Source organism: Monodon monoceros, unplaced genomic scaffold (genome assembly GCF_005190385.1).
Source record: "Monodon monoceros isolate NGI ecotype Baffin Bay Population unplaced genomic scaffold, NGI_Narwhal_1 Super_Scaffold_19, whole genome shotgun sequence".
In the NCBI taxonomy this organism is placed as follows: domain Eukaryota; kingdom Metazoa; phylum Chordata; class Mammalia; order Artiodactyla; family Monodontidae; genus Monodon; species Monodon monoceros.
Window position 1 is genome coordinate 72,107,955 of NW_021703775.1, and position 72,089 is coordinate 72,180,043.

General features: G+C 39.6%; 1 long non-coding RNA gene across 1 annotated transcript; it reads left to right on the forward strand.

The window, feature by feature from the left end:
* Window positions 1-21,705: 21,705 nt before the first annotated feature.
* On the forward strand, window positions 21,706-37,518 carry LOC114900302. The gene is made up of 3 exons (XR_003794818.1): window positions 21,706-21,997; window positions 35,682-35,750; window positions 37,448-37,518. It is a non-coding gene; the product is annotated as an uncharacterized LOC114900302 (long non-coding RNA).
* Window positions 37,519-72,089: the final 34,571 nt, after the last annotated feature.

Here is a 72,089-nt window from a genome sequence, read left to right on the forward strand (position 1 = left end):
AAGACCACTTTTCCACCTCCAACCTCAAGAGGATGACTTTGGTGAGTAGAAACAGATAAAAAAATGAAAGAATAAATCACAGAGCAAAGCTCTGGAGAAAAACTTCATCACATCACAGTGTGTTCTTTCCGAATTAAAGCCCTGACTTCGTATACCAACTCTGACACTTGGTACACTGGGTAAACCATCTAATTTATCAATTCTGCATTTATAAATTAGAATAGGAGTGGTATTTAATGCATAGAGTTGTTTTGACATAACATGTAAAATGTTTTAGCACGTCAGTGTTCAACCAATTGTTATTTTCCATCTTACATTCCACAGATACTGCATAGCAACTGGCATGTGCTGACTCTGTGTCAGGCATTTGGCAACATCAGGACACAGTTTGGCCATGTGGAAAAGCATAACATATATACTGGAAACATGAAGCAGCATGAAAAGTAAACAAGAACACAAGGGAAGAACACACTGAGTGGGAACATATGTGGTCAGAGAAGACTTCTTAGAGGTGGCAGACTTTGAAGAAAGTGCAGAGTTTTGGTAAGTGTTAGAGGGAAAGGGAAAATAACTTCATGAGCACAGAGTTGGGGGTGATCATGGCTGTAGATGAAAGGTCAGACTTTGAACAAAGATCTGGATGTGTGCAGTGTGTTTGAGGGAAACCCTACTGACCAGGCTCCTACATTCTACCCACCTATAAAATAAATCTCTTGTGCTTCAATGGATCATTGTACTCTCTTGCAACTTCAATACCCAAAGGAGGTATAAGTAAACCCTAGGGGTCAATGATACAAAGAAGCAAGTATTTTACAAGTAATGGGACACAAAAGAGCAGACTAGGAGAGCATGCAATGAGACAGTCCCAGTCAAACACAGAGCTACACAACAGAGGAGACAGTTACCTGAGTGTGGGAGTTTCCATCCTTAGGTGAGGGGTCTTAGACATGAATGAGAAGAATTCTCTTGTAATGTGCAAGACAACTATAAGCATGAGAACTATACATTCTTACACTGGTGTTCAGACCCTATTCTTGTTAATTCCTGTTCCTCTCACTGTCTCTAATATACTTGATGACTGTTTTACATTGAATTCTGGATGGGAGAAATGAGAATGGATTAAATATTAGATAAAATCATAGGTTTCACAAACATGATACTAGAAAAGGTTGTTGTATTAGAAATAAGTTCTCATTGTGTTCAAAGGCCAAGCTAGTCTGGGAACAGAATGAATGTTATCTGTCCATACCAAGAAGATTCCAATGGCCAACAGCCCTAATAGATGCATAGATGCATGCCAACTTAAACTAAAGCACAGCAAAGATTTAGCAACCAAAAGCAAGGCAGTCCTAGCCAAAGCATGAAGCACATGATGTAACAATAGAAAATGAAACATTTTAAGGCTAGGGAGTAAAAACTTTTTTTGATCATGGAAGAATCAAATTAAATTTATTTTTAAGTCATTTTGGCTGGATAGTGTTTATCAAGAGACTATGGATGAAAGTGGATTGGGTGTCGATGAAAAGCAAGGGCTCCGTGAAGCCAACAGACTCAAGACACATTTTCCTCAGTACTATTTTGGACTTTATTCCCCCTACAAGCTTTCAAATTTCAATCACTACCCCACTGAGTCTGGGGAGAAACTGATAAAGAAAATAATATAGCAGACAATCACAAGTGAATTGAATTTGAGCACAATTGAGATGAGCTACAGTGTTTAAAAATAGAATCATTTCAAAAATGGGCTTAAGGAAGAGTGTTTTTCTCTTATGTGTTGCTAAAATGTTTGAGACAAGAAAGCAGGGAAGGAATTAGAAGGGTGGGCAGGGGGGAGGGGGGAAGGTTGTGCCCTGACTTGGCTAAATATTTATCTAATTCCTCTCAGCTTTTTTATTTTTGGACACTTCTTCAATCTACCTGAGCAGCACTGGAAAAGGAAATTGTTAAAATAAAATGATGTTGCCTGTAATCACAAGTGAACTGAATTTTTCCACATGGGCTGTAGTGCGTAAAAGCCTTTTGTTTTTAAGATTTTATATATATATGTAATCACTGAAGTTTTGAAGAGGGAAAAACAGAATCACAAACTCATAGACTCTTAGAACTGATGGGAACCTTAGAAATTATCTTACTCAGTTCCCAAATTGGGCTGTACCATCAGGATCCTCAAAAGAACTTAAAAATATTATTTCCTTTTCCTACTCAAGAGCTACTGAATCAGACTCTCTGAGGCCGAGGCTCCAGAATAGGTCATTTAAAAGCTCTCCAAAAAAACTTTAAAGAAGCCAGGCTGCTGTCTCCTGATTCAATGCATCTCTCATGATTTACTGTAGAGGAATCCAAATCTCAGAGCAGAAAATTCATACAAATATTAAGTGACAAAGCAAAACACTGAACCTAGCATTTCTGAATCCTGGTGCATTACACTTTCCACTACTCCAAAAAGAGAGGAATGAAGGGCTATAAACATCCCTAGAATAATATGGATGAAAAGAAATCTCTCTAGTAAAGTGTGGAAGACCTCAGCTGACATGATGTAGGATTTCCAGATCAGACATCGACAGGGCCAGGTAAGAAGTGCCTGGCCCTTTTCAAGGCTGAAAGTTGAGGAAATCAGCACTGGCTATGGTTTTGTTGTTGTTGTTGTTTTTGGTTATTGTTGTTTTTTTGTTTTGCCACACCATGCGGCATGTGGGATCTTAGTTCCCCAACCAGGGATCAAACCTGTGGCCCCTGCATTGGAAGCACCGAGTCTTAACCACTGGACCACCAGGGAAGTCCCAGCACTGCTTTAGTGGGAAGTTGTAGTGCTGTGTCTCTGATTTTGGTCTCTTGGAGTGTAGGTTCATTGGGCAATAATCGTTTCTTTAATTAATGGACAATGTAATTAACAAACTATAGTCCTGAAATAAGCTCAAGCCAAATGATATGAAGATACAGGTGCAAGGCCTTACCCAGAAGGCTTAGGTCAGGAAAAACCCAGTTCTGTAAAATATCTACAAACCAAATCAACATTTCCTGTAAGCAGCTCTTTCTAATTGAGGAAGCTGTTCATGCCAATAACAGAGTCTCAGAATTTGGAGGCAACCTTAAAATTCATTTAGTACAAACTTTCACCCAGTCAGGAATCTAGTCCACAACACCCATGCCAGCTGGGGGGCTGGACTCTGCTAGGACACGTTCAGTGATGTGAAAATTGCTCTTTTTTAAAGGTAACCTATTTTGTTGTCTCATCTATTATTGCTAGAAAAAGTTTCACCGATTAATAAAAAGTTTTCTTCTCTGCAATTTCCAAACTTTCATACTCTTTCAGGAGGGCTTTTTTTTTTTTAAACAAATTTGTTTCTTGTACCAATAGCAGCTCCCAAAATATTTGCAGAAAGCTATCAAGTGATTCCCTTCTGTACTTCTCCTTCTGTGCACTTCTGCTGATTTCTACCATGTTCCATAGTGTGTTAGCCTGTCGTTTATATTACTAGTATATGATTCATCATACTACAGATGAGTGTATGGGACCTCTCCCACCCAGTAGACTGTGATCTCCTTCAGGATGGACAACATGATGTATTTAATCGCCCCTGTATCTCTATTCTCTAACATAATGTGTGACATAGAACAACAGGTATTTAAATATTTTTGGTAATTGAATCACACCTCATCCTACTTTCAAGTTACCTCTTCTTTGGGATAAATACCCTAAATTTCTTGAATCTCAAGGCTTCTTGAGATAAGCACTGTTTTGTTCATCATTATACCATAACATCTATCACAGAGCACTCAATTAATACTGTTGAATTAATTTGGCAATGTGTTCCAGGTCCTTCATAAATCTTATCATTGTCTTCTTCTGGACACAGTGCATTTTAAAGCCTCTTTTAAAAAATTAGTACCAACCCAAATGGGGTCTTGACGCACAGGGGGAGTATGGCTTCCCTTGAGCTAAATATTATGTAGCTCAGATTTACATTTGGCTTTTCAAACAGCCTTCTTATGCCTTTGGTTCAGGTTGACCTTAAAGTTATTGAAATCTGAAAGTCGTTTCTCATAAATATTAACGGTGATATTTGCCCAACCTTGAACAACAGTTGCTAATTTTACCTAAAATATAAAGTACAGTTTAAGGTATACAAAAGGTTATACAAGGCTATATTAAAATCTAAACATTTAATACAGCATAGTGGTTAACTACTCGGGTTCAAATTCTGGCTGTCACCTACTAGCTTTGTAACCTTGGATAAGTTACATCACTTTTCTGAACATCAGTTTCCTTGTCTATTAATTGGGCATAATTATAATACCGACTTCATAGCTTTCTTTTTAACTTGGAAAATATGTATTTGACAAGGGCTTTTGAACAGAATATATTTTTTTAAAAATTCTTATAAGCCAATAATAAAAGTCAACCCAATAAAATGAGCAAAATATTTTACAGACTCCTGATAGATGGACATAATACACTAGGTCAAAGGAAGTGACACCACAGGCCTTTAGTGCTGTGGTGGTAAAGTGCGGGGGAGGGGAAGCATCCTCCAGTACTGCGATTAGGTTTACTAAGATGAGTCTTTTGGTGAGCCTATGCCTCTGGACTATGAACTTCACAAATATTTCTCAGTTATTTTTCCTCCCCCCCTTAGGTGGAACAGGATGGCTAGAGTGGGCTGGAGTTTCCCTCGCCCTAGGTCAGGTAGGCTCTGATAAAACTCTTGCTGGTTAGGCCTTGATAAAATAGTTTTCCCTGAGGGCAGACCTTGCTAAGAACAGTACATTCTGGTGCTTTTCAAAATGAGAGATTTTTCTCTGATACTCACTGTGAGGGCCTGGTAGAGCTTCTGGAGGTAAAACTGACAAAAGTGTGGGAGCCCTGCTAATACTGAACCTCTCTGGGGATTTTTACTCTCAGGTTGTCCACACTGAGCCTCCAGCAATTTGTCAATTACAGTTCCGATTTCCCTCTCCCAGCACTGGTTCTCATACAGGCTTCAGCTCACAGGTTTCTGCTCTGGTAAGCTGTGATTCTTTGGGGGTTTTTTTGTTTGCTTTGTTTCTATTTATTTATTCTTTTTAAATGAAGTATAGTTGATTTAAAATGTTTCAGGTATAGAGCAAAGTGATTCAGTTTTATGTATATACACATATATATTTTTTCAGATTCTTATCCATTATAGGTTATTACAAGATACTGAATATAGTTCCCTATGCTATACAGAAGGTCCTTATTGTTTATCTATTTTATATATAGTAGTGTGTATCTATTAATCCCAAATTCCCAACTTATCCCCCTCCCTTCCCCCTTTGGTGGCTATAAGTTTGTTTTCTATGCCTGTGAGTCTATTTCTATTTTGTAAATAACTTCATTTGTATCATTTTTTTAGATTCCACATATAAGTGATATCATATGATATGTGATTCTTTGTCTTTGCCTGTTGGTCTCTCCAATTTGGGGAACAGTAGTTTGCCCTGTGACCTCACTTCTAAGAAGAGCTGTTAAATTTTCAGTTTGTTCTGCTTTTTTTTACTTGTTGTTAGGATGAAGTGGTGACCTCCAAGCTTCTTACATGCTGGATAGGAAACTGGAAGTTCCTTCATAGCCTTTTTTGTGCTTAGTACATAGCATTTTTTGAGATAGCGAATGTACAATGCTTTCTTCTATGTCTAGCAGATAGTAGATGTTAAATAAATGCTTATGATTTTACATGTTCGGGCCTATTATTCTAGTTTGGCAAGATTATTTGAACCCTGCCTATCAAAATGCTTATTAAATTGACCCTCCTAACTTTGGGGCAAATGAAGATGTAATTAGCCTGCCTCCTGAGTTTTCAGACATGGCATTGATTAAAAAGACATTGAGGGCTTCCCTGGTGGCACAGCAGTTGAGAGTCCACCTGCCGATGCAGGGGACACGGGTTCATGCCCCGGTCCGGGAAGATCCCACATGCCGCGGAGCGGCTGGGCCCATGAGCCATGGCCACTGAGCCTGCGCGTCCGGAGCCTGTGCTCCGCAACGGGAGAGGCCACAACAGTGAGAGGCCCGCGTAACGCAAAAAAAAAAAAAAAGAAAAAGACATTGAGATAGGAGCTCTGATCCAAGTTATCTTAGCCATACTGATTCACACTTTTTTGGATATATTTATTTAATCACTTGCATACATGAATCTACAGCATAAACCATAAAGCTTCATTGTCTTCTTCCCTACAAATTTAATCTCAGTGTATCAACTAATATGCCGGCGTGACTGACATTGTGAGAGGCACTGTCTTGTTCTACCACCAGACATATGGCCCATGTCTTGTGTTGATGCAGGAAGGCAAAACTAGCTCTCTTGTAATCAGTAGAGGGACTACCTGTAAATTCAGATAAAAAGAGCCATCTGATCACCACTGCTGCTCTGGGCAGGACACTGCAAACCATGGTAAACTCCACGTTGCAGGAATAGGCTTGTATGCTAGAAGCAGTGCCACTATTTTTACCCTAATTCCAGAATGTCTTGTATCAATCTCTATATAATTTGAGCATAAGTCTTGATTCTCTATGAATGCTACAAGCAACGTAAGGGCAAGCTCTGTATATCCCATCAACATCACTCTCACTCTTCCCCCTTTAAGGGAAGGAAGCTGGTGATGAGACCATCCACAGGGTCTTGTGAGATCTAAGCAGAAGTTGGCCTTTTGGAGCCCACTGATGTCTGCAAGCTCTTCTCCCCACATCACTTTTAGATCCATGGACCCAGAATGTGAGAAAATCCTTACACCAAGTGAAAATATGAGATATTGTTAAGCTTCCTGCCAGATGATACATTACTAAGACAACAATGCAATGAACACACACACACAATCACATGTCATTATTGGTCATTACTGGTATCCACATCTGAAAACAAACAATAGAACTACTCACAGCTTCTAGACCCTAGAATTCTCTTTTCAAAGCCGTCCACGTTCCTGTCTCCTGCCCACATCTCTCCTGATATACACTCTGCAAAAGCCAGTTAGAAAATATGTACTGAATATTTATGTTGTGCCTACTCATGCATAAAGCTCTTGGCCAGCTTTAGAAAGTTAAAAAAAAAAAAAAAGAAGAAGATTTTCTGGCTTCAATGAGCTCACTGTCATCTGGAGGGAAGGGACACTACATGAAAGAGTGGTTCATCATTCTACACTGTGTCCAAGAACTGAGGGCCGGACTGCGTATTACAAACCTTAAGTGCCATAGGGCTTCTGAGGAGAAACAGCACAGTGCCCAAGGCATGACTGGGGAAACTGAATGGTAAGGGTGCCTTTGCAATTCATTGCAAAAAGATGAACAGGATTGTGTATAGTTTCCAATTTTTTTCAATCATTTAACTGCACTGCAGCCTACATACATCCTGTTGCTTCCTTTTATTCAGAAAGAAAAATAAATAAATTCAAAGCCAAAAGTTAGTTGCTGACCCCAGGCATATGCCTAAAAGAGCTGCCTCCTCTTTCCCTGGAGTTTCCAGGGTAAGTAGCCTGGTGGAAGTCAGCAGGGAGACAGGGTGAACACCAATTTGTGTGCTGATTTTATAACAAGATTATTTCCTAAATCACAGGCAAGAGTCTACATACCAAGAAAGCATTTTTGGATACAGAATTATGTTTTTAATTTATGTTGAAGTTGAATTATGATTTTGAAATCTATTTATACCACACACGCACATGCAAAATAGAATTATTTAAGCGAAGGGAAAAAGTTACTCCTCAGATGATAAAGCCTGAAATCCCTGCCCATAAAAGAAAGGAAGAAAGGTTTAGATGTGCTTAGTAGAACTGGTTGATTTTAAACACTTAATGCATTTCCTAAAAATGTGCTCATTTAGAAATGTGTATCTTCTAAATACTTTATAGGATTAAAATGGTCTTAACGCAAAGAATTAACCAAGACTGCATCAGTGGCTATGAGCAGAAAATGGCCAGGAGATAGAAGCTGGGGTCAGAGTATCAGCAATTATTCAGTCAACTAACGTTTGTCAGAAGCTTGCCACACGTCAGGTACTGGGATGAACGTTAAGCTTTCTTAGAGACAACGTACTGAAGCAAAGCAGAAATTATTAGGAGCAAGTTAAGTTTAGATTTTGAGAGCTCTGTGTTCAGGGGTCAGTTCTAAGCAAGCAGAGAAACTCATGATGAGAGAAGCTGAGTCAGAAACCACAGGAAATATTCACATGGTGAACATTCTTAATGCACCTCAATGACCAAAGCGGGAAGAAAGGAAACGACTGTGACTTCAAACCATTGCTTTACCGGAATTATTTTGATACTTCTAAGTTAGAGCATTTCCAACTACTTCCTATTTTAGATATGCTACATGGCAGTGATAATTTTTCTCATCCTCTGTGACCCTTCAATGTTTTTTACCAAGAAATGATCAGTTTATTTAACAAAATAAATACATATATACACACACACATACATGTATGTATATTACATATACATATGAGTATATGTGTGTGTATGTATTTGTTTATATATATGTGTATTATATATTACATAAATGTATATATGTTTGTATATATACACACACACACACACACATATATATGCTGGGTTAACAAGTAAATATTTTGGTGTGTTTTTAAATGCATTAGTATGGGTCACAAAACTTACTTAAATAGATGAAAACAAAGCCTAAAATTACTGAAAAATGAAATTAGTTTCATTTCTCTTTTTTCAGTTATAATTATCTACAATTACCTAAGTATATAACATTACTTATTATCTGTAAGTATCTATAGCTTAAGAAATAAGGAGATATCTAACCATTTTCCTTTCAGACTGTCACGAACGGTTAAACAATTCCAGCAAAGCCAAGGAAAGCAAAGCAAAGGGGTACCATTCCACGCAGAAACATTGCTTCTGAGACACGGGAGTGTGGAGGGGGAGGGGGAGCTGGGACAGCTGCCGGCAGGTAACAGGCGCTGGACTTAGAATCCAAACAAGAATGTCCGCTTGCTGTGGCTCAGATCCTTCTTCACAGCTGGGTTTGGCCAAGAAGAATGCCGAGAGGCTGACTGAGCTCATCTCCAAGGAACTGAGCCTAGATGTCAGTTACTCCCCGACACAGGGTCCAGTTTATAGCAGTGCGCAGGGGTTGGTCTGAGGGCTCTCATTCCAGGTGTGGCATCTGGAGCCAACAACTGTGCCAGTGGCACAGTCTTTCTAAGCTGCCTTGAGTTGAGGGCTGTGTCCCCACCGCCTGCCTGGCAGTGGGGCACAGATGGCACTTGCCCGCAAGGCCTGCCTGAGGAGCCGGGAGCAGCTCCTGAGCTCCTGTGTTAGGGAGAGCATAGTGCATATCCTCAGGCTTCCATGCTGTCCAAGAGGAGAGAGGCCCAGGATTGCAATCTCACTAGCCTCCTTCTTCTTTAACATGTGCAAAGAAAGCCAAAAACAATGAAATTAAATTCTGTTGACTTCCCTCAGAATTGCACATGAGTAGCAATTGTTAATGAAAAAGGCAAAGAAATCTCATTCCATTATCTAATTTTCTAGTCGGAGACAATAATTTGCTCTTTTCCTGACATTGTTTGGATAACAAATACTCTAATGTAATATTACTTCCAAACTCCCCAAACAAGTGAACGGTAAAACAAAGAATACAAAATCAAAATGTAAACTGTGGGGAAATTCTGGGATGAAAAAATTTGTTGGGAAGAAAACATCAGCTAGTATATTCATAATCTCTAATGAGGAGCGAGCATCCCTGATAGGAAGTCCTGGCTTGGTTTTTTTCAGTCCTGGTAATGGTGGTCTCCACACTGTACTGGCCTACAAGATGGACAGCTGGGTTAGGAGCATCTTCTCCCTATTAAAGAGGAGACCACAGATTTTTTGATAGATTCATGAAAATCTTGACTCTCATGAAACCATTCAATGCTACCAAAGTCAAATGTATATTTGGGGAGGTGTGGGATAGTGTAGTGTGGTATGGCATGATCCTGGTGAATCTTTTATTGGAACATTCCCACATCATCCCCAAATACACATAATTGAAACATGCACTGCTTATAAATATGCATCTTTATACTCCTTGAGCCACCCATTTGCCTTTTATTAATGTGCACAATTATCACTCACATCATTCAAGCAACCTTCAGTATGGACTGAAACCAAGAGGGCCACACAGCTTTCTTTCCAAAATCTGTGTTTTAGCTCTGACCAAAAGTCAGTTGACAGAGAGAAGGTCTTCTTATTGAACTTAACAGTGCAGAAAGGAAAGAACATATAGCAAAAGGCTATAAAGGTAGAAACAAAGCAATTTCAAATTTGCTTCCTTGATAAGTGACAGAGTGGACATCCCTAGACATTTAGACAACTGCACACATCCTCATACCCTGACATCTTACTGCATATCAATGTAATGACATGGCACCCATTGGCAAAATAGTGTCAATAGGATTAATCTGCAAGATTTTTGTTGTATTATATTATTATGACATATCCTTGCTATCTGAATAGGGATGCTGAGACTAATAGGATTTGGACCAAAGCCAAGAAAAATTTCAACAGAAAACCTATAGACCCATGAATTTTTAATTAATTTTTGGCTGGGGCAATGTTGCCATTTATAGGCTTCAGCAGGAGATGAAGTCTCCTGTGTAGTCAGGAGAACAGAAAAGACAGTGTGATCTACTGCACCATGCTGAAACAGGATATACGATGTCTTTTCACCTGAAACAGGTTGTGAGATGCTTTCTCTTCACCTACCCCAATCAGCTAGTTCTGCAATTGCAAGGTCAAATCCCCAAACACTTCTGCATGTAGCTCTGAAATCATTCATGGCTTAAATACCAGAATGGGGATTACTTTTTATGAACATGACTGTTTTGTTTTTAAATTAAAAATTAACAATAGTAATGATAATACGGAAATATTAGAAACTTTAAGTACAGTATTGAAAAAAGAGATGACACATACCAGCGGTCTATCCAAGAATGGGTAAAAAGAAGAAAGGTCTGGGAGACCTCAGGAACACTCTCCCTTAGGAAACTCAGATAAGGAGTTGAATTTGTAGAGGTTTTGATTCAACGTGAGTCAACAATGTGATGTGACTGCCAAAGGAACCTCTTTAGATGAATTAACAGAAGTATAATGTCCAGATCCATAAAGGTGGTAGGCCAGCTCTCTTACACACCAGAGTAAGTTATCTAATTCTGGAAACTAGGATGGAAAAAAAAGTAACAGTCTGTTTTGAGGTGCTGGATTAAAATAGTTAAGGGTCTAGAATTGTACGATTTAGTGCACAACTAAAAGGAGAGAGGACATTTAGCTGGGGGCAGAAGGTTTGGAAAGTTAATGGAATTCATATTGAAATATGTGAAGGTTATCTGGGAGAGGAGGGGACGGGCATACTGTATGGCTCTAAGAGGCCAAACAAAGTCCAGCTGATAGACATTGTAGTATGTGAGTTCTTTACTCCATAAAAGGGATCACTTTGACTCTTTTGGGGAGGCCATCCATTGCCTCTCACAGCAGTGCTCAGGTAGAGACGAAGCATCCACATAAGGAGGGTACAGTGTCAGACAGAATGAACTTAAAGGTTCCTCCAGTGCAGCAATTACACTCATGCAATTCCCCCAGTTCTCCACTTCTCACTCAAGGTTGTCAGAGAGCAGGTCTTCTCATGTAGTTTTCATCCATGGTTCATTTTCTTTTCATTTTCCAAAACTGCTGCTCTCATCACAGGGTGCAATAGCACACCATCTTCTCACGCATTCTTGCTCCCTAAGGAATGTGTTCCAGTTTGGGTAATTACATTCTGCCAGCCTAAATTATCCCTGCAGTTTACATTGAGTAAGGCATTTTTCTTTTAATATCTATCCTAAATTGTTGCACAGTGTTTCTGTGTACCAGTAAATATTACATATGTGCCAAGGTAATAGTCAGAACCTTGGAAACAGCTCACCCAATTTAGAGGAGAACAAGAAAAGACTAAACCTAATTAAAATTTACTTCGATTAGTCATACTCCTGCATGTTTGGGCCTTTATGCTGGAAGTTAAGGGAAATAGGCTTCCTATAACCTGCACTTATTTTCCTAGGCTTTCTGAATTTTTTCAACTCCCATTGTTTTCCAATTCCTATTTCACCCAAAGAGCACCCCAAAACCAGTTTGTGAGTGGTTGGAAAGAGTGATGGGTCAATAGTATAAAGGTGTAGGGAAGAGGCTGAGGTCTGGCCTGGACCCCTTCATCATGGTCGTAATTCTTAAATACAGCTCTGCAAAGTCTGTCATAGTCATGGCTGTTCCAGTCAGAGGCTATAACCCTTTTACATTTTTTTCCCCTTTTGCTTGTCTGCCTCCTTGTTAAGAGTATTTATTCTAGTTACTTTCATTGCTGACCTTGGGAGTTTATTGCAAATATTATTTCTCTTGTTTGCTTGCTCTCACTCTCACTCTCATACACACACACACACACACACACACTCTCTCTCTGGTCTCTGACCTCATTTCTTTAATGGTCTCAGTATCTCTGGATAGCATTTTTTCCATCCACACATCATTTTTCCATCCATGTTTTGCATTAAGGCAAGAGGCACGTCTGGGCACACAGAAGCTTGTTTGGAGGTTGTGAGCATCAGTGAACAGTTGGCACATGCTGGTACTTACTAAGGTATGTGATAGTTAATTGATCATTGGCTCTGAGGTTCTGGAGAGCAGGGGCTGGGTCTGCTTACCCTTGTCTGTCAAGGGTTAACACAAGGTCTAAAATAAATGGATGTCGAGGAAATGCTGTTTGAACTGATAGGAACTGAATGGAAGAAGTGAACTGTATGAGTAAGGCTCTAAACTTCAAAATCCCAAAGCCCTCTTAGGCATCCTGCCCCACGTCTGTGAGCTCTTAATTTCCAAGCTCACCCTTCCTCCTTCAAGACAGACCTGGAGAACCAGGAGATCTCAGTTCTTGCTTAGACCCTGCTACAGACTCCGTGTTAGTCTTAGGAAAGTCCCTTCCTTTCTGGGCCTCAGATTCTCTAAAAGTGAGGAGGGCAGGATGACATCATGCCCACTGTGGTCCTTCAGGCTCTGACATTTCATGTTTCTCCGGGCAGATGCCTTAACTTACAGTGAACAGCAGGCAGGTATGACTGGGCTGCCATTCAGGCCTGAAGTCGCTAATTAGGCAAGGAACACTACATACGTTTTACTTCATCTGAACTTTAGATAGTTTTTGCTTTACAGTTTACTCTTTCTTCCACACAATTTCCCTATCTATTCTAAACTGATTCACAAATGGTTGCAAGAATTTGGGGGCTTACGTTGACTGTTCTGCAATTCAGACAAGTGATTAGAATATTCCCAGCACATACACTTAATCAAAACAAGCCCAATTAAGCTCACTACTCCAGATTCCACCTCATTAGCTTTCTGTTCCTAAAATATAACAGATGTCATTGCTGCAGGCCCGGAGGTACAGACACATTTTTCAGCTAAGCACTTACAATGCAACATAAGTTAGAGGAAGATTTAATTATTACTTTCATTGTCATGGCTTCCTATGGAAGCTCATTTTTCACTTAATAGCAATCTCTTTCTACCTAGTTGCCCACTGCCACCAAAATACCCTTTCTCCTCAAATAGTGAGTTCATAAAAAGTGTTATTCCCCTCCTCTCCTTTTTTGCCTCTTTTGCCTCTCCTTTTTTGGTAAGTTGATTTTGGTTGCTCCTGAATTTATCTGACCCTAAACTTTTATTAAGTGAATGGAAGAGGAAGAAACAGAATGCAATGATTCCCTCTCCTTTCTTAGTAACACTTGGGCTTGTGTATTGGCTACTCTGGCACCCACACTCAAAGAATCGTTCACAGCTCGATTTTTTCCCACTGCTCTTTGCACAATGTTGTATTGTAGCACCTAGTTTGCATTGCAATTCCTTTTATCCATTTGTTTTCTCCTCAAGGCCATCAACTCTTCTAAGCCTGGGCCCTAACCCTTTTTGTTTTGTATTCCCAGCGCCAAGCACACACTGGTACACACTGGATACTTGCTTTGAAGAGTGAAAAGAAAATAAATAAAAGGAACTGAATCAAATTCTGCTCTGAACAACACAAGAAACAAAAATGCTTTATGTGACGGGGGAGTTGACAGCTGATTCTTATAAGTGGAATAATTACTGATTATTTGTCCAACAAGCAGATAGCTGTAAATCTCAAGTCTTATACAGCAGTCACTGATCCAATCAATTTTCTAATCAATGTCATCACCAGGTCACTTGTTAAAAAATTATGTATGTTCTTATTTATTGTGGAAATGCCATATTTTGAGATTCTAACATTCAGAGAAATAATGAGTGTTCTGGCATGTCCTACATACAAGCAGCCCCCCACCCCCCACTACTCTCACAGCCCACAAGAAGTATGTCACACTGAGCCTCCTTTTCAAGGTAAATTTAGCACTTTACATGTTTCAGAATTGGGTTTTATTCATGGATATGTCTCTTTCTCTTTCTCCCCTCATTTTGTATTTTTAGGTAAATACTTGTTCTCTAAAGAGACCCTACATAGTTTTCTTCCTAGAAACAGTAAATAATAAGAAAGACTCTAATACAGCCATACCCTATAGACGTATTGCTTATTTTTCCTTTAGATTTGCAGGTGTCTGTGGGCTTAGAATTTATAAATCAGACACATACCATACAAACACATATGCACATAGTGAAAACATAAAAAACATTATTTGTGATTTTAAAAACTGACAAGAACTTGTACATCCAAAAGAGTCTCTTTCTTTTCAGTAGAGTCTTCTTGGTGAGTGGAAAATCATTCCCAAAATGCTAACCTCACTCAGAACTCTCCAAAGCCTCCTTTAGGAAATTTCTGAAAAGTTATGTGTGAGTCAGCTCAGTATATTGTATACTGCCATATACTGCCATAACAGTATACCACAGAACAGGTGGCTTAAACAATAGAAATTTTTGTCATAGCTCTGGAGGCTGGAAGTCCAAGATCAAGGCACCATCCAATTCAGTTCCTGGTGAGGACCTGCTTCCTGTCACCTTTTCAACGTGCTCTCACGTGGCACCTTTGTGTGTGGGCAGAGAGGGAGCCACTGAGCTCTTGAGTGTCTCTTATTAGAAAGGCACTAATCCCCTTGGACAAGGGCCCCACTCTTGGACTTTATTTAACCCTAATTACCCTCCATGAAGGCCCCATCTCCAAATATAATCACACTGGGGACTAGGGCTTCAAAATAGGAATTTTTGAAAACAAAATCTTTGGTCCGTTACAAGCCAGTTTCAGGAAAATAGTACAGAATTTCAACTGGATTGCCTTGAAATTGGAAACGTTGTGTTTCAAGAGGAGAAGACATTGCTTTTCTCTTTAGTTACCCTTACTCATCTGGCTTATTCACCTGACTTGGCTTCAAATAATCTTTGGCAGTTTCTAATATTGAAGTTCATCAACATGTAAAAAATTATCACTATGGAAGAAAAAAAGAATTATTACAGAGTCTGAAGACAATTTTCAAGGAGGAATTCAGTATTTATTTGGGATGATCGTCATATGGTTGGAATTAGCGTATAGAAGTCCGGGTTGACTATTACATTGTAAGGAGAAGCATTTAATCAGATTGAAGATGTGTGGTATGTTTATCAAGGCAACCAATGGCCTGTGTGTATAGTTATACCTTCTAGTCATAATACATCTACAACATACCTGTAATTAAATAGCATCATGTTATATAACAGGCAGCAGAGCACAGTGAAGGTAAATACTAATGATATTATTTTTAAATTCCTTGAAAGTAGGAGAGTATTTGTCTTGTTCATGACTTTATCTCCAGGGCCTAGAATAATGCTAAGCAAAGCATAGGCACTTAATAAATGCTTACTGAATTGAATTGATACATAATTCTCTAAAAGGCCAACTAATTGGGTTCTGTTAAACCTGAAGCCTCTTCAGTACAAAGCAAGGATTGTAAAACTAGATCCCTCAGGTCAAATCTGGCCTGCCACCTGTCTTTGTATGGCTGTGAGCTAAGAATAATTTTTACATTTTTAAAAGGTTCGGGAAAAATTAGAAGAATAAAATTCTGTACCACTTGAAAATTATGTGAAATTCAAATTTTAGTGTGCTTTATTGGAACACAGTGTCAACATAATGATTTTATTAACAAATCTAGATTTAGTAAGGAGAGATTTTATTCAACAGGATTATTGCCAGGCAGGGGGGTGTGGAGAACGATTACAGTAGGGAAAGGGGGAATTTTGCAATAGAAGGAAGGCTCTGACCATAAATCAGCAAGCATCTTTAGGCAAAAGGGGATTTTCTTTTCTAGAAAGGAATGAACAAGGTTAGAAAGAACTGAGTGTGCGGAAGTGAGGTAAAAGGGTGGTGTAATCTGACTGTAGGTGGAAAGAAAGACTATTTCATGCTGAGACCAACCTGTCTTCTCGGAGCAGTCCTTTAGGAGGGGCTGTATGCCGGCTCAGGTGAGGGCAGGCTAAAGTTCAGAGGCCTAAGCAAAGGTGAGACTCTTAACCGAAGTTTTGTTAAAAAGCATTTTGTTCCCGTTCATCAGTAGGGACAAAACTGTTCAGCTAATTATTTATGAGGCAAAAAATAGGAATCTGGAGGGTTTGTGCCTGGCTATGTCATAGGTAAACATGGGGGCATCCCTGAGTCTTATCTAAGTCACAGGCAAAGGTGCTTCTTTGCAGTAAGCCATTTCCTAGAAGACAGCAGTGGTGAGGGGTGGTGGGGGGTGTCCTTATCCTTTCTGTTTTCCAGGATCACAGGGCTCAGGTGAAATTCACCATTGTCAGTAGCCATGCTCATCCATTTCTGTATTGCCTGTGGCTGCTTCCACGCTGCCATGCAGAGTGGAGTAGTTGCACAGAGACCTATGGTCCGCAAGGCTAACATTTACTATTGCTGTGTTACAGAACAAGTTTATCGATTCTCATATAAAGAAATTGTGGGGAGGGGGGAAGGGAGGAGGAATTTTGGTTGAATCAGTAACCATTTGGAATGACATAATATACCAAAATAAATATAGCTTAGCAAACTCTTACTCAGCCTCCCAGACTCCAGTGCCCTTCTGACTCCTGCTACAGGAAGTAGCCTCCTCTGGGTGCCCAGGACACCCTCCCATGCCCCGCTCCTGGCACTCACTGTATTGCAAATGCCCATCTCCTCTCCAGGTACTTAATTCCTTGAAAGAAGAATAAGACTTTGCCTTCTTTGAATTCTTAACACCTAGAACAGAACCTGGAAATCTGGAGAATGAAGAAAACAACACGGGAACAAACAAACTTTGATATTCAAAGTCATTACTAACAACGTATTGCCAAAAACAAGTCTGGCTCCAGGGAGAAGGTAAGAACAATCTTTAATCACACCGTGCATATGCAAATAGCTACTGTTCCAGTGCACAGAAACACTTTGTTCTCTTTAGTAGGTTAAATACGCCTCTCCACAAATGTGTTAACATCCTTCCTTTGCTTAGCAAATCCTCTTTTCATGATCTGTTCAAAGGTAAACTTTATCCCCAGTTGGATTAGCATAACCTCCATATCTGTGTGCATGTATTAAGCTCATCTCACCCATCTTGAAAAGAAATTACTCTTCAGCGCCCACATTCACCTCAAATATCAACTAACTTCTCACTTTCAGAGTCAAACACCTTTAACAAGTCATTTACATTGTCTCTCTGAAAACTTACTTCTACCTTTCATGACTTTCCTGATAGCAAGTCTCCTTTAGGGGCTCTTTCTTTGCTGACTCTTAAATGCTGATGTTTCTCCAAGTTTCCAGGTAGCTTCTCCACTAATGCTATGAAGTCTTCACGAAAGTGCTCACTTCCATGGCTGAAAGGACTATCTAAAGGCTCATCACAGACAAATCAGCACTTCCAGGACTTAACAGCATCTGTGAGTTCAGGGACTATAATTACACATTGTCTACTAGATAAACACCTCTACTTGAATGGCCCAAAGACAATTAAAACTTAGCATCTCTACAACTAAAAAAAGAACTAAAGCCCTTTTCCTCCCTCTCAGAGAATACCACCATTATCTACCCAGAATGTTCCTTATAGAATTAGTCACCAAACTTATTGGTTTTACTTCCTAAACGGTTCCCAAATATCTTCACATCTCACAATTCTACCTGCCTCTATAGTGCTTCTCATAACCATACCTTTACCTGGTTTTATCCCTATAACAGCTTCCTAACAGGTTTCCCAGCCCTCAGTATTATCCATTGTAGAACATCTTTCCTTCATTCTAAAGTGCGAATGTGATCAAGGCACACGTCTGCTTAAAAATACTTTAGGATAAGTCCAAACTCCCTCCTATGATTTAAAAGAACCTTTGTGATCTGGGACCTCCAGACTCATGTCTCACTTTCCTCTCTCTGCATCCCTCTCCCTTGCACCAGGTCACTCACACACACTAGCCTCCAGCCACACAAAAGATTTTTTTTTTTTTTTCTGAATACGCCTTTCTCTAGCCTCCAATCCTTTCCACAGGATGCTTTATCTTTGCACAGTACCCTTTCCCCAGCCAACCTTACCTTTGTTCCCTGCCAATATCTATTCAGCATTCATATCACAGCTTAGACATCCATTTCTCTAAGAAATTTTCTGTATGGCTCCTGCCCTACCACCACTAAGTCTGTTAGGGGGCCTTCCTATCGCTCTCTTAGAACCTGTACTTCTCCTCCCCCAGCACATATCACGTTGTGCTTTAATTGCCTATATCCTCATCTAGATCACACATAATTGGCACGTTTGGTGAAATCAGAACACATGTTTACAGTGGCTTGTCATGGATCCCTGAAAACTGGTACACTACCTGGCACATGATTGGTATCCAATAAATAAGTATAAAATAAGTGAAAGCATGACATCTGCTTGTCTGCACTTCAAAGGAAATTGGTGAAAGAAATCCCTTCTTTTGTCTCATTCAAAATAATTGGTACCGATTATTAAATAAGTGATTAATTTACAGGCCCAGATCTATGGAAATAACTTGAAAAAAACTAAAAAGCCAATGAGGCATGAAAGAATTTTCCACCCAGAAAGCCACTGTTGTTTGGTTATTGTCATTGTTTTTATTGTTATGTAGATGAGTCTTGTTTCTTTGGTTGAATCTGGTAGTTGGGGGTGAGGTCCTGGAATGATAACGTTCATAATGAGATGTTCTTAAATGCTAAGTGAAGTGTACGTGTGCTTCAAACTCGTGGCCTTCTGTGAGTTCTTGTTCCATGCGGGCAATTGCTTCCCTTTTCCTGTACGTATGCGCTATCTGTTTTTTGAAGCCCACCTTGAAATGTGTTAACCTTGCCTCTGCTTCACTCCCCTCGGAACCCACATGCATGTCATACGCATTTCATTCCCCCACCCCCAGCAAATCTCCAGAAAATTGGAATGGAACTTTTAAAAAGATACAAATCATTGTAGGTTTGGCATCACCCACATCATCCATTTCAGTTGATTTGCTATTAGCATCTGTGACGAGGCTTGGGGGTGGCTGCCAAACCTTGAATGTCACTGAGATGAAATTTAGCTGGTGGGGCTGAAGCCAGGCTGATCACTGCTCAGACTGTGAAGCTTCATGATTGTCCTCTCTTGTTAGCATGCCTCTGTTTGAGCACAAAAAGCATAGACTGCTTTGCAAAATCTATCTTAATTAATCATAAATAGTGCCTGATGGGAAGATTGCTGCTTTCATCTTAGTTAAATAAAACACAATCAATAAATCCTTTTCTTGCTCCAGGTTTTCACACTATTGTACAGGTTGCCTCCTTACATATTTGAGATGCTGGAGGTCTAATCGCATCAGTGTGTTACTGATAGCCTCATTAGGCTGTATCATCAAGAGCTGTTCCCAGCCCCTTCTCCACTGGCAGAGCCAAGTCCCTATGAGTTAAATGGGGACACTGGAACGGCAAAACAATTCCACTCCTTTCCAGCAGCTAATTAAGAAGGAGCGTAAAGCATTGTGCTAAAGACTTTGGTGAGTTTGCCTTGTAGCTCTTCAAGGGTGACCTTGCAGCAAATGGTGAAAGTACCGAAGAGAGTCACTGTTGCGTGGTAAATGGTCATCAGGAAAGTTCACATGCTACCAAATGGGTGGCTAAAGGTGCTAGAATGAGCTTGCCTTCTTCTCTGCCCCTTTGAACTCACAAAATTTCCTTTCCGTACAAATAGAAGGCAAATAATGAAGAACTTAACAATCTACTTAAATGTACAATATACAATCAGCCTCTTGCACCAGTAATATAAATGCTACGTATTGGGGCTTAAATACAGCAGTTTACCATGGAGCACCCATGTCATATAATGGGGCTGTGTATCTGCATAACGAATAGTGTAATTGCCTTTCTTTCTTGCCAGCCTCTATTTACAGAGCTTAAAAAAAAGAAAAAAGCTAAAATTTCAATTTCCTATCTTCTCTTACGGCTTCAGGTGAGGCCCTCTGATACGGTTCTGATCAATGAAATATAAGGAGAAACCTGCTGATACCACCCCCTCTTCCATCTTCTTCCTGCCTGGTGAATGGGGAAATGAAGCAGTACTTGGAGCCAGGAAGACAAAAGCTACGTGCTGAGGATGGCAAGTTAGGAAGACAGAAGGAGCCTGATTTCTTGATGCATCTGGATTAGCCTTACAAACCCTAAATTTCCTATGCCCAGACTTCTTAGTGCATAACATAAACTCCTGTGTGTTTAAGTTACTATTCATCAGGTCATCTGTTTCAGATAGCAGAATCCTATCCTTTCTGATGGAGAACACAAATGACTGGTGATTACTTTCTGCCTTTTTTCTAAAAACTCCATAGCTCGTTTACTCCATGGGTTCAAACTCTGTATCTGAGCATTGACAGAAGAGTGCTGTGTACAAAGAAATCAGACCTAATTCATCTCGTCTTTTGAAAAATGCAATGGGTTCTTAACATACAGGAATTAATGCCCCAAAGACCTTATTCAATTCTCAAATTCACAAATACCACTTGTATTAGTCAGAATCTAGTCAGGAAAACAAAAACTACCCTACGTACTTATCAGAAGGAATTTAACAAAGGGGATTTAATATGGGGAAAGAAGGGGCAACACTGAGATTACCGGGAGATAACAACAGCAGGGAGCAGTTGCTACTCCTAAAGCTGGAGGGGCAAACGAGAGGAGGCAGATGTAAGGAGAACTTAAGAGCCCAGAGGAGGAGCCTCAAAGAGTTGGTGGTCAGATCTTGAAAAGGAGACACTTCCTCGGAAGTGAACACATTTAGGGTCGCAGAGGAGCCTAATGGAGTTCGGGCACAGACCTCTGAAGAGGCGGCATTGCCCGACTGCTCTGGTACGTTTAAGGGGAGGTGATGAGGCTTGTTCCAGGAGTGCTGAAAGACACCGCGCCTCCTGCTGCAGCCAGGGTAACCTGCACAGGCTAAAGAGTTGCTGCTGCTCGGGTGATGCTGACAGGGCCAAGAGCACCCAGGAAAAAGAAAGTGTCTTCCCCCCTCCTTCTCCCTTCCACTCTCTTTCTTCTACTTCTTATTGGCCAAACCTAACAGGAAGCAGCTGGAAAGAGTCTGGTAAATGTAGTTCACAATGTTCCAGCCCCAGCATCACATCCCAGAACATGGCGTAATGGCGGTAGATTAGGAACTGTGACAATATACGCATAGAACTAGCGCAACCGAAAATGCAATAAAGAATAACTGAAGCATTAAAGTGATCCCATAGTGGTGGTATTAGAACAAAGGTTACTTCTGTAATTATCCAGCAATTCTTCCATAAAACCAAAATTCTACTTTTCAGGTTAAAAATGGTCATTAGGGCTTCCCTGGTGGCACAGGGGTTGAGAGTCCGCCTGCCGATGCAGGGGGCACGGGTTCGTGCCCCGGTCCGGGAAGATCCCACGTGCCGCGGAGCGGCTGGGCCAGTGAGCCATGGCTGCTGAGCCTGCGTGTCCAGAGCCTGTGCTCCGCAACGGGAGAGGCCGCGGCAGTGAGAGGCCCGCATACCGCGAAAAAAAAAAAAGGTCAGTAATTTTTAAAATTACCAATGTTATTTTCCTCATTTTTTTTCAAAATTAATACATAGTCATTGTAGGAAGATTAGAAATGGTTAAAAAAATTAGAAACTACCTTTAATTTTATCATTTATATTTCTGATATAAATACTGTCAGAAGTTTCACAACTTTAATAAACATAGATAATATTTATTGCAACCCATTAATCACCCTTTTAAATGCTTTGCATGTAATGTATCTTTTAATCCTCAGAACAACCCTGTGAGTTAGGCCCCTCAGCCATCAGACAGCAGATACATCACCAAAGAACCAAGACTTGAATTTGCGCTGTGGAATGATAAGAAATGCATATATTGGTCTCTGCCCCTGGTTCCTGACATAGAGTTCCTTTGGGAACTCACAAGGTTTTAACCCTTGCAAATAGGGGTGTTAGGAGAATCTTTTGTTCTAACATATAATCTTTGACCCCAGTTTCTGACACAGAGTTCCTAAATCCTTGGAATTTCCTGGGTGATAGCAGTGTCTTTTCTTCTAATGAGGTAACTCATTCTGAGCTTCTGGATAAGGGCTGGGTCACCAGAAAGACCAAGCCATAATTAGAAGCTTGGAATTTTCAGGCCCATCTTCCATTCTCCAGAGAGGGGAAAAGGGCTAGAAATGGAGCTAATAATCAACCATGCCTACATGGTGAAGCCTCCATAAAAATCCCACTAGTATGGGGTTTGGGGAGTTTCTGGGTTGGTGATCACATGTATATGCCAGGAGGTTTGCACATCCCAACTCCACGAGGACAGAAGCTCCTGTTCTTGGGACCCTTCCAGACCTGACTCTATGCATCTATTCATCTGGCTATGATCTGTATCCTTGATCATACCATTATATAAGAAACTGGTAAACATAAGTGTTTCCCTGAGTTCTGCAAGCTGTTCTAGCAAATAATTAAATCTAAGGGGGAGGTCATGGGGAGCTCCAATTTGCAGCCAAGTCAATTTGAAGTTGTAGGAACCTAGGGACCTACTACTTGGGATTAGCATCTGAAATGGGGGGCAGTCTTGTGGAACTGAACCCCTTAACCTGTGGGTCTATGTTAACTCTGGTTATTGTAAATTAAATTGAATTATAGGACACCCAGCTAGTGTCACAGAGAATTGCTTGACGTGGAAAAAAATGCCACACATCTGATGTCAAAAGTGTTGTGAGTGTGGTAGTAGAGTGAGAGAGCACTGAAGCTGTGGTGGCTTGAAGTCCACAGAGATAAAGTGCCCTCCTTTAACTAGTATTACTGCCCAGGTGACAACAAGGCATGCCAGTGCCCGCACTAGAATGGCTCTCCACCTGAAAGATAAACCTTGAGCTAGCACCAGAATTGATCCCCAGTGTCTCCCCAAGGGCAATGGGAGCACTGAATTCTTTTCCTTTCTCAGTCCTTTCCCATAACCCACCCTCATCTCCTTTCTTGCTTCTCCAGGTTCATGGTTGATAGTAGAGCTCCTTCAGGAGCCTCTGCCATTTTACTTCTCAGGAAGACTTTTCCTTCTCATAGAACAAGCTACCAGCTGGCCAGTCTTTCCTCGAACTGACTTCCTCTTCCGTTACACTCAGAAACTCCTGACTTGCAGGTGGCACGCGTTCTGGCCTCTTGGCCTGACGTAACTATTATCCCTTTATTTTGATGTTCTTTTAAAATGTTAGTAGAAATTCAGAAACAATTGTAGTTCAGTGCCTATGAACAAACTGCCACATTTACCAGAATCAAATTACCAGTTTCTATGACCTTGTCAATCTCGTTATTCTCTAATTCAGAAGTTCATTTATATTTCCACAATTAGTCTGAAGTGTTCTTTCAGAGTTAACATTTATATAAGGATTTATATTCCCACATCCTAGCAAAAAGAGTGTGATTCTGAAGCATTACAATATTACAGGTCACATCATTTGCAGATAGAAAAAGTTGTGAAAACTAGATGAACAATGTATTTCTAAGCACTTTCTAAATGATGGTGGACCAGGTACCCCCTGTGAATTTAAAAATTTTATCAAAGGAAGTAAATAATTTAATTTTATCAAAGGGAGGAAATATCTATGATTATCTTAGGCTCAGATCGTGGGACAGAGTATCTGTCAATCCAATGCTAAGTGCAGTTTTGCAGGGCCCATAGGGTAGCACTGAGGCAAAGGGAATAAAAATGAAAATGCCGTATGAGGATGAGACTCAGATTAAAAGCAGTGCAATATCTATCAGAGAAACCAAACTTATATGTCAGTCAACAGTAGAGAATACCGTTTTCAAAACACCAGGAAAAGTTTACGTCATCATGGTGTCTTGTAACTGCGAAGTGAAGTCTGTATCTACCTTTCGTGTTCCTGAATATTCTTGCTCAAGGTAACAGACATGTGCAGCAGGTCTCCACTGGTAATTTTCCAAGACAAATTTGCTTGTCTAAACATGGAATTATCCATGTGTCCTAACAATTCCTACTTAGATCCTGTATGTCCTCCCCTTGCCACTAAAGAGTGACTTTATTAGTCATTATTAATAGCTGCAAAAAATCACCATGTAATTATTTAGAAAATATAATAAAACAAATTCCGTTAAATGAAGGTAATGGAAAAACGAGGAAGGATCTTTAAGGATTTAGGTCAAGGGGTCATCATGATGACACTCTGCAAGTTAAATAAAAGAATTCTTTATCTCACAAGCTAGTCCATCTTCTCAACAAACAGAATACATATTTGTCACTAGAACTGTAATACAAATTAGATCATAATAATAATAACTGCTGGAGAATTTGCTCAAAACTGAAGATGCAAAAGATGGAAGAGGACTGCGATAATGAATAAGAACATAAGGATGAAGGATAAACTTCAGCAAACAAAAAGCTGAAACTGGGAAAGTCACCTCATGCTGTCGATATTAAAAATGGGCCCATCAAGAAATCTGCCAATGTGCAAATACAGCTCTTCATCAACCTGCCAAGTCAAATAAGAGCTAAAATGATGGTCAGATGATGGGTACAAATCCATCCCCATCATCCACCTGGATGTCTATGAAAAATGACTTGAAAGAATGTCTAACTGACATTAAAGATTACTAACTAACTGGGTATAGGCATCAAAAATCAACAGGGCAGATGAAAATTATAATGCATTCTCAACTTGAAGACCAGGCAGGAAGTATTCTTTTTCCTATTCTTCAGTTTGGATCTCAGCACAACTTTTACACTCCCCTGAGGGCAGTGATCCAAGCCACTGCATTACCACTTTTATTAGACATATCCCCAATTCTCTGAATGGATTTGACTCTGAATATGCCCCAGGTACTTAAAGCTAACACTCTAAGTAGTAGGAGATGAGGAAAGGAGAGACAAAGGGGCAAGGCAAGGTTTTGCTGGATTAATGAGGCTATTTAGGCTCGGAACAAAATCATATAAACTTAGGATGTGAACTCTATCCACCTGTCTTATGTCATTGAAATCCACCCAATATTATGCCATTTGGAAAGCATATCATATATTAAGTTGAATTTAGCATGTGTCGTGGCCTCTCAAATTGGAATCATATTGGTCACCTCCTTTGAAAGTAATTAGTTGATTGGCTGGGTTTACACAGAGGAATCCAGGGTATGTAAGTCCACTTAACTTATATTCTAAGTCAAAATGTTGCTTTGGATCTAAATGTGACATTTCAATCAATCAGCAGCAATTATTACCCATTTACCTAAGATCTTGTGTTCAAAGAAATATAAGGAAGATCTTGGGGAGATCACAATCTAATTGATAAAATAAGAAAATAATTATTTTTTAGAAAAACAACCAAAGCAGGCCATTATAATTCAGCCCTTAACTGTTTAGTAGGGACTGCACATTCTTTAAGAGTTTAGGGAAGGTGACTGCAATGTTGAGCTAGAGCAACCAGAGAAACCTGAATTGCAGTGGTAAGATCTGAATGAAGCCTTGATCAATAGGATTTGATTAAGTAGAAAGGGGAGAATATTTTAGGCAAGGGAAACAGCACAAGCAGAGACAAGAAGAGAAGAGGGGGAAGAATTTTTTTCCTTTAACTACAGTGAATAAGCACTTCTCTGACTTTTCTTCATTGTTTTAACAACTATCTGTGAACTAGTTAAATGATGAATAGCCCCAGAAAAAAAGGTGAAGCATACAAATGAGTGATAGTAGATATTTTTAAAAAAAGAAAATCATCAGGAGTTGTAACCATAAAAGAAAAATTAAATTGCTGGGACTATATAATGGATTCAAATTTTCAATCACAAACTGATACATGCAAAATTGTAATTTATTTTTCTATAGCCAAATATAATTTCTATCATTAAGCTCCCATTCCTGCTCAGAAGCAGAAAACTGACATCAAGTTGCCTTCAGGTAAATTTCTTCTCATTCAGGCACTTCTCAGTCAATTCAGGTGTATAATGCAGCCGTATTCAGATTTTTAAAACCACTCTCAGATTTTACTCTCTCTCTTCCTTTCCCCATATGGATTCAAATCTCTAGGAAACTTAACTGCGATGACAAAAGCAATAATGGAGAAAAAAGGAGAAGCTCTATTCCATAGTCTGTTTATGGTTACATCATAAGCTGACCTTCTGTGAGATGTGCTCTGTCTTCTGTGGTCTTCAGACACATCCCCTTCATGCTGATACCCACTGAGGTGAAAAGTCATCTGGCCAAAGATTTGGGTTGACGGTTTCTATTCCTGTTATTTTACAGAGGTGTCCTAAATCTTGCCTCAGCCTTCGGTTTGTAGATCCAGTATGATTACTTGGGGCTGTAAGTGAAAAAATGTTGCCTGCCATATCAGTAAACAAAGGATATTGCAGCCATCAAGCCACTACAGCCCCCAGATGGTGAGCCCTGAGGGAACTCAGAATGGAGACAAATGGGCTGCCCACTGCCAAGCCCTCAACCACTACAGTCACCCCAACTGTGTACCCCGAAGGGATTCAGGATAGAGAAAAGCAGGATACTGGCCTCAGATAGCTGAGGTGCTTATCAAAGGAATGATCTCAGTAAGCCCAGACTCTTGCAACTTCCCATACACAGAAAAGCATTAAATTCCTTAACTTGAGATGTTACTGTTTTCTTGAATTAACAGTAATCTTTTGAAGTTCTGACTACCAGCCCTGTGTTGCAAAAACTCCTATCTATCCTGGCTCTTCCTTTACCTCTTCGGAGCAGTCCCTCAGAGCTATCTGAGAGGCTGCATCCCGGGCTTAAGTCCTCAGTTTTCTCTGCCAAATAAAACATAATTCTCAACTTTTAGGTTGTGCATTTTTTTTCAGTTGACAGTGTCTTCCTTGTTCATACCCTAACGCTTTTGATGCTTTCAGTCCTCCTTTAGCCCTTCTACACCTTTCCCATGGCACTGGGAAGGTCAACCTATTCTGCTAGCCCATCCTGAAGCCCTAGAAGGCTTGGAGTTGCCAGCAGACACTCACTTTGCTCCTAACAAACCACTGAGCATCTCTGCTCTACAAATTCTGCTTTATGTCCAAGAGACATATCACCTATCATTTGCCTATCATCAGAACTCTGGGCTGCACAGGCAAAGCTCTGCTAAACACCGATCCTGCTAATATTTGTCCACCCCATCCTCATGCCCAATATCCCCAGGGGGGTGGTGCAAACAGTGTCACAAACCCAATCAATGCCCTCTCTTCTTCTCTACCCCTTTCCCTAATTGGAGGATTTATGATTGACTTCATTCTGGAAGCTGGGTAGGAGAAGGAAATTGGACGTACCACACCTATTCTCATTTTTAATTTTTGCTACTTTATAGGAGCACCTTATGAAGTTAAACACAAGGAATATGGCATACCTATTATTCCTCCTCTGGACAGTTCACAATTGAAAGGGTTATCAGCTACTAAATTAGGAGGGAGAGAAAAAGGATAACATACACCAAAATTATAAGTCACCAATCAGTCTACCATATGTAAGACGTTTAATGTCAAAAAGTAAAATAATAAACTGAAATGTAATGGTAACTTAAGACTCAACCAAGCTTTGGGTATGACATCTATTACCCTGAGACAGGAATTCTATTCATTCATTCATTCATTTGTTTAATTATATTCATCAAACACCTATAAGTGGCAAGGTGCCTGGATACACCAGGAGGGAAGTTTCCTGCTCTTGTTAAATGAACATTTATACTGGGAAGATATACAATACACAAGTAAACAAGTAATTACTAACAGTTGTTAAGTGCCATGAGGAATTAGGATATTGGGAAAAAAACTCTGGAGGTGGGAAATTGGTTCAAGATGGCAGAGTAGAAGGATGTGTGCTCACTCCCTCTTGCAAGAGCACCAGAATCACAACTACTTGCTGAACAATCATCGACCAGAAGACACTGGAACTCACGAAAAAACATACCCCACGTCCAAAGACAAAGGAGAAGCTAAAATGAGATGGTAGGAGGGGCACAATCACAATAAAATCAAATCCCATAACCACTGGGTGGGTGACTCACGAACTGGAGAACAATTATACCACAAAACTCCATCCACTGGAGTGAAGGTTCTGAGTCCCATGTCAGGCTTCCCAACCTGGGGGTCTGGCAACGGGAGGAGGAATTCCCAGAGAACCATACTTTGAAGGCTAGTGGGATTTGATTGCAGGACATTGACAGGACTGGGGGAAACAGAGTCTCCACTCTTGGAGGGCACACACAAAGTAGTGTGTATATCAGGACCCAGGGGAAGGAGCAGTGATGCCATAGGGATCATAGGAGACTGAACCAGACCGACCTGCTAGTGTTGGAGAGTCTCCTGCAGAGGCAGGGGGTGGCTGTGGCTCACCGTGGGGACAAGGACACTGGCCGAAGAAGTTTTGGGAAGCAATCCTTGGCATGAGCCCTCCCAGAGTCCACCATTAGCCCAACCAAAGAGCCAGGTAGGCTCCAGTGCTGGCTCACCTCAGGTCAAACAACCAACAGGGAGGGAATGTAGCCACACCCATCAGCAGACAAGAGAATTAAAGTTTTACTCAGCCCTGCCCACCAGAGCAACAGTCAGCTCTACCCACCACCAGTTCCTCCCATCAGGAACCTTGCACAAGCATCTTAGATAGCCTCATCCACCAGAGGGCAGACAGCAGAAGCAAGAAGAACTACAATCCTGCAGCCTGTGGAACAAAAACCACATTCACAGAAAGACAGACAAGACAAAATGGCAGAGGGCTATGTACCAGATGAAGGAACAAGATAAAACCCCAGAAAAACAACTAAATGAAATGGAGATAGGCAATCTTCCAGAAAAATAATTCAGAATAATGATAGTGAAGATGATCCAGGAGCTAGGAAAGAGAACAGAGGCAAAGATCGAGAAGATGCAAGAAATGCTTAACAAAGATCTAGAAGAATTAAAGAACAAACAAACAGAGATGAACAATAACATAACTGAAATGAAAAATAGATTAGAAGGAATGAGTAGCAGAATAACTTAGGCAGAAGAACACAGAAGTGACCTGGAAGACAGAATAGTGGAAATAACTGCCGCAGAACAGAATAAAGAAAAAAGACTGAAAAGAAATGAAGACAGCCTAACAGACCTCTGGGACAACATTAAATGCAACAACATTTGCATTATAGGGGTCCCAGAAGGAGAAGGGAGAGAGAAAGGACCTGAGAAAATATTTGAAGAGATTATAGTAGAAAACTTCCCTAACATGGGAAAGGAAATAGCCACCCAAGTCCAGGAAGCACAGACAGTCCCAGGCAGGATAAACCCAAGGAGAAACATGTCGAGAAACATAGTAATCAAATTCACAAAAATAAAAGACAAAAAAAATTTTAAAAGCAACAAGGGAAAAGCAGGAAATGACATACAAGGGAACTCTCATAAGGTTATCAGTTGATTTCTCAGCAGAAACTCTACAAGCCAGAAGGGAGTGACATGATATACTTAAAGTGATGAAAGGGAAGAACCTACAACCAAGATTACTCTAACTGGCAAGATCTACTCAGATTCAATGGAGAAATCAAAAGATTTACAGGCAAGCACAAGCTAAGAGAATTCAGCACCAGCAAACCAGCTCTACAACAAATGCTAAAGGAATGTCTCTAAGTAAGAAACACAAGAGAAGAAAAGGACCTACAAAAACAAACTCAAAAGAATTAAGAATATGGTCACAGGAACATACATATCGATAATTACCTTAAACGTGAATGGATTAAATGCTCCAACCAAAAGACACAGGCTTGCTGGATGGATATAAAAAGAAGGCCCATATATATGCTGTCTACAAGAGACCCACTTCAGACCTAGGGACACATTCAGAATGAAAGTGAGGGGATGGAAAAAGATATTCCATGCAAATGGGAATCAAAAGAGAGCTGGAGTGGCAATTCTCATATTAGATAAAATAGACTTTAAAACAGAGAATGTCACAAGAGACAAGGAAGGACTACATAATGATCAGGGGATCAATCCAAGAAGAAGATATAACAATTATAAATATATATGCACCCAACATAGGAGCACCTCAATACATATGGCAACTGCTAACAGCTATAAAAGAGGAAATCGACAGTAACACAATAATAGTGGGGGACTTTAACACCTCACTTACACCAATGTACAGATCATCCAAAATGAAAATAAATAAGGAAACAGAAGCTCTAAATGACACAATAGACCAGATAGATTTAATTGATATTTATAGGGCATTCCATCCAAAAACAGCAGATTACACTTTCTTCTCAAGTGCGCGTGGAGAATTCTCCAGGATAGATCACATCTTGGGTCACATATCAAGCCTCAGTAAATTTAACAAAATTGAAATCATATCAAGCATCTTTTCTGACCACAATGCTATGAGATTAGAAATCAATTACAGGGAAGAAAACGTAAAAAACACAAACACATGGAGGCTAAACAATACGTTACTAAATAACCAAGAGATCACTGAAGAAATCAAAAAAGAAATCCAAAAATACCTACAGACAATGACAATGAAAACACGATGATCCAAAACCTATGGGATGCAGCAAAAGCAGTTCTAAGAGGGAAGTTTATAGCTCTACAAGCCTACCTCAAGAAACAAGAAAAATCTCAAATAAACAATCTAACCTTACACCTAAAGGAACTACAGAAAGAAGAACAAACAAAACTCAGTGTTAGCAGAAGGAAAGAAATCATAAAGATCAGAGGAGAAATAAATGAAATAGAAACAAAGAAAAAAATAGCAAAGATCAATAAAACTAAAAGCTGGTTCTTTGAGAAGATAAACAAAATTGATAAACCATTAGCCAGACTCATCAAGAAAAAGAGGGAGAGGACTCAAATCAATAAAATTAGAAATGAAAAAGGAGAAGTTAAAACAGACACCAGAGAACTACAAAGCATCCTAAGAGACTACTACAAGCAACTCTGTGCTAATAAAATGGACAACCTGGAAGAAATGGACAAATTCTGGGAAAAGTATAAGCTCCCAAGACTGAACCAGGAAGAAACAGAAAATATGAACAGACCAATCACAAGTAATGAAATTGAAACTGTGATTAAAGATCTTCCAACAAACAAAAGTCCAGGACCAGATGGCTTCACAGATGAATTCTATCAAACAGTTAGAGAAGAGCTAGCACCCATCCTTCTCAAACTCTTCCAAAAACTTGCAGAGGAAGGAACACTCCCAAACTCATTCTGTGAGGCCACCATCACCCTGATACCAAAACCAGACAAAGATACTACAAAAAAAGAAAATTACAGACCAATATCACTGATGAATATAGATGCAAAAATCCTCAACAAAATACTAGCAAACAGAATCCAACAATACATTAAAGGGTCATACACCATGATCAAGTGGGATTTATCCCAGGGATGCAAGGATTCTTCAATATATGCAAATCAATCAATGTGATACACCATATTAACAAATTGAAGAATAAAAACCATATGATCATCTCAATAGATGCAGAAAAAGCTTTTGACAAAATTCAACACCCATTTATGGTAAAAACTCTCCAGAAAGTGGGCACAGAGGGAAACTACCTCAACATAATAAAGGCCATATACAACAAACCCACAACAAACATCATTCTCAATGGTGAAAAACTGAAAGCATTTCCTCTAAGATCAGCAACAAGACAAGGATGTCCATTCTCACCACTGTTGTTCAACATAGTTTTGTAAGTCCTAGCCACGGCAATCAGAGAAGAAAAAGAATTAAAAGGAATACAAATTGGAAAACAAGAAGTAAAATTGTCACTGTTTGCAGATGACATGGTACTCTTCATAGAGAATCCTAAAGATGCCACCAGAAAACTACTAGAGCTAATCAATGAATCTGGTAAAGTTGCAGGATACAAAATTAATGCACAGAAATCTCTTGCATTCCTATACACTAATGATGAAAAACCTGAAAGAGAAATTAAGGAAACACTCCCATTTGCCATTGCAACAAAACGAGTAAAATACCTAGGAATAAACCTACCTAGGGAGATAAAAGACCTGTATGCAGAAAACTATAAGATACTGATGAAAGAAATTAAAGGTGATACCAACAGATGGAGAGATACACCATGTTCTTGGATTGGAAGAATCAATATTGTGAAAATGACTATACTACCCAAAGCAATCTACAGATTCAATGCAATCCCTATCAAATTACCAATGGCATTTTTCACAGAACTAGAACAAAAAATCTTAAAATGTGTATGGAGACACAAAAGACCCCAAACAGCCCAAGCAATCTTGAGGGGAAAAAAAAACGTAGCTGGAGGAATCAGACTCCCTGACTTCAGACTATACAACAAAGCTACAGTAATAAAGACCCTATGGTACTGGCACAGAAACAGAAATATAGATCAATGGAACAGGATAGAAAGCCCAGAGATAAACCCACACACCTATTGTCTACGAATCTATGACAAAGGAGGCAAGGATATACAGTGGAGAAAACACAGTCTCTTCAATAAGTGGTGCTGGGAAAACTGGAAAGCTACATGTAAAAGAATGAAATTAGAACACTCCGTCACACCATACACAAAAATAAACTCAAAATGGATTAAAGACGTAAATATAAGACCGGACACTCTAAAACTCTTAGACGAAAACCTAGGAAGAACACTCTTTGACAAAAATCACAGCAAGAACTTCTTTGACCCACCTCCCAGAGAAATGGAAATAAAAACAAAAATAAACAAATGGGACTTAATTCAACTTAAAAGCTTTTGCATAGCAGAGGAAACTATAAAAAAAATCAAAAGACAACCCTCAGAATGGGAGAAAATACTTGCAAACGAATAAACGGACAAAAGATTAATCTCCAAAATATATAAACAGCTCATGCAGCTCAATATTAAAAAAAAAAAAACACAACCCAATCAAAAAGTAGGCAGAAGGCCTAAATAGACATTTCTCCAAAGAAAACATACAGAAGGCCAAGAGGCACATGAAAAGCTGCTCAACATCACTAATCATTCGAGAAATGCAAATCAAAACTACAATGAGGTATCACCTCACACCAGTTATAATGGGCATCATCCGAAAATCAACAAATGCTGGAGAGGGTGTGGAGAAAAGGGAACCCTCCTGCACTGTTGGTGGGAATGTAAATTGATGCAGCCACTGTGGAGAACAGTATGGAAGTTCCTTAAAAAATAAAAATAGAACTACCATATGATCCAGCAATCCCACTACTGGGCATATACCCAGAGAAAACCATATTTCAAAAAGACACTTGCACCCCAATGTTCACTGCATCACTATTTACAATAGCCAGGTCATGGAAGAAACCTAAATGCCCATTGACAGACTAATGGATAAAGAACATGTGGTACATATATACAGTGAATATTACTCAGCCATAAAAAGGAATGAAATTGGGTCAGTTGTAGAGACGTGGATGGACCTAGAGACTGTCATACAGAGTGAAGTACGTCAGAAAGAGAAAAACAAATATCGTATATTAACGCATCTATGTGGAATCTAGAAAAATGGTACATATGAACTGGTTTGCAAGGCAGAAATAGAGACACAAATGTAGAGAACAAACGTATGGACACCAAGGAGGGAAGGGGTGTGGTGGTGGTAGGATGAGTTGGGAGATTGGGACTGACATATATACACTAATGTGTATAAAATAGATAACTAATAAGAACCTGTTGTATAAAAAAATAAAATAAAATAAAGAACTCCAGAGGTGGGGGATATTTTAGGCTGGTGGTTAGAATAAGAATTTTTTTTTCTCTTTAGTTTTTAATCCACTCTGGCCTATCAAGCCAAACAGCTGATAAGGCTGTCTGCTTACTGCCTTACTGAGCTAGAAATACAACTAATGAGAGTAGGTTCCACAGGCCTTCCTCTTCCCGAAATGGAGCTCTAAAATGCTGGAAAACAAGGAGTACTCCAGACTCCTGTTGTGCTGCTTTTGCGAGAGGTGAATTGCTTTTGAATGCATATGAATGTCAATTCAAACCAGGCTAAATATGTCTTCTGGGAGACAGAGCATTTGGTCTTTCTTTCAACTTCTTTTGTTTGCTTGAATCAGCTTGGTAGTTTAACAGATGTTTTTAGAGGAAATGGAGACATAAGCTTTTATAATGCTGAAAATTAAATGAGAAACAATACTCTTCTCTTCACTGTCCCTCAAAACATGCAACCCTGCAAAACTAGCAACCCACCTACACTGCAGAAAGTTTTCACTTTTAGAGGGTTCACCTTACTAAAGTGAAAGATATTTTTTGTGTACCTGGAGTTCATTAAATAGCGTTCATTCTTTCGGGGGATACATAATTGAATGTGCAAATGATTATCCCTTTAGCCTTGGGGAAGTATAGTGTTTCTTAGATTCATAAAATTTTCTCCCTTTAATTAAAAATGAAGTAAAATTACCATAGGAATAGGAATGTCCAGATTTTCTGGGCCAACCCTTCTCCACCAGCCTTCTGCTCTACCACAAAGTCCTCCTTTACCATAAGCAAAGTCCTCCTCCCAACTCAAGGAACACACAAACACTCTCTCCATGTTTCTGCCTCCTTTTCTTATATGATACTGTTCCCTTTAATTGTGATTCTTTCTCCTTACCCAGATCCAACAATTACAATTACTTGTGTGCTTCTATATTACTTGTGCCCTTGCTTCTACAACATGATTGTAAGGTCCTTATTGGAAAATGATAGAATACAAAAAGCATCGGCTTTGAAATCAAACAAACCTATCCTAATTTTAACTCTATAACTTTCTACATATGTGATCTTGGACCAGTCAGTTAACTTCCCCCAACCTTAGTACTCAATCCTGTAAAATTTCCTTCCATCTCTCAGAAAGGCTCTGCCTGTAGGTTTCATTTTCAGAGAGCTCTCTTGTCATTTGTGTGACATTGCTGCAGCAGCCCTAGATTCTATATCTTCACCACCTCAAGTCTATCAGAAAGGACAGAATGTCTTACCAAACAACAAAGATTCAAGGTAACTTGTTATGCTTATGTCACATGTCCATAGCTGAAAATATCACATAAGTCAGAGAAACATCATGTGTTGATTGTGTTACTTCACGTTCTCCACAATTAGATCTGGGAGTTCTGTGAATTCTACCAGAAGCACATGTATAGGGGAAAGAGTAGGACAATTCTTCAAACAATTGGATAAAACAATGAGTGCATAAAGAAATCAATTTGGTGAGCTGCAACCCAGTATTCTTTTTGTTTTTGTTTTTATTTTTGGTAGCTGGAATAGAAGGGGAGAGTATGGAAGAGAAAAATGTGAAGAGAAGAAAAACATCAGAGGATATCACAGGTAATAAAAGTAAATATGACTTTGTAAAACTTTTATTTCAGGCTAAACAGTGTTTACTAGGTTGCAGTGTTAAATACATTCTTATAGTAGGTTATATTCAAAGAATTTGAAAACAAGTGTCCTAGTGGAAAATTCAAATATTATCAAAGGAGATACGGATGTTAAAGCAAGCAAAAATCTATGGAAATTTTCTACATCAGGAAAGATTATAATAGAGGGTACTCAACTAATATTTATTGAATATTTTTAGGAGATATATATATATATATATATATATATATATATATATATATAAGCACAGGCTCCGGACACGCAGGCCCAGCGGCCATGGCTCACGGGTCTAGCCGCTCCGCGGCATGTGGGATCTTCCCGGACCGGGGCATGAACCCGCGTCCCCTGCATCGGCAGGCGGACTCTCAACCACTGCGCCACCAGGGAAGCTCCCAGGACTTATATTTTGATTGACTGCCTCTTGTCATTGAACAGAGTTTAATCACATAGTTTATTAGTTTATTCCTCCCTGGGTTAGAATTTTTGAAGAAATTGTCAAAATACTTGACTGAAGTTTTAAATGGTTCAGGTTCTTGAGTACCTGGGCTGAGGATGGCATAAGGAGTTATTCCAAAACCAAAACCAGGCGACTCTGGCAAATGTAGAGGCAGGTAGGAATGGGCAAGGGAGCTATTAAATAAGCACTGCTTGTGTTAACACCACCTCTCTCCCCAGCTTACACACTCTCTTTCCTCTAGTAATCCACTGTTCCCACTAACCTGAGCCAGGCACTGCCTTCCACGTTTTACATGCTCCATCTATTTTCATAATAGATGTCTATAGAATAAAAACTGACTCAAAAGCAGAATTTACTCTGGTGGAAGAGACAAGAAAGATGAGGGAAGAGAGAAAAAAAGGAAGGGAGGGAGAGATGGAGGAAGGAAGGAAGAAAGAAGGAAAGAATAGAATACCTTGTAAGTTTTTCTGGATCATACATACCTAGAATAAGAAAATGTCCCTTGGAATAAATTAATTTGACAGCATTAAGGACACAGCTGGAATTGTCACACTACATGAAGACCCACACACACAGCCTAGATGAAAAATCATAAAAGCCAACATTGGCCACAATAGCCTTGTAAAATGTAGTAATAATATAGCCATAGTGAAAAATGACAGCATACATTTTGATTCTGGCATCATTAGTAAGTATTGGGTATCTTTGTGTGTGTGTGTGCATGCATGAAGGGTGCCAAAAATAACCACACAAATCTTGAGTATGTTGTAGAAAATGAATAGCATCATATAACTAGGTAATGAAAGATCACTCCTTGCTCACACCCTCAGCAGAGAATAAAGTGATGTGAATCCTGATACAGTGAATAACTTTGTGGATAAACTGAAACAGAATGTCAACCCACCTGCCTTCTTTAGTCATCTTCACCTACATCATTATCCCTTGCATCCATATAGCATTCAGTTAATTTTATTTCATTCAATCATATAAAATCATAGACTGTCAGAGCTGGAAGGCATCCTGGAAAACGTCTTGTCAAGTCCATATATTTTATAAATAAGAAAACTAAGGCCCCAAGCAGTTAAGCAAAATTGGTCAATATGAAAACAATTAATGTTAGAGTCAGAACCAAAATTAAGTGTAATACAATGACTAATGTGTGTCCATTATGCGTTTTCTGTTGAAAAAGGCAGTGCAGGTGGCAATGTTGATGGAGTGATTTGATTTCTTTGAGGGGAGGACACCAAAATATGACTTGAGATTCGTCAAGTGGTCATCTATGTTCCGGCAGCAGCAGCAATAACCAAAAGGAACAAACAGGCTACAAAGCAATTATCAAGAAGATAATTTTGAACAAGTGTTTTGATCAATGTATTGAGTTTCATAACAACTGACCAGGCAATTATGAGTGTAGCTTTCATTAGGACTGAAACGCCTATCAGTGATTCAGGAGTTTGTCCTCCAGTGAGCAAAGAAATGAACCTGGTCACTCACCAGGCACCAAAATGACTTTCTTTATCTCTTAATTGCATTTGAGTTTTGAGGCTCAATAAATAAAATGATAATCCTCAAAAGCATTAAATTTTAACAAAGCCAAGAAAATTGCACACTTCATTCAATTTAGAGAAAATTGCATTCATATAATGTGTTTATCTTTCATCATGAAACACATACAAGAAAGCTACCTTGTCTGATGTATGATTTCAAGATTTATGATCTTAAAATCCTGAGTACCTGGTCTGACATCCTAAATAAGGCACATGCAGTAGTCAGTAAAGGTACCAACTTCCAGTTATAAAATAAATAAGTCCTGGGGATACAATGTACAGCATGGTGACTATAGTTAACAATACTGTATTGTATATTTGAAAGTTGCTAAGAGAGTTCTCACAAGAAAAAGGAAATTTGTAACTATGTGTGTTGTTGTATGGTAACTAAACTTATTGCAGTAATAATTTTGCAGTATATACACATATCAAATCATTATGTTATATACCTAAAACTATGTTATATGTCAATTATATTTCAATAAAAACAAAAAGAGGCATAACAGTATAATTGAAACTGGTCTTTGCCCTTCAAGGGATATGAGAGATATTCACAAGGTAGAGATAGAGAGAGAAACAGATAATATACTAACACCAAACATGTACCAAGCAAATTCCAGAAATTTTATAAAAGTGACCCCCCCACCCATAAAAATGGCAAAGGCTAACCAGAAAGCTTACTATATAACAGCCAGATTAATTTGTTAAGAAACATTCACTGTTCTGCAGAAAAGGAAACGGGCATCAAAAATTCAAAGAATTGTCACTGAAAGTATTCTTTTTCTTCCATTTTTTTCTTCTTTTCAAGTTGGAAACCCAATAGTATTAAATATTTAGGGATGACATTTCTTCTAGACATAAAAAAGGCCACATTTCATGAACACAATGAAAAAGGATAATTCTTAGAAACATAAAGAGATGGTCATTTTTGGGGGGGTCTCTGTTGGTGGTGTTAAAATTATTCAAGACTCAATAACTTTTTGCTGAACATCTCTCTTCATACCTGGGAAGTCTTTCAAACACTAAACATACATCTAAACTCTCTCACAGAGCAGCATGGCAAGTTTCCTCTGAAAAATCCAGTCATCATTACCCCACCTTCTTGCTTCAGCAGAAACCTCAGAGAACTCACAATGAAATGACCCTTTTTCATTCGCTGTTGATGGTTTGAAAACTTTAGGCATAATCCAAACCCAGAGAGGTATTTGTTTCTATTTTTGTTTGAGGACAGAGTCAAATATTCCAGTAGCCCCATCAGAAATCATGTGCTTTTTGTCCCCAAGTCTGCACGCTGCTTAAACTAATTTAAACTAAGTGACATGCATGGACTCTCCATAGGTATCCACTCATCCCTGAGAGTTCACCAAGTTTCCACTATGTTGCAGTTCCAGTCTACACATTTTTCAGGCAACATATACAAATAAGGCACAACCTTGACCCTCCTGTTGCTTAGGGTGCAGCTCAAAATGCAAGGTAAGTATACTTTTGATATGAAAGAGCTCATCATTCTAGTATCTACTAGGCACTACAAGTAGGTAATGTTATAAACTTTCAAAATAAGGAGACCCAGACACAAAAAGGAGGTGGTAAGGGCAGGAAGGAGAGGAGATTTAAGTTGTACCATTAAAGTTGGAAGTGCTGTCTCTCCCCTCCAGATTCTTTATGGGGCTTACCAAACTGTAGCCTACAATTGTAGCCTACAATACCTGCTTGTAGCCTACACACCAAGATCTATACCTTCCCTTAACACATATGCATATATACATATATACACCCAGGCTTATATTAAAGGTTTATATTCAAAATCATATATATATATGTAAATACTAAGTCAAATAAATTATGAAAGTACTAGAGTTCATCTGTATTTCATTGATATTTCAGACTTTATCAACCCCTGAACATCTGGAAAACCCAATTCAGATAGGATTATGTGATTTTCACATACTGTGCTCTGAACAAATATTGTTCACCACAACAAATATTTATTATTGAGCTTCTATATATGTGAGACACAACAATGTACAAAACATTTCCCTCTTCTCAGAGATCTTACTCAAAGAGAAAACAGATAATTTCCCTGTGATGTACTACGGTAGAATACGAAAGCAGTGTTAGGAGAGCACAGAGGAGGGGCACTAAGTCCAGTGCAGTGAGAGGAGTAAAGTTGGATGGATAAGATACCACTATCCTTCCCACAAGGATAGGGACTCTCAGGGGGAAAGAACAGCATTAGCAAAGCCACCATGCTTACTAAATGAATAAGTAAACTAATGAATGCATGATGCATAAATGAATGAACAGAATAGAACTCAGAAGTGGAAGGATAATCCGTGAAGGGAACATAATATGCGAACAGGTATTACAGAGACAACTTTAACCAGATTAGAAATCTTAGCTAGAGGAGCTTTGGGAGGAAATGCAGAGAACCGAGGCAAATTGGGTAGAGTTCTGGCTCTCTGATTAGAAGCCTGTTTCTGAAATAGTGCTGATTCTTCCTTCTTATTCTTAACCTACAGAGCCACTATAACTTCAGGGCTGGGAGTCTGGAACTGACCAGGCTCGGCTCTGTCGAGGCCAGGTCCATTAATCTATAGGGTGTTTAGAACTGTGACTAAATAATGAGAAAATGTATAGCAGTCCTTGACCACAGAAATGCCATCAGCATAGGTAGGCACACAAATAAATGCACATACATGGGTACCCATATTCCCCACATACGCATACTCGTTTGTCTTAGGGCAGCTATGGACTGAGGGATTGTACTTCAGAGCAGAGGATACAAATGCTAGAAGATCTAGAGAATTTGGCCTCTCTCCTAACATTTTATATGAGGCCAAGAGTGTGGAGACTTCAGATCTGTATTGCAGCCATCAGGGACAGCCAAATAGACTCTAAATCCCATCTGGCTAGGAAGTTGTAATGATTACACCTCCAGGGATAATGTGGACAGCAGCTTGCCATGGGAACCACAATACAGTTGGTTAATCAGCACGGCATAGTGGCCAGAGCAGAGAATTGGGAGTCTGGCTACCAGGGTTTCGATCCTTAGTCAGCCTCTTATCAGCTATAATCTTGGAGCATGTTGTGTAACCAATCTGACCTATTCTTTACTCATCTGATGAAGGTCACCAAACTGCCTCTTGAATGATAAATTCAAGAGACTCTATAAGCCCTCTCTCACTGTGGTTGTTCTCTAAATACTTCCTTTCTGCCTCTCTGGCTTCTCTTAAGTCACCCTGCCTTGTTGCCCAGTTTTCTCTCGGGCCACTCTTTGTTTCTTTCTCTTGCTCTATTTTCTCTGCCCACTCTTTACGTGTTTGTGTAAAATCTGTGGTTGTGACCTTCTTATCTCTTCAGTCTTCCTGGGGAATTTCATTGTCTTTGATGGCTCTACTACTTATGAGAAAGGGTTTCCTACACCTTCATCTCCAAGCTTAGCCTCCTTTAACTCATATATCTGACTGCCTACAGGACATCACCATAATCATAACTGACATAAAGCATAGTAGAGTTTATACTTAGTCCCACTCTTCTTCCAGGTGTCACTGGAGCAAGTAAGTAGGAGGAAAAGCTAGCTGAGTGAAGCTGGGTTCACATGTCACATTTGGTAAATATAGTGGATTGAAAGGCAGAAAAGGAATCATAAGACTCAAAAAAAAAAAAAAAAAAAGAAATCTGGAAGAGGAGATAAGAAAGTCTGAGCATCAATGAGGATAGTAACAACAATGGAAGGAAGCACTTCACATATGTTTAGATTCATGAGTATCCATCATATTTATTTTTCAAAACTGCCTGGTCATCTTTGAAAGATGCTCAGGAACCTAATGAAATAAATAAAGGTAAATAAAGGAAAGAATCAGGTATTGCACCTGTTTTTTCCCAAAAGGAATATATCTCAAAGGAAATAAGTTGTTAATGAAGTAAACTGTCTTTCTAGGAAATATTCTAGTTATTGAATAAAGAAAGAATGAAAGAATTAGAATATCACTATATCACATACAATGTACCACAAATGAAACAATGGACTCAGATGTTGATTATCAATGGCTGGTAATATCACAAAAATAAAGACAAGGAGATACGATGAAACCTCTAATGAAAACAAACAGTTCTGCTTCTGAAGTATTCTTGCTTAAAGATCAAATTTTGAATCTGATCAACTCTCTAAGTCTAACTTCAACTTATGGAAAATGAAAGGAACAGAGGAAATACCATAAACAATTTCTGTGGTAAATGTTACAGGAAAATATAGTCTGGTTTCTTCAACAAATAAATAGTAAAGAAAGAAAAATAAATGGAAAGGAAACAAAAACAGATCAAAGGGATATAGCAACCAAAGTCAATGTATATCCTATATTTGGAATCTGAGTGCTTAAACTAAAAGCTATAGAAGACAGATAGATAAATGATGATGAGGAGGAGAAGGGTGGGGTGGTGGTGATGATGACGATAGATCAAGATCTGAGAAAAGTTTAATTTATACTAACTGGAAATTTGCTAATATTAAGAAATTACTGATTATTTTATATGCATGAAAATGGCACTGAGATTTTTAAAAAAGATATATTATCTTTTAGAGAGTCATACTAAAATATTTACAAATGAAATATGTCTGAAATTTATTTCAAAAGAATCAGAGGTGAGGGGAAATGAATGAGGTAGAGATGAATGGTTAACTGCTGAAACTAGCCATGGGTATACAGAGTTTTATTAAACTATTCTCGCCACTTTTATATATGTTTGCAATTTTCCATAATGACAATTTTTTAAAATATCTGGAACCGTTTGATTAAGTAAAGGGTCTGATGCATCTGGAAGCTTGTTATAAAATCACTATTAGGTTAGGAATCAAATGTAGGATGTGAACATTCCTGACATCAAAGATGGCTACAGGTAAGTTGGGAACATAGGTACAGAGTATAATGTGGCTCTCACAGGGCACCATCGGTCATTAGGGAAAAAGATATTGCCAAAGAGTAATTGAGAGGTCTTTCAGCCCCTCAAGTCAATCACACTTTATTAAGTCACGTACTGATTAAAAATACAAATTCTAGAATCCAATGAAGAACGAATGGGGAAGGAGCTGAAAAGTTACAGGTTTAACTAGTGCTCCAAATGTTCATCATCACAATTTAGGAATCAAAGTGGTTAATTTCAAGGTACAATATGATATTCAATTGGTAATGACTTGTAAGTGGCTAGAAGTTGGAGATTGTTGGATTAGAATTCGATGAACAAAGAGTAATAGGGGTTTGGGAGTCATTTTTATAGATTTTCAAAAATAATTCAATAAAGTCATTCACCAAAGGCAGAGGGGGATGCAAAGTGACAGAACCTCCAGTAGTTAAAGGGCACTACTGGCAATTTTGGGTGTCAGTCACTCACCACCCTTGCCCCTAATGTCCCAACTGATTGAGAACTGCACACACAGACAAGTAAGCCTAAACCATCAATCGTTTTGATGGCAATGAATGAAAGAATGCAATTTGGACCTGATGCCAAAATGGAGGTTCCTACTCTTTTCCTAGTAGGATTAAAGTTAATGCTCTTGAGGTAAAGGATATCTGATAAATGTGCCTGTTCATCTGAGCCTTCAAGAAGTTCCCTGGCCTAATCTTTCTACTGCTAAGGAGGTATAGATTAAGGCACTGGCCCTTCTAATTGATCGAGGAGTTAGGCATCTAGAGAGAGAAGCAGAGAGTGGGTCCTGTTTCTAGTTTATCGAGCATCATGAGTCTACTTGGTGACAGAATGGCCCGATGGATGTCAAGTTCTCCTCTGAGAAAGAGTGATTAAGTTATGGCAAGAGACCAGAAATGTTCCTTCCAATACATCCCTCTACCCATTAGCCATGGTAGGACTTAAAGATTAACATTATTTGCTATTGGCACTATTTGCATAAGTCTCTCGATCCTTCCTTAATATTTATTCAGTTTCTAGAAAATGATGTAACAAGCTCTTAGCATAATGGAGAACAGAAATGAGTTTTCCAGGTTTATTTTGGTTACTTTCTAAGAGCTAGGAAAACTACATAAAGGTGATAATTTTATTGAAAAATATCATCAATTAAAATTTTTGTTTCAATTTCTTGTTAATTGCGATAATATAAGTTATGTGCTCAAAGACGGCCTGACACATAAACCCCTGATAAATGTCTGTTATTGTTGTTGAATCAAACTTGTTATGGGATATAGCGTTTGTGATTAACTGTTTTAGGGAAATTAGTTTACTTCATTAAACCTAAGAATTACAATATTTATTATAATTTTAAAATGCTAAATCTGCCCTGTAGACTCCTGAAAATATTCAGGCATAGGTATGGGCCCTACATGGTTTTAAACATACTTCGTTTTACTAGCAATCAGTAGTAAGTGTCATGGTTTAGAATTCAATACAGAGTTTAAATTTGAGCTCCCCCATTTACAACCTGTGTTACCTTAAGCTGGTTACTTGACCACTCTGAGATTCATGGTCTTCATCTAATAGGTATAATAGTTTCCTTGGCTATAAAAGAGGGATGATAATATTACATCCTCCAAAGTGTTGTTGGAAGGATAAATGAAGTCACATTAGTAAAGTGTTTCCCTTAAAATACAATGATCATATAGTGTTCTAGCATTTTAAAGTGCTCTTAAATATACTGTCTTTTCATTTTAACTGTTTTTAAATACCATGACTAAGGTAGGACAGACAATTTTATTTACATTTTACAACTATGAAGACCATTATTCAGTGAGTCACTTACTGTATTACTTTTCTATTGCTATATAATGATATTGCCACAAACATAGCAGCTTAAAACAACTCACATTTGTTCCCTGGCAGTTTGTGTGGGTCACGTATCTGAACACAGTTTATCTGTGTCCCCTGCTTGGTGTATCACCTGGCTGCAATAAAGATGTTATCCAAGTTTGCAGCCTCATGTGAGGTTCAACTGGGACAGAACCTACTTTCAAGTTCATTCAAGTGTTGGAGGAATTCAGTTCCTTGTGGTTGTGGGACTGAGGGTTTTAGTTTCTTACTGGCTATTTGTTAGAGGCCTCCCTCAGCTCCTAGAGGCCATTCACAGTCCTTGCCATGTGTAGTTCCCCAATATAGCACTTGCTTCCTCAGAGTCAGCAAGGGAAAGAAACCCTATCAGGATGAGCACTGTAATGTTACACAGTGTAATTCGGTAACCTCTTACATCTCATCACTTTGCTGAATTTTACTGATTAAAAGCAAGTCATGGGCCTGTCTACACCATAGAGAAAGGGATCACACAAGGGTGTGGACATTAGGAGGTAGAGATTATAGGGCCACCTTAAGAGTCTGTCTGTCTCATTTACCCAAAGGCATATTTTTAGGAGAAGAGCCAGAATTATAACCCAGTACTTCCAGTTCATATTTTATGCTCTTTCCATTTATACATTCAGTAAATTTTCAGGAATTTTTTAATGAGTATCTACTATATCCAAGGCATTATTCCATGTAAATAAGGGCTGCAGTAATGAGTATGACATGAAAACTTATCCTCAAAGAACAGGAAATATAGGGTGTGCCGAAATAATTATTCCACAATGATAAGAATGTTGAGAAAATAAAAAATGAGTTATGACGGACATACTTAGGAAGGCAAAAACTAGAAAAGTAGTCACACTGAATGAAGAAAAATATTGGGTTTGTAGAAATGGAGTGGGTGCTGGGAAAAACTATAACTTTCAATAAAAAAGTAAAATTTTCAACTTTATTTTATAAGCAATGCATAATAGATTTTTTCTTTGCTCTTCAGTATTTGTTTTTGAAGAAAAGTAATATGTTCAATGTGGGGCTTTGGTTATTCTGAAGCTAATGCTGCTGAAAATATACTGGAAGCAAGTCACAGTTAACTTGGCCACAATTGTCATTTCCTGTTCAAAGACATTTTCTAAATATGGAAACAGAATTTGGTCAATGTTGGTTGTTTTAGTACTCTGTGATGTGCTCCACAAAAAACTCCGTGATAAACACTGGCAATGATACAACAATTATTTCCCCTTACACATCCAAGAGCAAGAACATCTTAAGCTGTTATAATGTTAAGCCTTATCAGTGGAGGGATAGAACTGAAAGGCTTTAAGCTGGGGAAAGAAAAATGATTTAAGGGTTTGGATGAATTGCACAGGCTTGTAAAATAGTATTAAATCAGTTCTGAAAAGATTTGAAGGGTACACAACACCCTGAAAGTGTGTTACACTTTGGTATCATTAACCAATAATTGGATAACAGAGAAGAGGGAAATGTGAGATGAAATATCAGAATCACACAAAACATTTAAAGTCTTAAGAGGCATGTGAACCGTGATAGTTGACAACTAAGCTATTGTTCCTTATCATACCGATACTGATCACTGTAAGAATGCTTGCTTTCAAAGCAGAACTCCCAAAGCCAGGGACTTATAGAGGAACACAGAAACAACATTTTGTTTTTATGTCTTGGATCAACTCAAGAATGCTGTGGACATATATAATTAAGAACACGAGGGAAATCAGATTGGAAGTCTTAGGAAAGCTAGACTATCAGTAAGAGACAAAGCAAGGACAATATTCAACAAAATGAATTAAGCAATTATTATTTTAACCTCTATGTCCAATGCACTCGTGTGGCCTCTTGGTGGCCTAGGGTGCCCATCTATAGGTACTATTGGCATCCACTGTGGTTGCTTTCAACGTTTACATTTTTCAGTCAGGAAACAGAAGAAAACATTTCAGCCAAAGATAATGACTAGTTTATTTTAAATCCTTCCTTTCTATACCTGCTAGAGATGACAATGGTGAAAATGGGCACAAAATATAAGAGTGGATTTTTCCTGATGATCTTGTACTCCTGACTGTTCTGTTCTGAATATTTTTCAAGTCCTATTACTCAACCTTACAAGAACCCTGTGAATCCGTTTTCAGAGAGGAAACTGAGATCTAGAGAGATTAAAAAACTTCTACAAGCTCACAGAGCAAGTAGGGATGGTCCCAGAATTGAGACCCAGCCACAGGGCCCAAGGACCCACACTCCTCTCCACCACATTCCAAGGACAGCTGCCAGTGATGCCACTAAAAACTCCTTACTTCTTAGCAGCTGGAGAACAATGGGCCACATGCTAAGATCCCTGATACATAAGAGGCCTGAATTATTTTTGAGTAATTGAATTTCAGGTCCAGAAACTCTAAATTTGACCTATTAAAATATTTGAGCCACCCAGTTCAGAGCCTACAGCTGTCTGTGTTACCTCCGAGTACAAGCCTCTGCACTACTATTCTTGGCTGACTCTCAAAGCCAGATGCCTGGGTAACAATAAGTGCAGAAGATGGGAAAAAAGATGCTATCACTCTTCCCTGATGACACTTGAGGTATTTCAGCTAAGAGCCGTGATATATTCTCATGTAAATGGGTGGAATTGATATTATTAGTTTTATTTTCACAATGCCCTAATAGGGAAGTAAACCAATACATTAAGTCATGGAGGAGAATTATCAATGCTAATTAGTCCAAAAATGAATAAGAATGGGTGCCTAACATGATAGGCCCTCCCAGGATAACTCCTTATGTCCTGACCTTTTCCCTCTAATAGAGACTTACCTAGTCATCCATTAGTCAAGGGTTCATTTCCCATAGATTCCCATTCAGTACCTGGAGCTAATATGACACTTTAATTAACTACAGAGCACCTAAAATGTTACTCTTTTGAGCGTACATCTACTTTACAAGAGCTCATCCTTGCTTGTGGAACCAGATTCTCAGTCTGGGATGGCTAGATGACATGAAAGGAAGTCAAAGCCAGACTAAGTGTGAGTCAAAGCAGGTATCTGTAAGTCAGCACAGTTGAAGGCAGATAAGGGTGCGGTCAATGTAAGAGAATGCACAGAGACTTACTGAGATGAAGAGGATACTGGTTAGAAGAAACAACAGGTGCTGGGGGCACTCCAGTTCAGGAAAGCAAATCTCAAGCATAATGATGCTGTAGACTCACCCTTCTCAAAATTTAATGTGCATAAGAATCACCTGGAGATTTTGTTAAGATGCAGATTTGGTTCAGTAGGCTTGAATTCTTCATTTCTAATAATTTCCCAGGGACGTGCATGCTCTTGGTCTGTAGTTCATGCTTTGAGTAACAAAGCTGCAGAACAAACAGAAAGACAGGTCTTTGTAGCACTGGGTAGGAGAAACTGGGAGGCACACCAATTCCCTAGCAGTAATTAAAAGGGCAAATGCTCAGCTAACTTTTGAAGGGAACACACTCATAGGACTTTATCCTCAAAGCCAAAGTATATATTCAGCTGGCTGTAGGTAGTCACCCAATCTTGTGCAGCAGAGCGTCGACCTTCCGCCCTCTATATAGAAGGGATGTTGTGGAGAACAGTAAGAGCACGGGCTTTAGAGTTACGTAACGTGCATTCAAATGCAGTTTCTATTCTATCTACTTGCCATTTTGCCTTGGTCAAAGTTTCCTTTCTATGAATCATTCTTTCTTCAGCTGTAAATCTGGGAAAATAATACCTCTTCGGCTATATTAATCAAGGAAGGCTAATCACTTTAAGAAACAACCCCCAAGATTAATGGCTTAACATAATAAAACTTTCTTTATTTCCATAACAGTTTGATAATGGTATTTGGCTTTCTGACACTGCAGTTTAGGAGTTCAGGATCCTTCCACCTTGTGGCTCCGTTCTTTTCTATATCTTCAGAGTTCAGCCCAGTGGACAGGGAAAGCATATGGAAAAGCACACAGGAGGATTTTATGAGGCTGGTTGAGAAGTGGCACATGTCAATTCTACACATGCTCTATTGACTAGAACTTAGTCACTTAGTCCCACTTCATTTCTGGGGAGGCTGAAAAACATAGTCTATCTTTGCAGTCAGGACAAAGAGGAGATGAGTTTGGAGAATGTCTATCCTATGCTTTCTCAACCAGAGGATTAATGCCCTATGACACCCACGACACGTAATGAATTAACTTTTCTCCTATGCATGTAGAATGGAGGTTTCTATGTATTCTCCTTGGAAAACTTGAGAAAATCATCACTCAGATGATTTTCTGCAGTGCTTGGTCAATCTTTGCTATACCTGCATACCACTGAAGGTGGCTAGAAGATCAAATGAGAAAATATATGTTTATATTCTTAAGCTACATGGCACTATATGAATGAAAGCTGCTACAGAAGAGAAAAATACATGAATCAGGCTGGGGTGGGGAGAATTAGAAGTAGCAGTGGTAGGAGAGGTACCAGGTGCTGTGCAAAATGATTTCCTTTTTCTGCATTTCTTTTGTAATATTTTAAACTTCCTGGTCTACCTGATGACCTCTCAATCCTTCTAGAAGTCTCCCCCTAGAATTTCTTTCTCCATAAAGCTTTATTGAACCTTTCCCTCAAGCCCAATATGTTACTAATTCCTCTATAAAACCCAAGCAACATAATGCATTCCTCAACTGGCATATTGCATGTGTGCAGTTATTTATTTATACACTCGCCTCCAACTAGGAACAGAAGTCACTTTATATTCCTCCTTATTTGCTTGGCACATATAGTATTAGGCATTTAATTCACATATTCTGAAAAGCTTTAGATTTTTTGTCAGAGCAGAGAGTCCAGTTTTCTGTTTGGACTAACTGGAGGCTACATAAGCATGCTCAGATCCCCTGAGTTTCCAGGGTAGTGTCTCCCGGAGCTATATCATATTTCTTATCCAGATACAGTTCATTTTTATTGGTGCAATCCTTAAACTAGTCCTTAAACATCCTTAAATTGGACCTGGAGAAAAAGCAATCCATGGAATTTGGGTTCCTGTAATTGTCAAGCATAGTGATGATGATTTCAGAAACTGGGCTAAGCTGGTGCAAATGATCCCTGGGGACTAAGAAAGTTTTCTCAATGCTCCCCAAATCATACTTCATACACATCTACCTACAGCAATAAATATGAGTACATTATGGCTTGGATATGATGGAGAAGTACATTCTTTCATCACTCTTCTTGTCTGAGGAAACAATTTTGTTTCCCAGAATGGTTTGGAACTACAGTTTGTGTCTCTAGAAAAGCTCTGTTGAAAAGATGAAGATAAAGGACTGCTTTCTCTATCACTCACTGCTGAGCAAAAGAGATGAGAAATCTGTCTTGCAAACCACCTTTCTCAATTTAGTTACCCCAGAGAATCAAATAAATGTGTGTTTTATCTACTTAATCTCATGAATTCTATGCAAGCCTAGCCCAGTGGCTGACTGTGACAAGCCATCAGAAATCTCTTTTTAATTTTATATTTTCCCATTTCACAACTGCTTGATAAATGATTATATCTGACAGCGTTTAATCCATGTAAGAGTCATCACTGGCGATGAGGGCTTTGGAAGAATTGTATGTATATTGTCCTTCTCCTTGTGTATCCCTTTACCTGCTTTTTAATCAACAGATATGCCACACACTGACAGAGTCTTTCATTACGTGCTCTATTCAGGGCTTTGGTACTCTTTACTGCTGGTACATGATAAACAGTAAAGATGCGCCCCCTACTACAAAAACAGATTTATTAATAAATAGCTGACATTTTGTGCTTCTGCAGAATACCAAAGCAATTAGTGACAATAGTAGAATGATTTTCAATGCCTAGAGAGCACAATATCATATTGATTCAAGCTCAAAGCATTCTCTAAATAACAGCTAAGGAATTGTCTACTGCATCTGATCAATTTTTTAAGTAACAGGTGGTAAAAAAGAAAACACATCAGTAAAACTGCTTTGAATGGTTCAACTGGATATATTAGCCAATTTGCAAATATAGAAAAACTGGTAGACTAATGGCATAAAAAATAATTTTGGTTTCTTTTTTATGTTTGTATATATGTGTATTATATTTATGTTTATACATATGCATTTTATTAACATGTTTATATAGGCATATGTATGTCACTAACATATATATCATCAATAAAGTTCATCATCTTTGGATATCATGTAAAATTGAGATATTCATTTGATTTAAAAGCAAAGGGTTTGGGGTGACCTTCAAGATGGCGGAGGAGTAAGACGTGGAGATCGCCTTCCTCCCCACAAATACATCAAAAATACATCTATATGCAGAACAACTCCTACAAACACTTACTGAACGCTGGCAGAAGACCTCAGATTTCCCAAAAGGCAAGAAACTCCCCACGTACCTGGGTAGGGCAAAAGAAAATAGAAAAACCAGAGACAAAAGAATAGAGACAGGACCTGCACCTCTGGGAGGGAGCTGTGAAGGAGGAAAAGTCTCCACACACTAGGAAGCCCCTTCACTGGTGGAGATGGGGGGTGGAAGGGGGGAAGCTTCGGAGCCACGGAGAAGAGCACAGCAACAGGGATGCAGAGGGCAAAGCAGAGAGATTCCCGCACAGATGATCGGTGCCGACCAACACTCAGCAGCCCAAGAGGCTTGTCAGGTCACCCAGAAGTCTGCACCTGCCTACGAGGCAAGAGACCATTGTTTTGGGGTGCACGAGGAGAGGGGATTCTTTCCCTGTCTGCCTGCAGAGGGCAGAGCACCGCCTAAATGAGCTCAAGAGATGGGCGCGAGCTGTGGCTATCAGCCAGGACCCCAGAGGCGAGCATGAAGCGCTAATGCTGCTGCTGCAGCAACCAAGAATCCTGTGCGCAAAAACAGGTCACTATCCACACGCCCCTGGGAGCCTGTGCAGCCCGCCACTGACAGGGACCCGTGATCCAGGGACAAGTTCCCCGGGAGAATACACGGTACATGTCAGGCTGTTGCAACATCACACCAGCCTCTGCTGCCACAGGCTGGCACCGCATTCCAATTATAACTACCATAGCCCTCCCTCCCCTCGCCCTGAATGAGCAAGAGCCCCCTAATCAGCCGCTGCTTTAACCCCGTCCCGTCTGGGCGGGAACAGATGCCTGAGCGCAACCTACAGGCAGAGGCGGGGCCAAAACCAAAGCTGAACCCCAGGAGCTGTGCGGACTAAGAAGAGAAAGGGAAATGTCTCCCAGCAGCCTCAGGAGCAGGGGATTAAATCTCTACCATCAACCTGATGTACCCTGCATCTGTGGAACACCTGAACAGACAACAAATCGTCCCAAAATTGAGGTGGTGGACTGTGGGAGCAACTGTAGGCTTGGGGTCAGCTGTCTGCGATTTGTTTCTGATATTTATGTTTATCTTAGTTTAGTTTTTAGCACTTGTTATCACTGGTGGATTTGTTTATTGGTTTGGTTGCTCTCTTCTTTTCTTTTTTTAAATTATTTTTTATGTTAATAATCTTTTTTCTTTATTATTTTTTAATTTTTATTTATTTTCTTTCTTCTTTTCTCCCTTCACTTCTGAGCCATGTGGCTGACAGGGTCTTGGTGCTCTGGCCTGGTGTCAGGCCTGAGCCTCTGAGGTGGGAGAGCCGAATTCAGGACACTGGACCAGCAGAGACCTCGCAGCCCCACATAATATCAGTCGGCAAGAGCTCTCCCAGAGATCTCTGTCTCAACACTAAGACGCAGCTCCACCCAACGGCCAGCAATTTCCAGTGCTGGATTCCCCATGCTAAACAACTAGCAAGACAGGAACACAACACCACTGATTAGCAGAGAAGCTGCCCAAAATCATAATAAGTTCACAGACACCCCAAAACACACCACCAGACGTGACCTTGCCTAAAAAGACAAGATCCAGCTCCACCCACCAGAACACAGGCACCAGTCCCCTCCACCAGGAAGCCTACACAAGCCACTGAACCAACCATACCCACTGCGGGCAGACACCAAAATCATAAGGAACTACGAACCTGCAGCCTGCAAAAAGGAGACCCCAAACACAGTAAGGTAAGTAAAATGAGAAGACAGAGAAACACACAGCAGATGAAGGAGCAAGGCAGAAACCCACCAGACCTAACAAATGAAGAGGAAACAGGCAGTCTACCTGGAAAAGAATTCAGAGTAATGATAGCAAAGATGATCCAGAATCTTGGAAATAGAATGGAGAAAATACAAGAAACGTTTAACAAGGACGTAGAAGAACTAAAGAGCAAGCAAACAATGATGAACAACACAATAAATGAAATCAAAAATTCTCTAGAAGGGATCAATAGCAGAATAACTGAGGCAGAAGAACGGATAAGTGACCTGGAAGATAAAATAGTTGAAATAACTACTGCAGAGAAGAATAAAGAAAAAAGAATGAAAAGGATTGAGGACAGTCTCAGAGACATCTGGGACACCATTAAATGCATCAACATTCGAATTATAGGGGTCCCAGAAGAAGAAGAGGAAAAAAAAGGGTCTGAGAAAATATTTGAAACGATGCAAAAATAGATGCAAAAATCTTCAACAAAATACTAGCAAACAGAATAAAACAGCATATTAAAAGGGTCATACACCATGATCAAGTGGGGTTTATCCCAGGAATGCAAGGGTTCTTCAATATATGCAAATAAATCAATGTGATACACCATATTAACAAATTAAAGGATAAAAGCCATGATCAACTCAACAGATGCAGAAAAAGCTTTCAGCAAAACTCAACACCATTTATGATAAAAACTCTCCAGAAAGTAGGCATAGAGGGAACTTACCTCAACATAATAAAGGCCATGTATGACAAACCCACAGCCAGCATCGTTCTCAACGGTGAAAAACTGAAACCACTTCTTCTACGATCAGGAAGAAAACAAGGTTGTCCACTCTCACCACTATTATTCAACGTAGTTTTGGAAATTTTAGCCACAGCAATCAGAAGAAAAAGAAATAAAAGGAATCCAAATCAGAAAAGAAGTAAAACTGTCACTGTTTGCAGATGACATGACACTCTACATAGAGAATCCTAAAGATGCTACCAGAAAACTACAAGAGCTAATCAATGAATCTGGTAAAGTAGGAGGATGCAAAATTAATGCACAGAAATCTCTCGCATTCCTATAGAATAATGATGAAAAATCTGAAAGAGAAATGAAGGAAACACTCCCATTTACCACTGCAACAAAAAGAACAAAATATCTAGGAATAAACCTACCTAAGGACACAAAAGACCTGTCTGTATGCACAAAACTATAAGACACCGATGAAAGAAATCAAAGATGACAGAAACAGATGGAGAGATATACCATGTTCTTGGATTGGAAGAATCAACATTGTGAAAATGACTCTACTACCCAAAGCAATCTACAGATTCAATGCAATCCCTATGAAACTACCAATGGCATTTTTCACAGAACTAGACCAAAAAATTTCACAATTTGTATGGAAACACAGAAGACCCCAAATAGCCAAAACAATCTTGAGAAAGAAAAATGGAGCTGGAGGATCAGGCTCCCTGAATTCAGACTATACTACAAAGCTACAGTAATCAAGACAGTATGGTACTGGCACAAAAACAAAAATATAGGTCAATAGAACTGGATAGAAAGCCCAGAGATAAACCCATGCACATATGGTCACCTTATCTCTTTTTTTTTTTTTTTATGCTGTACGCGGGCCTCTCACTGTTGTGGCCTCTCCTGTTGCGGAGCACAGGCTCCGGACGTGCAGGCTCAGTGGCCATGGCTCACGGGCCCAGCCGCTCCGCGGCATGTGGGATCTTCCCGGACCGGGGCACGAACCCACGTCCCCTGCATCGGCAGGCGGACTCTCAACCACTGCGCCACCAGGGAAGCCCTGGTCACCTTATCTTTGATAAAGGAGGCAAGAATATACAATGGAGAAAAGACAGCCTCTTCAATAGTGGTGCTGGGAAAACTGGACAGCTACATGTAAAAGAATGAAATTAGAACACTTCCTAACACCATACACAAAAATAAACTCAAAATGGATTAAAGACCTAAATGTAAGGCCAGAAACTATAAAACTCTTAGAGGAAAACATAGGCAGAACACTCTATGACATAAATCATAGCAAGATCCTTTTTGACCCACCTCCTAAAGAAATGGAAATAAAAACATAAACATACAAATAGGACCTAATGCAACTCAAAAGCTTTTGCACAGCAAAGGAAACCATAAACAAGATGAAAAGACGACCCTCAGAATGGGAGAAAATATTTTCAAATGGAGCAACTGACAAAGGATTAATCTCCAAAATATACAAGCAGCTCATGCAGCTCAATATCAAAAAAACAAACATATGAAAGGATGCTCTAACATCACTAATCATTAGAGAAATGCAAATCAAAACTACAATGAGGTATCATCTCACACCAGTCAGAATGGCCATCATCAAAAATCTACAAACAATAAATGCCGGAGATGGTGTGGAGAAAAGGGAATCCTCTTGCACTGTTGGTGGGAATGTAAATTGATACAGCCACTATGGAGAACAGTATGAAGTTTCCTTAAAAATCTAAAAAAAGAATGACCGTATGACCCAGCAATCCCACTACTGGGCATATACCCCGAGAAAACCATAATTCAAAAAGAGTCATATACCACAATATTCATTGCAGCACTATTTACAATAGCCAGGACATGGAAGCAACCTAAGTGTCCATCAACACATGAATGGATAAAGAAGATGTGGCACATATATACAATGGAATATTACTCAGCCATAAAAAGAAATGAAATTGAGTTATTTGTAGTGAGGTGGATGGACCTAGAGTCTGTCATACAGAGTGAAGTAAGTCAGAAAGAGAAAAACAAATACCATATGCTAACACATATATATGGAATCTAAAAAAACCAAAAAATTTTTCTGACGAAACTAGGGGCAGGACAGGAATAAAGATGCAGACATAGAGAATGTACTTGAAGACACATGGAGGGGGAAGGGTAAGCTGGGACGAAGTGAGAGAGTTGCATGGACATATATACACTACCAAATGTAAAATAGATAGCTAGTGGGAAGCAGCTGCATAGCACAGGGAGATCAGCTCGGTGCTTTGTGACCACCTAGAGGGGTGGGATAGGGAGGGTGAGAGGGAGATGCAAAAGGGACGGGATATGGGGATATATGTATACATATAGCTGATTCACTTTGCTATACAGCAGAAACTAACACAACATTGTAAAGCAACAATATTCCAATAAAGATGTTAAAAAAACAAAAAACCTAAGGGCAAGAAATATACACAAATGTAAAAAAAAAAAAAAAGAGTAAAGAGATGGTTGTCTGGGACTTGGGGGTGAGGGAAATGTGGAGATATTGGTCAAAGAGTGCGAACTTCCAGTTATAAAGTGTAGAAGTTCTGTGGTTCTAATGTAGAGCATGGGGACTAGAGTTAACCATACTGTATTATATATTTGAAAATAACTAGGAAACTATATTTTAAATGTTCTTACCACAAAAAGGTAATTATATGAAATGCTGGATATGTTAACTAATCTTAGTGTGGTAATAATTTTATAATATATATCTGTATCAAATCATCATGCTGTGTGCTTTAAAATCACACACTGTTATATGTCAATTATATATCAATAAAGCTGGAAAAAGTTTATTTGAAGTCTCAAAAAAAAAAGTAAAGCGTTCACTGTAGGAGAAAATGGAACATTTAGATCATGAACTCTTAGATTCACAAAGGACTATGAACCAGAAGAAATTCAAAGAAATGGACTAGTCTATCGTCTTCCCTGGGGAAATATGATGTTATTCCTACTCCCAACCTGTCCTGACCCAGACAATATTACAGATGACACATTGAAGCCAGTGAAGAGAACCTGATTATCCAGCAAATAAGAATTTGTGATGGATGAAGAATTCTGCCCTCCCCAGTTCTCAGTGCTTGCCCCCAGGGAGTTTGCCTTCATTCATTCATTCGGTGCCTACTAAGCCCTGGGCACTATTCTAAGCACTGGGAGGCAGCAGAGAACAGAGACAACATTCCTGCCTTCATGGCCCTTTTGTTCTACTCAAAAGAGACAGACCATAAATAAGGAAATGGTATTTTGGGAAATGATAAATGTTATGTAGAAAAGCAGGGCAAGCAGATTAGAGTATACAGAGGGATGGGGAAATGGACCGCTATGCTTTGAATATGATGGTCAAGGAAAACCTCACTGATAAAGTGATGAATGAGTAAGGACGTGAAGGAAGGGAAGATGGGAGTCACGGGGTTCTCTGGAGAGTGAGCAGTCTGGACAGTGACCCCAAGGTGGAAGCACACTTACTATGCTCGCATGTGCAAGCTGTACACTTATTTTTCCTCAGAGTTATTTTATCACATTCTGTCCCTTTCAACTTTTTCATCGAAACTGTCTTTTCTTGTTTCTGTCGGAGACCAAGATAGAGCCACACACCATCACCTGCTTCCACCATGGCTCCCAAATCTTGGAACTGTGCCATTTTTGAGTCACTGCCTCTACTTCTATTCCAGCCACTCAGCATAATTTTCAACCTCCCTCTCCCCTACGCCTGGTTCATCCCAGGACACTTCACAGTTCCTTAGCTCAGGGGAGTCATATATATTCGCTGCTATCACATTCAACACCTGAGGCTTATTTGACCCAATTTCTTCTCTCAAATTTTAGTTCCACCTTATGCCTAATCATCCTTTAAGAGAACAATGAGGTGAAAGGACCATAGAGATGCAAGTTACAAAGTGGGTCTATACCTTAAATAGAATCGCAAATAAAACAGGCCTCTATATTTGCCAATTACCGGTACCCACTCTGTGCTAAGTTTCATGCTAGATGCTGGGAATCCTGAGATGCCCCTGTCCTCAAAGTGTTGGCAAGAGATTTTTTTTGCCATAGACACCACGTGTCTAAAGGCAGCACTGCAGGGCTGCCCACCACCCAGCTCCAATCCAATCCCTCCACATATGAGTGGGGGGTGTATCTTGTGTACGTGTGTGTGTTTTAATGTGGCCAGCACTGTGCTAGGTGCTATACAGCACAATAAAAAGTAAAAGGCATGATTTCTCCTAAGGAGTTTGCTGCTTAGTTGGTATGACAAATTATAAATATATACCTGGAAAGTTATTTAGCAATGCACCATGAAAACCATAGTTCAAAATCACAGTAAGAGTATTATAAAACAAAAATTACTGATTCTCGTCCTCCAGCCATTTCCTAACATTATACTAATCTACTTTAAGGTAGATCAGTAACATGCAAAGGGATCAGCAACACTACTGCTCACATGGATTCATATATCCTATCAGTGATTCTTTTGTTGTTAAAAAATAAATGCTATTTTTGGAAATATCCTTCTTTATAAATCTAGACTCTAACTATATGTCCTTAAAGCATAGGAATCCATTAGCCAATTTTCATTTCTACTAATAATCTTAGCATTTCACCTACATTTGTGTCTTTTCTTTTTTAATCCTACATGCTCACTATTTGGTAAGGTTGTGGAAAATGTCTGCTGTTGAAGTTCCTGCTATTTTTTTAAAAATTCTTCTCAAAATACTTAGCTTCTGACCAGCTTTCCTATTGAGAATCTTGCTCTGCCTTTTATATTGCTCTTGTATAAGGAACAGTGTCACTCTCCATCTTATTTCTGTTTCTTTCCTTCCACTGCTCTGCTCATTCCTGTTAGTATTCCGTACATGCGAACTTCTCCACCAAGCTTCAGTCCTGTTAAGTTTGAGGGAAATATGCAGAATAATAAGTTCAGGTATTAGCTTTTCTGGTTGAAAAGCTCTAATGAAAAAGAATACCTGTGCCAAAGCAGGAACATTAAAGTCAGAAATGGAGAAGCAGCTCAGCCTATACGGTGGGCCCAATTTTGCTCAAAAAGATCGGATTCAAATAGGTGCAGTTTCCAGGAGTCATCATTTATTTGCAGGCTAACTAGCAAATGTATTATTTATTTATCCTCATGACAAATTATTCTCTCTGATGTGATTTTGAACATCCTAGGCAATATTAAGTTTGAATTCTTATCTGCTAAAACCCAGGATTCTGTGTGCATAGCCATTATTAGCTTGTCCCCAAAGCAGCAGATATGGTCTAGGATCTTCAGGGGACCAGACCTTTCTAATGCTCATTCCATGCAAATCCCAGTGATTGGCCCTGGATAAGTCAGATCCTGGAGCAGATGATAACAAGTTTCCTTTAGAATGTGGAAAAGTCCTGATTCCCCTTGCTCACGATGCTACATGAACAGACACTGCAGCTCACAGGAGGAACAAGTAGGGGTTCTGGACCTCTACTTACAGGTAAAGATAATCCATTTAATGTTTTAGTGCCTAAAAATCACTCAGTGCTTATTAAGTGAGTAGTTTAGCACCCTTTTATTTATACCTTTATGTACCTTAAAAAAAAGTCAGCTTTCCCAGATTTTACTTCACTAGATACATTTCAAAGTTTTAGCAAAGTTCAACATAAATTTGGAGTTCATATTCTGGCCCTACGACCTCCGTGTGCCTGTATTGCCCCAGTGTGGGTATGAGGCCCGTTTACGTGCTATGAAACACGCTATCTCTGTTTCAAGTGTTCCTGTCTACATCATCAAGAGTATGTTTTCCTCAGGTCCTAAGAAGCAGAGAAGAACCCCTTGACTTTTGAGAAGTGTAGGACAGCTACCAGTCTTGCAGGTCATGCATTCTGCTGGGGCATTGTCTGTCCTCTCCACTTTCCACAGTTTTCTCTCTCAACACACTTTAATCTTGGGGGTTAAGGAGACCCATGGTTAACCAAATGGTGAATTTTGATGACTCAAAGGAGGAAGTAGAGGTGGAGATATTCTTTGCCTGCCTGTAAATATCTTCTATTAATTAGGCTGACAAATTTTAACTGAGAATGTACTCTTGGCCATGCCCTGTAATAAGCTCCATGGGTATCTTCAAAAAGCTTTCGATCTGTTACAGAAATATGCATGTGAATGTGACAAACAAGCTCATCCACGTCCACTGTTATTCCAGGCGTTTAATCACTTTTCAGCCACTTCATCATAATTACCACTCCTTTTTATATCCTCTTGTGTCTCCTAAACTGTGGTGTTTCAAATTTGATATAGTATGCCTACAGATGGCTGACAAATGTAACTTAAGATCTGTTTGTTTAGATTCTACTATTCATCCAAGAAACATGTATTAAGTACCTAGTAGGTACTAGGCTTTTGCTCCAGGTGTTCATAACTAGTTGTGGGGACAAAAGAGATAAGTATGAAACATGGTGTAGACATGAACACAGTGTAATAATAGAGGTGAGTCTCATCTGAGGCCAGACGAGGTAGAACAGGTATGCGTGTTGCAGAGGCAGAGAAGGCTGCATGGCAGATCTGCAAACTGAAATGTTCCTTGAAGAAATCTGCAGAACAGAAGAGAGGCTGTAAACTTTACTGCCTCAAATAACATTAGGCCCTAGTGTGGTGGTATTTATTGTTGTTGTTTAGTGAGGTATACATTGATGGTATTCTCCTGTGATTTCTCACATCTACCTCAAAATGTGTTATATATAACAAGATATCAACACTGGGGATATTTAAAATGACAGTTTTATCTTCTAAGTTGTAGCCCTTTCTCTTGGCATTTTTCAAGATATTATAGTTGGGCTAACAGGTGAGACCACTAAGCATACTTGATTTGGGAATATTGTGTGATCTCTAAGGAAGAAGCCTTCATCAATTTAACAAGTATTAGCTTAAACTCTGAGCTTTATCCAAGGCTGTGGTAGGTGCTGTTAGACATACAAGAGAGGAAGACATAGGCCCGGTGGTATCAGAAGAAACACCAAACTAGGGTCCCTGAGGTTGAGTTCAGCAGTGGGTCTTGCATGACTAGCGTTATCACTTTGAACAGATCATTTCAACCCCCTCAGCCTCAGTTTTTTCATCTATAAATTAGGGACTATTACACTGGCCTACCTTCAAAAACATAAGATCTATCACAGACATTAAAAGTGTTGTAATTACTGAAGTGTTCTCAAAATTTTTTTCTGATTTAAAAACCTACTTCCATGAGAGTGGAAAAAACTTCATTATCCTTATGGATGGACTTTTCAGTTGGAATACATACACATATACACATATATATATTGTATATATGTGTATACATATATTTTGTTTTATATGTATTCATATATATTCTCAACTCTCTATAATATACATGCATATATTATATATACATATATATATGTATATATATGAATGAAATGACTGGGAATCAATTCTAGGTTTAAATTTAATTAATATGCCAAAGCAATGACAGATATAAAACACATATAAAAGTACAAGAATGAAATGTGTGGGGAGAATGATGCCCAGAATCCTTCCTGACAGAGATACAAATCCATTCAGGCCTCACAGGAAGGGAAAGGAGATGGCTCACCCCACCCAGCTGGGAATACATCCTACTTGAACCTTAGTCACTGGACTATGGTTATGTGTCCCCAAAATAGTGTCCTGATGCCCTTTCATAAGATCTATTTTTCAACCTCCATTTGGAAAAAGAAGTCAGCAGCCTTCTAAGAGGCATCTGTTTCATGTGTTCAAGATGGCTATATTCTTAGATAAACAGGGAGGAAAAAGGCTTATGACAGAGTGATTTTATAAGGGCAGAGTTGCCTCAGTTACAGACTTAAGATTTAACTATCTGAAGTGAATTCATTATAACTCTATTCACTTAGAAACAAAATGCCATTTCCCATGACCCAATAAATGAAGTGTAATTACTGAAAGTACATAAATGATAGAACTGAAAATGTCCTCCTCCTGATCATGCTCATGACAAGAAGCAATTTCACATATATCTAAATAACTGATAACTGGGAGAAACACCCTGAGACAGACCAAACACTATGGATAGAATGTCGACAATAAAGATCATGCTAAATAATCAGTCTTTTGAGAGATCTTGGGCTTTTGGACAACTGCTAAAATCCTAATGTGAGTTTCACTGCCCTTAGGAAATATTTAACTCACTTTGAAATTTATTTGCAGAGACAGGAACCTGGGAATATGACTGAAAATGTCTAGGATGGCACCTTGCCTTCTAAGCTGAGCTTTGACCCTTTTAAACTTTACCAATGGTTCCCTACTGTTCCTTCCTTTCAGGGATTCCAATCCTCTGTGGTGCAAAGATTATAAACAAGCAATCCTCTGATTGCTTCTAATGAAAACATTTATAAAATTCTTCATGTGATAGTCAAGTGGAGTCAAGTATGCCATTCTGGGGACTTCCCTGGTGGCGCAGTGGTTAAGAATCCGCCTGCCAATGCAGGGGACACGGGTTCGAGCCCTGGTCCGGGAATATCCCACACGCCGTGGAGCAACTAAGCTCGTGTGCCACAACTACTGAGCCTGCACTCTAGAGCCACAACTACTGAGCCTGCGAGCCACAACTACTAAAGCCCGTGCGCCTAGAGCCCGTGCTCCGCAACAAGAGAAGCCACCGCAATGAGAAGACCGCGCACCGCAACGAAGAGCAGCCCCTGCTAGCCGCAACTAGAGAAAGCCCATGTGCAGCAACGAAGACCCAACGCAGCCACAAATTAATTAATTAATTAAAAAAAGAAAAGTATGCCATTCTGTGCTTATCCAGGAACCACCAAATCAGTCCTTTACCTCTTTCAGGTTTGGACTACTGGATGCTCAATTTTTAAGCATTATTAGAAAAAAGATTTCTGTGAAGCACTTCTCCCAGAGAAAATCTGCCTAAATGACTTCTAATTCTTAAAATGATGCCAAATCCTTTCCTAAACCTGTGTGCACCACTCAATGATATATAATTAGAAATTATGAGGCCAATTTTCCAAAGGTGTTTCTTCATTTGCATAAGCAAGAAAAAGAGTACTTATAGTTGTCCATGCAAATCAAGGACTTTCATATGCAGATGCTTATATGTGAATGTAATTATGCTGCTCCAACATACAGATTAAGGTCTTAGTCTATTATACATGTAAGTGTGTAAATATGCATTTGTATATATTTTTAGTTAGAAAAAAAATAGTGTCCATATGTGTAACTATTGATAGGAACAGAAATGAAAGAGCCAGTAAGAGCAAGAGTCACCTGTTGTATTCCAGGTGCCATTATTCTCACCAGCTAACACATTACAAACAGAATTGTTTCTTTCTTCTCACCCTCATGCTCTCCTGCAGAATCTTGATCATTGAGCCAAACTTCATCTTTTATTATGATCAATTCATTCTTTGGAGCATATTTACCCTGGCTTTGCATTTTGGCTACCAGTGAGTCTACCCATCCTCCAGCCTTCTAGATGTACCTGAACTCCACTGTTGTTTGAGTTGGATTCCCAGTGGGTGCCTCAACCTCATATAAATCAAACTATGCAACTGATGCTAGGGAATGGGTGTTACTTGCTCTACTAGCCCAGTTACAGTCCAGCTGAAATGCATTATATAAATGTTTACCAAAAGCTGCCTCATCTGCCATATACTTTTGAGAAATTACAGTTACCCCAGGGGGAAGAGATTTTAAAGGGACGATCTTTTTTTCTAGAAATCGAAGCCATGTGGCCAACACAGAACTAAAGACTTGTGTACCACAATAAACTAACAACTCTCACTTTGGGGAACCTTTTTCTCCACACAATGGAGCAGTACAAAGAGACAGACCTATTTACTGGAGAAGACGCCAGTACTAACTGACAAGGTGGCTCATTTCAGTTTGACCCAGACAGGATATTTCACTGGATGGGTAAATTATGCAGGGTTGTCAAACCAGGAACATTTTTCCTACTCCCTATTCTTCCAACAGACAGTGAAAATTAATGAATGGAATAGATTTGCCTCATTTGACTACATATCATATCCTATTTTATAAAAAATCTGAAAAAGAGAAAGATTTACAAGTAACAACTAGTGATCCTCTTACTGGAAAACATGATGATATAAGCTGTGCCAATATTTTCAGTCTGAAAGTGTAGCTCATGGTCTGAATAATTATATTTATCTTGCTTTCAGGGGCAAGAAGAAGCTGGGATGATGCGACCTAGATGAAAGATACTAAAATTACTAGAACATTTAAATGGTTTAGTGGGGACAGCAAGACAGAATATTGAAATAGCAGACATCATTAGAGCAAGCCACAGCATAAGAGGAGAAAAATGGCTAATTCTTTTGAAGTTGCTAAGAATACTAACTGGTCCATGGGTTACATAAAAGATTCTGGGGTTTCCCAGAAATGTTGGGGGAAAGGGAGAGGAAGGACTGGTGAATGTACACTTGCTTTCGTAAATGTTATTGAAGCATTATCCTTACCTGCACACGGGTGTAGCCTGAAGCATGTGAATTACAGTAATAGCAATATTCCCAATTTCTACTCAATCAGTAAAACTAAACCTTTCAAGGCATTTTCACTGGTAAAGCAACATTATTAATTTTGCTGAAATCTGAAAATGGTCATTGGACATTCAGACCTGGTCCTGCTTCAATCAAATTTAACCCTGGGCAACAGGACAAAGAGTCGTAATTGGTTGTTGCTGGAAGAGCCACAGGGTTTCACAAAACTCAGTAAATGTAAAGTGCATAAAAAATACTGGGGAAAGACAGCAAAAATATCATTTAAAAATGTTACTGAACGCAAAACTTTCACTGTTGCATCTGATCCCTGAGGCAGCAGCACTAGTCCATTATCTCATAAATCTGGGCTGGAAGCTACAGAGCCCTGTATGGACGGTAAAGAGAGGGTTAGAATAAAATAAAGATCAGATGGTAAAGGAAATGCATGTGTTTGTCCTTTCAGAGGGACATAGTGGATAAATACAAACACAGCGCTGAATCAGATATCATTCTGTGTAGGCATGTGCATTTTTCTTCGCAGTGAGGAACATTTGTAATATGGTATCTTGTAGATGATATAAACAAAACAGAAGGAGAATTCTGACTTCCTTATAGTGTGATATGCTTGCTCTCCAAGGAACGAGGGAAAACCATTGGCTCGACTTCACTAATTTAAGATGGGGAAATAATACAATTGCAAAAGTACAGAGCAAAGCCTAATCCCCAGTGTCTGAATCTTCCCCTCTTTTCACGGACAGCTATGGAGATATAATTTATCATCCATTCTTGTCATTTAAGTAGATGCATTCAGATAATTTCCCAAGATTATTCTTAATGGAACTATATGAGTGTCAGTCAAAAATATCACAAAATCTAATGTTAATCCCTTGTCTGATACAAGTTAAAAGAGAGTTTGATCTTGCATGCTGCCAACTAGCCCCCAGCCCTGCATTGTGCTCTCCCCTCCGATTTCCATCATAGACAATTTTATCTCTCAGAAGAGCCTGAAGTATAATCACATTGTAATACAACATGGGTTGTGTGCACTTGTAAGCAAATACTTCTCCTTGGGAAAAACCTCTCTTGGTCTTATACCCAACTGGGACTGGCAGGCCCACTAGCTCCTGCCACTCAGCACAAATACATCTCAGCATCAAGCAGTTAATAGATACTGACACATGAAGCACTTTGCCTTAATAGATCTGTACTTATATCTAGCTTGTTTCAAGTTCAGTTTGCAAGGGAGCCTTATCTTAGTTGCTATCAAATATGCTACTTACCCTGCGATTTCCACCTGACAGCACCTGATGGTACAGATTTCATTTCAGTGAAACCCACAGCTGCCTTTCCCACTTGCACAAGCCTTCTGGGTTATTACATTATCATGTCTATATTTACACTGTTTTCTGTTCCCTTCCCCTCATCTCCCTGGCCAAACTTATTTATCTTCAATGCTCAACTCAAAGGTTACCTTCTCTGCCAACCCTTCCTTGACCTCATGACTGATTGTGTAATTGACCACATCCTCTCTTGGAGAACTGCCTTGAACACATTTCAAACACAACACCTGTGACACATTTTGCCTTTATTTATTTATGGCCTTGTCTCTCTCTAATTAGTATTTAAGATGTTTGAAGACAGGAAGTGGGCTGCATCTATGTTTGTACTCCTAGCACAAAGTACTATGCCTGCACATAAGTGCTCAATACATGCATTTCCATGGATTCTATGCAGAAATAAGTTATATTTTTGCTCTATTAGAATTTAGTTTTAGGACTTCCGGGAAGATGGCGGAAGAGTAAGACGCAGAGATCACCTTCCTCCCCAAGAATACACCAGAAATACATCTACACGTGGAACAACTCCTACAGAGCACCTACTGAACGCTGGCAGAAGACCTCAGACCTCCCAAAAGGCAAGAAACCCCCCACGTACCTGGTTAGGGCAAAAGAAAAAAATAAACAGAGACAAAAAGATAGGGACGGGTCCTGCACCAGCGGGAGGGAGCTGTGAAGGAGAAAAAGTGTCCACACACTAGGAAGCCCCTTCGCGGGCGGAGACTGCGGGTGGCGGAGTGGGGGAGCTTCGGAGTGGGGGAGCTTCGCAGCCGCGGAGAAGAGCACAGCAACAGGGGTGCGGAGGGCAAAGCGGAGAGATTCCAGCGCAGAGGATCAGGGCCGACCAGCACTCACCAGCCGAGAGGCTTGTCTGCTCACCCGCCGGGGCGGGCGGGGGCTGGGAGCTGAGGCTCTGGCTTCAGTCGGAGCGCCGGGAGAGGACTGGGGTTGGCGGCGTGAACACAGCCTGCAGGGCGTTAGTGCGCCGCGGCTAGCCGGGAGGGAGTCCGGGGAAAAGTCTGGACCTGCCGAAGAGGCAAGAGACTTTTTCTTCCCTCTTTATTTCCTGGTGCGCGAGGAGAGGGGATTGAGAACGCTGCTTGGGGGAGCTCCAGAGACGGGCGGGAGCCGCGGCTAAAAGTGCGGACCCCAGAGATGGACATGGGACGCTAGGGCCGCTGCTGCCGCCACCGGGAAGCCTGTGTGCGAACACAGGTCACTATCCACACCCCCCTTCAGGGGAGCCTGTGCAGCCCGCCACGGCAGGGGTCCCGGGATCCAGGGACAACTCCCCGGAGAGAACGCATGGCGCGCCTCAGGCTGGCAACGTCACGCCGGCCTCTGCCGCCCCAGGCCCGTCCCGCATTCCGCGACCCTCCCTACCCCCCCCCCCCCCCCCCCCCCCCCCCCCCCGCCTGAGTGAGCCAGAGCCTCCGAATCAGCGGCTCCTTTAACACCCCGTCCTGTCTGAGCAAAGAACAGACGCCCTCCGGCGACCTACACGCACAGGCGGGGCCAAATCCAAAGCTGAGCCCCTGGGAGCTGTGAGAACAAGAACAGAAAGGGAAATCTCTCCCAGCAGCCTCAGAAGCAGCGGATTAAAGCTCAACAATCAACTTGATGTACCCTGCATCTGTGGAATACATGAATAGACAACGAATCATCCCAAATTAAGGAGCCGTGTGGATGAAAGGCTCTTGGTGCTGCAGCCAGGAGTTAGTGCTGTGCCTCTGAGGTGGGAGAGCCAACTTCAGGACACTGGTCAACAAGAGGCCTCCCAGCTGCATATAATATCAAACAGCGAAAATCTCCCAGAGATCTCCATCTCAACGCCAGCACCCAGCTTCACTCAACGACCAGCAAGCTACAGTGCTGGACATCCTATGCCAAACAACTTGCAAGACAGGAGCACAACCCCACCCATTAGCAGAGAGGCTGCCCAAAATCATAATAAGTCTACAGACACCCCAAAACACACCACCAGACGTGGACATGCCCACCAGAAAGACAGGATCCAGCCTCATCCACCAGAACAAAGGCACTAGTCCCCTCCACCAGGAAGCCTACACAACCCACTGAACCAACCTTAGCCACTGGGGACAGACACTAAAAACAACAGGAACTACGAACCTTCAGCCTGCAAAAAGGAGACCCCCAACACAGTAAGATAAGCAAAATGAAAAGACAGAAAAACACACAGCAGATGAAGGAGCAAGATAAAAACCCACCAGACCCAACAAATGAAGAGGAAATACGCAGTCTACCTGAAAAAGAATTCAGAATGATAGTAAAGATGATCCAAAATCTTGTCTATTCCATAGAATAGACAAAATGCAAGAAACAGTTAACAAGGACCTAGAAGAACTAAAGATGAAACAAACAATGATGAACAACACGATAAATAAAATGAAAAATACTCTAGATGGGATCAATAGCAGAATAACTGAGGCAGAAGAACAGATAAGTGACCTGGAAGAAAAAATAGTGGAAATAACTAATGCAGAGCAGAATAAAGAAAAAAGAATGAAAATAACTGAGGACAGTCTCAGAGACTTCTGGGACAACATTAAATGCACCAACATTCGAATTATAGGGGTTCCAGAAGAAGAAGAGCAAAAGAAAGGGACTGAGAAAATATTTGAAGAGATTATAGTTGAAAACTTCCCTAATATGGGAAAGGAAATAGTTAATCAAGTCCAGGAAGCACAGAGAGTCCCATACAGGATAAATCCAAGGAGAAATATGCCAAGACACATATTAATCAAACTGTCAAAAATTAAATACAAAGAAAGCATATTAAAAGCAGCAAGGGAAAAACAACAAATAACACACAAGGGAATCCCCATAAGGTTAACAGCTGATCTTTCAGCAGAAACTCTGCAAGCCAGAAGGGAGTGGCAGGACATATTGAAAGTGCTGAAGGAGAAAAACCTGCAACCAAGATTACTCTACCCAGCAAGGATCTCATTCAGATTTGATGGAGAAATTAAAACCTTTACAGATAAGCAAAAGTTGAGAGAGTTCAGCACCACCAAACCAGCTCTACAACAACTGCTAAAGGAACTTCTCTAGGCAAGAAACACAAAAGAAGGAAAAGACCTACCATAACGAACCCAAAACAATTAAGAAAATGGGAATGGGAACATACATATCAATAATTACCTTAAATGTAAATGGACTAAATGCTCCCACCAAAAGACACAGGTTGGCTGAATGGATACAAAAACAAGACGCATATATTTACTGTCTACAAGAGACCCACTTCAGACCTAGGGACACATACAGACTAAAAGTAAGGGGATGGAAAAAGGTATTTCATGCAAATGGGAACCAAAAGAAAGCTGGAGTAGCAATTCTCATATCAGACAAAATAGACTTTAAAATAAAGACTATTAGAAGAGAAAGAAGGACACTACATAATGATCAAGGGATTGATCCAAGAAGAAGATATAACAATTGTAAATGTTTGTGCACCCAACATAGGAGCACCTCAATATATAAGGCAAATACTAACAGCCATAAAAGGGGAAATCGACAGTAACACATTCATAGTAGGGGACTTTAACACCCCACTTTCACCAATGGACACATCATCCAAAATGAAAATAAATAAGGAAACACAAGCTTTAAATGATACATTAAACAAGATGGACTTAATTGATATTTATAGGACATTCCATCCAAAAACAACAGAATACACATTTTTCCCAAGTGCTCATGGAACATTCTCCAGGATAGATCATATCTTGGGTCACAAATCAAGCCTTGGTAAATTTAAGAAAATTGAAATAGTATCAAGTATCTTTTCCGACCACAACGCTATGAGACTAGATATCAATTACAGGAAAAGATCTGTAAAAAATACAAACACATGAAGGCTAAACAATACACTACTTAATAACGAAGTGATCACTGAAGAAATCAAAGAGGAAATCAAAAAATACCTAGAAACAAATGACAATGGAGACACGACGACTCAAAATCTATGGGATGCAGCAAAAGCAGTTCTAAGAGGGAAGTTTATAGCAATACAATCCTACTTAAGAAACAGGAAACATCTCGAATAAACAACCTAACATTGCACCTAAAGCAATTAGAGAAAGAAGAACCAAAAAACCCCAAAGTTAGCAGAAGGAAAGAAATCATAAAAATCAGATCAGAAATAAATGAAAAAGAAATGAAGGAAATGATAGCAAAGATCAATAAAACTAAAAGCTGGTTCTTTGAAAGGATAAACAAAATTGATAAACCATTAGCCAGACTCATCAAGAAAAAAAGGGAGAAGACTGAAATCAATAGAACTAGAAATGAAAAAGGAGAAGTAACAACTGACACTGCAGAAATACAAAAGATCATGAGAGATTACTACAAGCAACTCTATGCCAATAAAATGGACAACCTGGAAGAAATGGACAAATTCTTAGAAAGGCACAACCTGCCAAGACTGAATCAGGAAGAAATAGAAAATATGAACAGACCAATCACAAGCACTGAAATTGAAACTGCGATTAAAAATCTTCCAACAAGCAAAAGGCCAGGACCAGATGGCTTCACAGGCGAATGCTATCAAACATTTAGAGAAGAGCTATCATCTATCCTTTTGAAACTCTTCCAAAATATAGCAGAGGGAGGAACACTCCCCAACTCATTCTACGAGGCCACCATCACCCTGATACCAAAACCAGACAAGGATGTCACAAAGAAAGAAAACTACAGGCCAATATCACTGATGAACATAGATGCAAAAATCCTCAACAAAATACTAGCAAACAGAATCCAACAGCACATTAAACGGATCATACACCATGATCAAGTGGGGTATATCCCAGGAATGCAAGGATTCTTCAATATACGCAAATCAATCAACGTGATACACCATATTAACAAATTGAAGGAGAAAAACCATATGATCATCTCAATAGATGCAGAGAAAGCTTTCGACAAAATTCAACACCCATTTATGATAAAAACCCTGCAGAAAGTAGGCATAGAGGGAACTTTCCTCGACATAATAAAGGCCATATATGACAAACCCACAGCCAACATCATCCTCAATGGTGAAAAACTGAAAGCATTTCCACTAAGATCAGGAACAAGACAAGGTTGCCCCCTCTCACCACTCTTATTCAACATAGTTTTGGAAGTTTTAGCCACAGCAATCAGAGAAGAAAAGGAAATGAAAGGAAGCCAAATCGGAAAAGAAGAAGTAAAGCTGTCACTCTTTGCAGATGACGTGATACTATACATAGAGAATCCTAAGGATGCTACCAGAAAACTACTAGAGCTAATCAATGAATTTGGTAAAGTAGCAGGATACAAAATCAATGCACAGAAATCTCTGGCATTCCTATACACTAAGGATGAAAAATCTGAAAGTGAAATCAAGAAAACACTCCCATTTACCACTGCAACAAAAAGAATAAAATATCTAGGAATAAACCTACCTAAGGAGACAAAAGACCTGTATGCAGAAAATTATAAGACACTGATGAAAGAAATTAAAGATGATACAAATAGATGGAGAGATATACCATGTTCTTGGATTGGAAGAATCAACATTGTGAAAATGACTCTACTACCCAAAGCAATCTACAGATTCAATGCAATCCCTATCAAACTACCACTGGCATTTTTCACAGAACTAGAACAAAAAATTTCACAATTTGTATGGAAACACAAAAGACCCCGAATAGCCAAAGCAATCTTGAGAACAAAAAACGGAGCTGGAGGAATCAGGCTTCCTGACTTCAGATTATACTACAAAACTACAGTAATCAAGACAGTATGGTACTGGCACAAAAACAGAAATATAGATCAATGGAACAGGATAGAAAGCCCAGAGATAAACCCACGCACATATGGTCACCTTATCTTTGATAAAGGAGGCAGGAATGTACAGTGGAGAAAGGACAGCCTCTTCAATAAGTGGTGCTGGGAAAACTGGACAGCTACATGTAAAAGTATGAGATTAGATCACTCCCTAACACCATACACAAAAATAAGCTCAAAATGGATTAAAGACCTAAATGTAAGGCCAGAAACTATCAAACTCTTATAGGAAAACATAGGCAGGACACTCTATGACATAAATCACAGCAAGGTCCTTTTTGACCCACCTCCTAGAGAAATGGAAATAAAAACAAAAATAAACAAATGGGACCTAATGAAACTTAAAAGCTTTTGCACAGCAAAGGAAACCATAAACAAGACCAAAAGACAACCCTCAGAATGGGAGAAAATATTTGCAAATGAAGCAACTGACAAAGGATTAATCTCCAAAATTTATAAGCAGCCCATGCAGCTTAATAACAAAAAAACAAACAACCCAATCCAAAAATGGGCAGAAGACCTAAATAGACATTTCTCCAAAGAAGATATACAGACTGCCAACAAACACATGAAAGAATGCTCAACATCACTAATCGTTAGAGAAATGCAAATCAAAACTACAATGAGATATAATCTCACACCAGTCAGAATGGCCATCATCAAAAAATCTAGAAACAATAAATGCTGGAGAGGGTGTGGAGAAAAGGGAACCCTCTTACACTGTTGGTGGGAATGTAAATTGATACAGCCACTGTGGAGAACAGTATGGAGGTTCCTTAAAAAACTACAAATAGAACTACCATATGACCCAGCAATCCCACTACTGGGCATATACCCTGAGAAAACCATAATTCAAAAAGAGTCATGTACCAAAATGTTCATTGCAGCTCTATTTACAATAGCCCAGAGATGGAAACATCCTAAGTGTCCATCATCGGATGAATGGATAAAGAAGATGTGGCACATATATACAATGGAATGTTACTCAGCCATAAAAAGAAACGA